This window comes from Peromyscus eremicus, chromosome 1 (genome assembly GCF_949786415.1).
Source record: "Peromyscus eremicus chromosome 1, PerEre_H2_v1, whole genome shotgun sequence".
Taxonomy (NCBI): Eukaryota; Metazoa; Chordata; class Mammalia; order Rodentia; family Cricetidae; genus Peromyscus; species Peromyscus eremicus.
Genome location: NC_081416.1, coordinates 93,163,056 through 93,235,144, shown reverse-complemented (window position 1 = coordinate 93,235,144; position 72,089 = coordinate 93,163,056). Strand labels below are relative to the sequence as shown.

At 39.9% G+C, this 72,089-nt stretch overlaps 2 protein-coding genes, 2 long non-coding RNA genes and 1 pseudogene across 4 annotated transcripts in view; 1 reads left to right on the top strand and 4 right to left on the bottom strand.

Moving 5' to 3' along the window:
- Positions 1-27,565: 27,565 nt before the first annotated feature.
- On the bottom strand, positions 27,566-43,458 carry LOC131900277 (uncharacterized). The gene is made up of 3 exons (XR_009376188.1): positions 43,390-43,458; positions 27,736-27,909; positions 27,566-27,691 (listed from the first exon to the last, which is right to left on the bottom strand). It is a non-coding gene; the product is annotated as an uncharacterized LOC131900277 (long non-coding RNA).
- A 45-nt stretch (positions 43,459-43,503) lies between these two features.
- LOC131900266 (uncharacterized) lies at positions 43,504-49,541 on the top strand. Its single transcript, XR_009376182.1, has 2 exons — positions 43,504-43,551; positions 49,314-49,541. It is a non-coding gene; the product is annotated as an uncharacterized LOC131900266 (long non-coding RNA).
- A 9,104-nt stretch (positions 49,542-58,645) lies between these two features.
- LOC131900253 (olfactory receptor 10A6-like) lies at positions 58,646-59,596 on the bottom strand. The gene has a single exon (XM_059251614.1). The coding sequence runs from the start codon at positions 59,588-59,590 to the stop codon at positions 58,646-58,648; it is 945 nt and encodes a 314-aa protein (XP_059107597.1). The 5' UTR covers positions 59,591-59,596.
- A 9,726-nt stretch (positions 59,597-69,322) lies between these two features.
- Positions 69,323-70,178, bottom strand: LOC131909002 (olfactory receptor 10A3-like; annotated as a pseudogene).
- A 1,082-nt stretch (positions 70,179-71,260) lies between these two features.
- The window catches only part of LOC131900251 (olfactory receptor 10A3-like), a 957-nt gene continuing 128 nt past the window's right edge, over positions 71,261-72,089 (bottom strand). Inside the window, exon 1 of the mRNA XM_059251599.1 lies at positions 71,261-72,089. This exon is cut by the window's right edge and continues 128 nt beyond it. Within this exon, the coding sequence (XP_059107582.1) occupies positions 71,261-72,089 (829 nt within the window).

Here is a 72,089-nt window from a genome sequence, read left to right as displayed (position 1 = left end):
TAAGATAGGTCAAATTGGAGAAAGGATTTGTATAACACGAGTTGTTTTATGCCTTTGAAGCAGCTCGTTTCCCAAAGATTTTCTCCCTGATCTGAAAAAATAAAATTTTGTTCCCACAAGCTTCCATTCCTTGTTTGAGTGTGTTAACCACTGGCCCTGGACACCAATCAGCTTGCAGTTTCCACTCGTCGCTGCAAATGATGCACTGGGTGTTGTGACTCAGGCAGGCTCAAGTGGTTTGCAAACCTCATGCAAACCTAAGCTCAAGATGTTCCATGACCTCAACTGTCTCAGCTCTGCAAAGGGCTGGGAGAACCCGGCCCATCTCCTAATCCCCATAGAAGCCTTTTGTTTTGCTCTGGCTGTCTTTTCTCTTGTTTCTATCATTCTGTTTTATTTGAGAGTTGTTATAATAAACAATGTTTTATTTATCATTTTCCCTGCCAAAGCTAGCAGCTAGCTTTCTGTAGAAACCTTTCAGGTGCAAAGATTAAATGAATGTCAATTACAATAATGCATCAATTAGGAAAATGGTTAATGGTATTTGTTCACAGAAGAGCAGTCATTTGTATGGAAAAAGGTTGAAATTCACTTTTTAAAATGTGAGATTATCTTTCCTTCTTACATTTACTACAAATCACAAACAGGTCCAGAAGTGGCCACAGGCACAAGCTAGCAACTCTATCAACTTTAGTCTAGGGGTACAGTTCTTTGCTCTGTTTGAATTAATTGTCAAAACACTGTCTGGTAGGTTTTTGCTTCCTATGCACATTTCCCTGTACATTCAACCGTTATCTTTATTGAGTGTCTACATGACCTGAACTCTCCCTGGTTCCTGATAGTGCTATAAACCTGCATTTGAGAAGTGTGTGTAACAGTAAATTGACAGACACCTGCAGGCCAAACAAGCAAAATAAACTACTGTGGACCTGCAAATCACGCATGGCTGAGGAGATTAGTGCTTTTCTTGGCAAAAAAATGCCTTTTACAAAGCAGGCCTAGGGAAGCAGTGATGGAGCGATAAGAAGGGGACTGTACAAAAGCCTCCGGGTCAGAGCTGAGTTGAGTTTGCTCTAAACCATATCAGCCAAGCAGCTTGACCCCTCTGAGACTTGCTGTTCTCATCTGAAAAGCAAGGCCAATAATACCTCACAGAGTTATGATAGGAACAGAGCATTAAACTATATTCCAAGCATTGTAATAAAACAAAATTTCATTTTAGATAATCAGACTGCTAGATTCTGGTTCACCCTCAGGTTCTCTAATTTGAGGCTACTGTTCAGAAAAATCCCTGTCTGTAAAAAAAGAGTTTATATCTATCTGTAGGACAAAACATGGAAGGTGTATATGTCTCAACTAATGAACTTTCTTTATCCCTGTGGGTCTAGGGAAAGAAGTGCAGTCCATTACCACCCCCACAGGAGCTCCTGTCCCAAAGTCTGTAAGTCAATGATTTCCAACATGGACCCTGTGCCCTGGAAACACCATTGTTTTCTTGACTCAATGAATCAATAATACGTTTCCACCGACCTTTCTTTGACCCTGAATCACGAAGACTCAACGTGTTCCCAGAGGACAAAGTTCTGAAGTTCCAGAGTGGGTCGCTAGGAGCTCATCTGTACACATGACAGTTACAGTTGTGGAGGGCAGCATTCACCTCCCGACCTATGACTGCTCTGAGCTGCTGGCTTCACCCCAGCCTATGAGAGAACAGTAAGAGGTGAGCCATGCGCTGGATCCAGGTGTTTTGAAGGCCCGCAATAGAAAGAGCATCTCACCTTCTCCTGCTTCCTTCCTTTGCTCTCTGCTGGGACTGGCAATAAGTTTGGAAGCGTTGACAAGAGTCAATGATGCCCCTTCCTCCACCACCTTCTTTCCCGACTTCCAGTGCTTTCCCTTCCACAAGAAGGCTAGAATGGGAGCCCCACCCCTATCTGATGCTAGGAGGAGACTAACAGGAGCCCGGTGTGGGGATCCAAGGCAGGGCAAGAGGATAGGTAAGAGGGCAGGGAGAGGGCCAGGGAGGGTCTGATAGGCCCTGCTGACTCTCCACCAAGGCACTGGCCACTACTTCACTCTGTGAGAAAGAGTAAACCCTTTCACATGTTGATGAGCCATACAGGAAAATGCAGTGTTCCCTTTTAAATATAGAAGATATCTAAGAAAAAAATAACTAAATTGCCAAATAGTATCCCATCTCCACTTTCTCTTTCCTGCCTCATACACATCACTACATCAATGTTCTACTGGAATCAAACACTCAAATCTGTACTTCTTGATTGATTCATTTTGCATGTATTTGTGTGTGTGTGTGTGTGTGTGTGTGTGTGTATGTGAGAGAGAGAGAGAGACAGACAGACAGACAGACAGACAGAGGATTTGGATGACCCACTCTCCACACAGTTCATGTGGAGGTCAGAGAGCAATGTGGGATTCAGTCCTCCCCTTCCGCCATGTAGATTCTGAGGATTGAGCTCAGATCATCAAGCTTGGAGACAGTTGCTTTTACTGGCTGAACCATCTAGCTCCCCCTTTTTAAAAAAATTCAAAATTTTTAAAAGTTAAAGTGTTTGAAATTGATCATCACTTACTTTGTAGTCTGCTTTTCTTTCTCCATCTTCATAGAGGGCACCTTTCCCATTCACCTCTTTTTATATCTCTGACATTTAAAAAAAGAAGACAAGATTTATTCAATTATTCACCTCTGTAATAATGTATTCTTACATTAATCCTTTTCCATTTCCTTACTATGGTGTTATGGTTACTTTGTGCCTGGCCCTCCCTAGCATCTCTGCTTTTAATCTCACATAACAAAGATGCTTGGTACAGTTACATCTGCACTAGTATACTGTATAATAACATCAGCATTTCAGATCATTTAAAGATGGATTTAACAATTAACTAAACAACAAATATTAACATAAATGTATACACATCCTACACTTCACATCTACATGAATCCAAGAGTGATCATATTTTAATGTAACTACTGAAACTTTAAGGAAGCTGGAAAGAATATAGGTGAATATTTGCTGGCCTATTTTGAGAAGCATTAAGGCCACAAACTGCAAAGTAAAAGTGTGACAGATCTGACAAACTCAAAACTTTATGTTTCTATTGTAAACCCAGACAAACATCCACTGGGAAAATACCGTGTACTCAACAGAATTAATATTCACAGAAGACCTATCAATGGAAGTGTAGAAACAAGATATAAGGGTACAAATGTACAAAATAAGAGATATGAGTGGCCTAAAATGTGCAACATGTTCAACACTGTTAGTAATCAAGACAGTACAAATTAATTCAATAATAAGACCACTTTTCATGTTTTAATGGTAAATATATTGAAAGTTATTACTTACCAGGGGGATGATAGGAACAGAACAGAAGGGGCATATGTGGATAAGCTTTGGGAGTATTCATTGGCATAAAATTTCTAAAAAATTAATTTGATGATTATCACTAAAGCCTTATAATTCAGCATCATTTGACTCAGTAATTTCCTTTGTAAGGGTTTATTTCATGAGAATACTCCAAAAGAGTCACAATATCTATGTGTTTAATAATTTATTGCAATAGTTTTTAACAACAGTAAAAAGCAGCAGTAATAAACATGTATCAACAAAGGATTAATTACATAAAATATTTTTATGATATAGCAGAATATAATGTCACAGATAAAATGATGCTGTAGACATCTTATTTTCCTGAAAATTCTCAGAGTATATGTGCAAAGGATTTCTAACTTTGCTCTCATGACACCATGTTACTTTTAATTACATGTGTGAAATATTATAGATTGATGGTAATAGACAATATTATTATTTCTAGATGACTGTATCCCAGATGTTTTTAAAAGTTAAAAACTAAGAAGTCAACCCCAAAATGATGTCAAGATGTTACCATACACTCTCAACTCCAAGTTATCTTCCCAGTATGCAGTGCCATACTTGGGAGAAGGAATCAAGTAAAAAAAAAAAAACAAACAAACAAATGCAATCCTACCTAGATATATAAAGAGTGAATACTGTGGGAAGAGAAGGAAGGAAAAAGGACAGCAGAGGACTTATGGTGGGGTTGGTATTTCCTACCTCTCCCTGGAAACCCAAAAGAGAGAAGGTGTTAACAGAAGGATCCTAGCTAGATCTTTAAACACCCACTTACCAAGTTGAAAACAGGCATCACTTGGTAATTTTTAACAGAAGGTGGAGTTCTACAAGATCTGTAAGGTGAGTTATACCCATGCTTTACCAAAAATGTATTTGACAGATTCCAAGAAGGCACCAATAGAAGCAATCTGAAGCAATAAAGAGAAGTCCAGAATCAAGGTGGGTTCAGACTCGCTGTAGGTTTCTGGACAAGTTCCTTACCTTTCTTCCTCTGTCGAGGAGTCCCCTTATTCTCTGCACAAGGACTTCACTATCACTTTCTCAGAGACGTCTTCACTGACTTCCAGCCTCAAGAAAAGAGGGAAGTAGAAACCTAATGTTTTCACTGTCCTGATTGCCCAGCTAGTACCTAGGAGTCCACAGATCACTGCCCTTGTCTGAGATTGCCACAGAAATATTTTACGTTTTTGTTGTGTTTTAATTTTGCTTGGCATACAGAATATAGAAAGGAATCTGTTCAAAATATCCCCAGATATAAATGCAGTCTGAGCTTCTCTAAACAGTCTTAGGCTCTGCACTTTGCCTGCTCTGGGCTCTCCAGACCTTCTAGTGCTGTGCTCAGCCCTAGAGCCTCACACTTGGGTGTATCTGTCTTCATCATTACAGTAGTAAACACTGTTATTACTAACTCTAAAACATGTGAGCATATTGGAACTTAGACTAAAGTGACATATCCTAAACCACACGCTGCAAAGGTGGAGAGGACGGATTCAAACCTAAGGAGAAGGGGGAATTGCCTCACTGCCTTTCTTTACAGAGGTGAAGACACTACATACAGGTGTGCAGTTTCACTTAAACTGTTCCCTTTCCCTCACTGTATGGTATACACATTCTCACATCAACATGCCACACCTCAGCTACATTAAAATCCTTATGTTTCAACTAAATATTTAAGAAAACCAAAAGAAAGAATAAGAAACACATTGACCTGGACGGCATGTTTGCTAGAGTAGAAGCTTGATATTGTGCAAGTCCTCAGTCTCCAGCTGTACGTCTGTGATGGGGGTGGTTGGAGGTTGCAAACCACTTATCTGTGCAGGGTGGTGGGCTCCTGTGCCCATTGGGTTGGAATGGATTTCCTGTTGTTTTTATCATGAGAAAGCACAGCTGGCCTGGATGTCAGTCTGCTCTGAGTTGTCACAGCACAGCAGCACAGCAGAGTCTCTCACACACAGCCTGCCCATGCACCTGGAAGCCTGGCTTCCTTTTATCCAAGGTGTTCTCAGCCATAAAAATATAAGAAAGAACTAAAGAAAGTTCCTCCATAGATTTATGTGCCTTCCTAGATTTTTCTCCGAAGAACACACACCGAGGCTCTTTATGATAAATGGTAACTTGCTTCCCATGGGCCATTCTGTGGAATAATTCATTTCAGAGTGGACGTCTGAACCTTCCAGTTCTTTTATTTCCATCTCAATATTCTTAAGCCACAGGATCAAGTTACTGTCATGGTTTAAAAGGTACTAGAGTGGACCCGATTTTTTTGACAATTTAAATCCCATCTGAATCTCTCAGTTTTGCAGTGAAAACTAAGTTTTGAGATGTGATATATGAGGGCCTAATAATTGCTTAAATTACAAAATATAAATAAAAAAGAGAGAAGAAAGTCCTCTCAGACTTACAAGCCTTTAAGTGTTTTAGTAAAGGAGATGTAAACAACATAAAAACCCATCATATCATCATGATTCAGAAGGAGCATTTTCATCAGGATCCTTCAAAACATCATTTTAAGTTCTAAGTTATTATACCATTGAAAGTTTGGCACAATTCAGGCACATTATAGGAAAATATTCAATTAAAGAGTCAAGTTGAACTAAACTGCCAGCCATATACATATGCTGATGAATTTGAATCTCATTTTTTTTTAATTTGCTAAAGTTGAATGCAATATCTGTGAGTTACTTTTAACATAACTTTAAAAAAAAAAACAGAGATATTGTGCTGGAAGTCACTTACTTTCATGTCCTTGCTATCTTGAATGTCTATTACCAGGTTTACACCATGCTATAAATGAGGGGAGTTTGTTGAGTCTGGGTTTTAAATAACTTGAGAAAATGGGTTCTTGCGACCTTCCCCCGGGGCTTAATACTAATCCTGCTATTGAGAAAATTAGAAGGATATTATTAGGAAAGTTACAGAATATGCAGCCCCTACAACACAGGAGCACATACAGTTCAGCCTTCCTCTCCTACACAAACTCTGCATGATTTGCACGTTCTTTTTATTCTAACCAATAGTTTCATTTGCACATCTTTCTTAGTTCTAAATACAATCACAGTAAAAAAGGACAAACACGGTAGAAAAAAATCACAAAATCAAGATGTTAAGCCAAGAGAAAAGAAAGTTACAGTGTCCTCCACAGGCCTCCCCCACTGTCCCCACAGCCTGTGTTGATAGCAGTTGTTTATGTGCTAAGTTCCTTGAGAGCAGAGGGGAACCTTCATCCTCTGGATGCTCCACTTTGCCTGTTTTTCTTGGTGTTGAGTTCTTCCTCTGCTCACATGCTATATCCCTGGTACCCAGGAGATACTACCTTCAGAATCTGAGTATTATTCAGACCAGAAACATGTCAGCAGAGAACGTAGGAAGGTCAGCAGAGGTAGCACTCAGTATCACCTGGAATTCTTCATGGGAAAGGGATCCTGAGTCCAACCCAGACATGCAAACCCTCTCCATTGACATGGAGAAGGAATACACCAAGATGCAAGAACCAGATGCCATTCAGCATTACATCACTGCTGAACAGCCTCACTGACTGAGTGGGCAGGAGTTTCAAGGTCATTTGAACCTAAACTTCTAATATTTCATATTGTAATTGTCTAAGAGATGTCAGGCCTTAACTGTTAGTCAGCTATGAGCTTTTTCAGGGCAACTAAGAATGCCTGAATCAACAGCTCTGATGCCAAGACTAAACTGTCTCTGTATGGAAGACTGAAGACTAGATCAGTAGACAACGATGAACTCACAGTGTTCTCTTTTGCCCTTTCCATAGCTCCTGATTAGATAACCAATAAATACAGTTGAATTAGGTTTGTGATTTCAAGAATCTTAAAGGAGAATAAACAAATCCTATTTTCTATGAAAGATAATCAATGTACTCATGTGTAGGTCCAATTTCCTCCTTGTTCTTCATGTTTTCCACCATTTTGCTCTAGCACTTCTTCAGTTTCCTTGAATATAATGAAAGCTCCATGCTCATGAGTTCTTGTACATCTTAAAGTGACATTACTATAATGTTATTCTTTATTGACAGTTTAGGGAAAAAATCAGTTGCAGATAAAAAAAAAATTATCTTCCCTCAGAAATGTGAAAGCATTATACTGCGATGTTCCAGAGACCACTGTTTCGTTGTTTTGGTTTGTTTGTTTCTTTGGTTTTATTATTTTTAACTCTGTGTGTGTGTGTGTGTGTGTGTGTGTGTGCGCGTGTGTGTGTGTGTGTGTGTGTGCATGTAACTCTGTGGCCATGAGTGCAATGCCTGCAAAGGATGAAAGAGGATGTGGGATCACCTGGAGCTGGGATTACAAATGATTGTGAGCCACTCGATTAGATGTAGTGAACCAATCTGAGGTCCTCTGCAAGAGTGGAATGCTACTCTTAGCCACTGATCCATCTCTCCAGCACTGTTTATTTGCTTTTGAGACAGGGGCTCACTTGTGGCCCAGGATGGCTTCAATCTCATGGCTAGTCTGTGTCAGCCTCCAGAGTGTTAGGATCACAGGTGTGAAGTACTACACCAGGCAACGCATGCTCTTTTAAGAGATGATTTTTAATTTTTTCCTGTCTATAAACTCAAGATTTTTTTCTATCTTTTGTGTACTGAAGTTTTATGATCTTATTGTAAAGTGATATATCTAATCTAAAAAAAATTTCTGGTTTTTCTTTTAACTTGTAAAGACATATACCTAGTATGCCCTCGCCATCAGTTCATTTCTAACATTTGTTTGAATTGGGTCCCTTAGTAAACAGCTTACGTTTGCATTTTGCTTTTGGTAAAATTGTTTAGCTTTAATAATGCAAATCATTCACATATGCTTTGATAACTATAGCATTTGGTCAACATTGTATTTTTCTGGTGGTGTGTTCTCATTTCCATAATTTCACATTTTTTTCTTTTTCTTTTCCATTATTTTGCACTAGTGATCAAATTACAAACACACACAATAAGTAAATAATAAATAGGGGTGGCAAGGTGGCTCAGCTACCTGGTGATGCAAGCCAGATGAACTAAGTTTGACCTGCAGAACCCATATAAAAATGGAAGGAGAGAACAAACTCCACAAAGTTGTCCTCTGGCCTTCACATGCTGTAGCATGCATGCCCCACATACATCCTATTATATCTCTCTCTCTCTCTCTCTCTCTCTCTCTCTCTCTCTCTCTCTCTCTCTCTCTCACACACACACACACACACACACACACACACACACACACACATCTCCAAGGCTCAGAACATGTCTTAGTTACTGTTCTATTGCTGTGACAAACACCATAACAAAGCAACATTTAAAAGAAAGCATTTAATTTGGGCCTTGTTTACAGTTTCAGAGTTAGTCCATGACCATCATGGTGGAAAATATGACACCAAGCAAGCAGTACGACACTGGAGCAATTCTGGAAAGCTCACATCTGATCTGTAAATTGTAGGCAGAGAGAGACAGAGACAGAGACAGAGTGAGAGACTGGTCCTGGCATGGACTTTTGAGACCTCAAAGCCCACCCTGAGTGACACACCTCCTCCAACAAGGCCACATCAACTCTAACAAGGTCACACCTCCTAATCCTTTCCAAACAGTTCTACTAACTGGGGGCCAAGCATTCAAACATACAAGCCTATATGATCTGTTTCCATTCAAATCGCCAAAGGACATATTATGGAAGAAGTGGAAAGCAGGTAAGCACTAGAGGAAGGAGATGTGTAGTGTGGACTATGTTCTTCAAGGCATAACAAGGCTACTACTCTCTTGAACTCTCAGTCAGCATCTCTGATTATATGCACAAGACCTCTACAAGATTGAGACCATCAATATCTTGTCATGGAGCAGGGGGAAGGGAAATGGGGCCCCATACTTTCCTAAGGATTTATAAGCAGTCAATAGTTAACAGGGAAGGAAGAGACATTTTCTTCAGTGGTGTAGCTACTAGTAAGATGCCTATACTCCTGTAAACAGACTGTTACCCATGTTCCCCTAAGTAACATTAATGAAATTTATTGATCATCATAAAATAGAAGAAGGAAGAGGAAGGGGATCAACATGAGTGGGAGAGGAACAAGAAAGGGTAATGGGATGAATATGATCAAATGCAGTGTGTGTGTGTGTGTGTGTGTGTGTGTGTGTGTGTGTGTGTGTGTGTGTGTGTTTCTCATCTCAATCTTGTCTTCTCTAAACATAAATCTCTTTAGAAAAGAGAACTGATGAATGTAGATTCTCATCCAGCACTTTGTTAAGTTAGAGGACCTCTTGACCAATCAGAAAGATATTCATGAAGTTTTCCTGCATTACCTGAAGGTGAGCACCAGGCAGTTATTATGCATTGCTAATCTGAGGGCTGTGAATCCAATGAAACTTGTGGTGAGGGACTGAGGTAAAGGATTTGTCTTTGGAGGATGTAGTGATGTGTACCTGTAATGCTGTATTCAGGAGGCTGAGACGGGAGAACCCTGAGTTCCCAGCCACTCTGGCCTACATCAAAGTTTTATTTATTTGTTATTCTTTGTCTAGTTTCTTTGTACTTATGAAAAGTAAGTGTTGTGGGAAAATAGGTATGTATGGTTTTCAAGTCCCAATAATTATAATATATTTGTGCAGATACTTACAGCCTAGGGGATCATAGTATATTTAAATACTAAAGTCCATGGAACATCTGTCTAACTCAATCAGTACAGCATGAGATTCTTAGATACCAGGATTCAAATTCAGTTTTTCCAACTAATTCTTACATTCTCAAGCTGTTAATATCAGATTCTGTTCTTCGTCAAAAGAAATATGCTTTGGATAACTTTTCTATTTGTTTATTTACTGGGAAGCCATGCATCTCATTGAAAGCATATGGGTCAGAGGACAATCCTAGCAGTAGGTTCTCCCCTTCCACCATGTGGGTTACAAGGATTGAACTTGAGTATAAGCCTTGACAGCAAGCATCTTTTCCCACTGAGCCATCTAGCTGGCCCTGCTTTGCATAATTTTTAATGAAAGTGTATATGAGAACATATCTCTCCTCTTATCACATAGATCTTGGCTCATGAACACTTCCTAGAAAGTTTTCTAAACTTCTAGAAACAACTTGACTTTTATCTCTTGTGATATTGTATAAGTTCACAATGTGTTTCCATGTGAGTTTCTTCTCATGAATTTTCTGGAGTGCAGGAAACAGTCTTTTCTATGTAATCATGATTTTTTCAGTTCATAGATTTTCTATCTTGCTTTTTGTTCCTGTCTTTAGCTATTTGTGGGGGATTGTTTTTGTTTGTTTGTTTGTCATGCTAAGGATTGAACCTAGAGCCCCAAGTGCTCCATTGCTCTGTACCAGCCCTCAGGATTTTCCTTAATCTCTAAGACAGGGTTCAGATGTCTCAGAAGATGACCGCTTCCTCGGAGCCGCTCATGAGTGTGCTGGGTCTCAGGACTCTGTGCTCCTCATCTTTCCTCATCTCTGTCTCTCATTACTTTTACTTGCTTGTTACATTCAGCGTTGGGGAAGAGCCTCCCCCATATGCATAGCCAGCACTCCTTATCCTTTACTTTCTTGCATACAAAATAAATGTTTCATTTTTAGATTATTTTAGTTTTTTCTCTGTTTCAATCTTATTATTTCAGCTTTCATGTTCTCATATGACATTTTTCTATTTGTTTTTTGTAGTTGACTTAGCAGATTTTTTTCAGTTTTTTAGACTAAATGTCACATTTTGCTGGTGAAATTTTTATTTTCTTACAAAAAAAATAGCATTCATGTTACTGCATCTTCAATGGTGAACACAGATCCCAACCCAAAAATAGACTGTGTGAATCTGCATCTGTTCTTGCAACTCTACTCCGTGGGTCATGCTAAATATTACTGTCCAATACAGACTTCCTATGAAAATCCCTGGGAACAGATGAGAAAGCTATGAGGTAGGTAAGGCTACAATAATCATAGTTAGTGGCAGCCACCATATATTCAAGGTGTTCCAGGTAGAAGCATATGAGAAGAAGAGAGGAAAGCTCAAAGAATATGTTTGAGAAATATACACAACTCCCATACCTCTTCCTCCATGCCTACTGCTGATTTTCAAAATGGGATGTGAGTGCACATAGAATAATTCCACCATGAATACAGAAGTCAAACAAGTTGCATCTGAACCTTTCTCCCCTTGCTAGTCCCTATTTATAGAGATAGAAAACAAACAAACACTTCTGACCAGAAGTGTCATCAGGAAAACTTCATGATTGTTAATGCTATTATTGTCATACACATTTATTTTAAAACCTATAAAATAAAAAACCTATACATTCCACCAGAAATTTAGAAAACACAATTAAACATGGGATATTATAACCAGGTGTGGTGCATACCTGTAAGCCTAGCACTTGGGAGACTGAGGGAGAACTTTCATGAGTTCAAGGCTTGATTGAGCTACACATGGAGTAACAAATGACAGAGACACCCAGAAAAACTCAGTCTTGAAGGAGAAAAATAGACATACTAAGTTAAAGTACAAGAGAATAACTAGCTGGAAAATAGGAAATGGTGGAACATGTAAATAATCATAAGCCTTTGATGTGTTTAATTCAATAAATAGGAAATTTACCAAAAATATCTAATGGAGGAAAACTTTGCCTCTAAAAGCCCGATGTTAGACACAGGAAAGAGACTCAATAGGCAGTGAACTTGTACTGGAGATATTCAGACCACATCACCTGTGAAGAGCGGCAGTCCCAAGAAGTGAAGTTTTAGTAGTGTATTTTCCAAATGTATCGCTTGATGCTTGCATAGTCTTGATTTCCAACCTCAGTCACGAACACAGAGACAAAGTTCTCAACTTGCTTTGCACCATTTGAATTCAGTAATTGTTAAACAGCCCAATCCATACCAAATAAGACCTTATGCATAAGAGTGTTCATATACCTGATTAATTAAGGAAATAGAAAACACGATAATTTTAGAATTGAAATGCTACAATTATTCTCAAAGTCTAAAAAACAGGAAAGGCTGTCAGTCAGCTCAGCTCAGGTGAGGCCAATTATTGCCTGGCATGAGAAAAGGAACTTTTTCCATGTTTGGGGGAGTTATAACAAGACATACAAAATTATTGCTTTAAATATGAAAAGTAAATAAATACAATACAGAGTCATAAAATGTCACATCCAAGAAATAACAAACACTGGTATTTCAATGCCAATTGATTTTTCAGGTCTTATTTAGGCAGCCACATTGTTGAGTTTCCTGGGTGCAGCTCCCCATCATGTATAGATGACACTGTCTCACAGAAGACAGCCTCTGGCTCTTAGGGTCTTCTTGCCCTATATTCCAAGATGTTCCCTGAGCCTCAGGAACTGGGCTTATGACTACCATTTTCTTTTTCTGCTAGGAGGGCTGGGCAGTGAGCTCTATTGATGTATTCAGTAGAGTAGGGCTCCCTAAGCCCCTCCCCTTCTTCTGAGGGTCTAGGATGGAAACTGTGAGGGGAAATGCTCAGTGTCAGGGGCTGAGTTGGGACAGGGACTTCTCAGCAGCCAAGGGCCTTTCTCTTGCTCTTGCATTCTTGCTGGATCTCAGCCTTCTTCATGGTGGTAAAGACCCCATAGACTTCACAGCATACTCAGCACCAGCATCTCATCTCACTCCTGGAAGATAATGATAGCCTTCCCATTGGTGACAAGCTTCCAGTTCTCAGCCTTGACCATGCTATGGAACTTGCTACAGGTAGAGTCATACTGAAACATATAGATCATGTAGTTGAAGTCAATGAAGGAGTCACCAATGGCAACAATAGCCACTTTGCCAGAGTTGACAGAAGTCCTGGTACCAAATACAGCCAAATTTGTTCACTCCAACCTTCACCACTGTGTCTCAGAGACAAAGCTGGCACAGCATGAGAAAATGTGGCTGTCTCTGGAATGGGGAGGAGCAAAGACATGATTTGCCTTTTTCAAATTAAGTTTGAATCTAAATTGCTGATAAGACTGGGCTAGAGATAATGTTACTGAGCCAGAAGATTCTTGCAAGTCTTCCCATCATTGAAGCTCTTCCCCTAGACAACTGACTGCATAGACCCAGAAGACATCCTTTGATTAAAGACAGGATAAAAGATGAGGTCAGCCTTTTCATCACTCACCAATCAGGTCAGTCATGACTCCTGTCCTGTCATATCCACACATTTCATTGGAAGATAGAGTGAAGTATAGAAACTTTGCCCCATACTTCTTATTTGCTTGTTTCTGTGATACTGAGGATCAAACTAAGAACCTCATGCATTCTATACAAGCAATCTACTACTAAAGCTGCTTTCCTGGCTTTCTTGTGCTTCTGAAAGGGTGAGTATTTCTGTTCCTTGTTCCCAAAAGGAAGAGAGAGAGAGAGAGAGAGAGAGAGAGAGAGAATAATTCCAACCTCAAGAGACATCAGACAGAGCGTGAAAGGCCACACTGTTTAAACATTCCCAGATGGCAACACTTTCGTTGGAAATGCTGCAGCAGCAAACAAAAAGAATACTACTGGAATAAAAGTACAATTACTAGGTCAAAGAGTGTGTATAGTTTTATTTTGCATATTGCTTGCTTGTTTCTTTCTTCTCTTCACCCCCGTGTGTGTGTGTGTGTGTGTGTGTGTGTGTGTGTGTGTGTGTGTGTGTGTGTGCAGTTTTCTGGAAATTGAACCCAGGGCTAGAAGGCACATGCTAAACAAATACGCTACCTTTGAGCTATCTCCAACTCTGCATTACATACTTTAATTCCACACTCAAGCATGCACTTGTTTAAAGAAGTTCCAAAAATACAACAGAGGAAAAAATTGTAAGTGTCCCCTTTAACATTTCTACTGCCCACCACAAGACCTCTAACATTAATTATCTTCCTGATTTATTGATCTAAGGCCCCAGCTATTGTCTCTCAGCTATGAAAGATAGAAAGGCAGTATATATGCTTTATAATCCATTTTCTGCCACACAAAAGCCAAAATCTATTCTCAAAATATCTCTCTGAAATATACCCAAGGTGACAAATCATGCTGAAAAGGCGAGGATGTGCTCAAAATGATAGACAAAAACAGAAGTATATCAAGGTTTATCATGCTGTTCCTTCCAATATAAAGGACAGAATATAGGTCTTGCAAAATTCTAGAGACAAGAGGTAATAAGAACAGGATTCATTAGTAATTATAACTATTTCACACCTCTCAATAAATCCATAGAAAACAAGGAATAATTCAAAACAGTAGCTATATCCAACATTAAAGTTTCATAATTATCCAAAACCCAAGGTAGAATGCAGACAGTTTCAAACAATCAATACTTGGAATCTTCTACTCTTCACTCAGCCTTTTTCGGGAAGCCTAATTAAAATGCCCATTAAAAGGGGCAGTAAAGCACAAAGATAAAAGCAGAAGGAAACATGGACTCTAATGGTGGAGTCCCAAGATGAATACAAAGAAGATTCTAAAATGTTGGGTATAGTAGGCTTTCTTAGACCACCAGCCCCAAAATCATAAAACAGAGACTTAATTATGGCTTGGCCTTCACTTAGGCTTGCTTCTAAATAACTCTTACAACTTAAATCAACCCATTTCTATTGATTTACATGCTGTCACATGGCTTGTGGTTTTTACCTCTCCTCCTTCATGTCCTGCTTCCTCTCGACCTCCTCTGGCTTCTCCCCTGTGCCTAGATTTATTTCCTATTCTTTTCTCTCTGCCTGGAAGTCCCACCTAACCTCTTCCTATGTAGCTAATTGGTTATTCAACTCTTTATTAAACCAATCAGAAGGCACCTTAGCAAAGACACATTTTCATAGTGTACAAAAAGACTATTCCACAATAGTCAGTTCCAAGCCAGACAAATGAAGATGTAAAGAGAAGAAAGGACCCAAAGGAACTTCTCCAAAATAATGAAGCTCATAGAGTAGCTGGTGTGAACAATGTCTTGTGAAAATTTTTAGTCAACTAGAAGAGAATCTGCAAATCAAACTAGTAGTGTCATTTCCTACAATTAACTGTGTGTACATACATGCAGATAGATGTCTATGTATTATGTACATATATGTGTAAGCAAATATAAAGAGTTGCTCTGTTAACTTGACTCAGGTGAAAAAACTATGCATTTCAGTTCTGATTGCATATATTGCCATAAAGGCTAAATATTGATTTTACCTATAATAGAGAGTAGCAACAGTGGGAATATGGAGTAACAGAAAATGAGGGCATGCATATAGTGGAAGGTGAGAAGAGGGTCAAATACTTTCCACAAAAGAGTTCAGTGGAAGCATCGAGAAACACCAATGCAAGTTCAGCTTTTAAAAAATGTAAAAAGCACCAGAATTTCCAACTAAAAAACCTGAATATGATCATCCCTGGGGAAAGAGAAATGTTAGAAAAGTGAGACCAGGCACACTGCTCTTCAACTTCTACAAATAACTTTTTCATCTGACTTGTGGTGACAGTACTCAAGAGGTTGAGACAGGAGGATCATTTTCAGTTCCTGCCTCAAAGTACAATGAAAATATATTAAATGTATTGTTTTAATTTTCTTTAAAATATCATAGTTTTTTGGGCCTGGATGGATGGCTCAGGTGTTAAGCATATTGGCTTCTCTTCCAGAGGACCCCAGTTCAATTTTCAGCACACACATGGCAGCTCACAACTGTCTATAACCATAGTCCCATGGATCCAATGCCCTCTTCTGATGTGAAGATAAAACACCCACACACATCATCATAGTTAGGGTTACTGTTGCTGTAATGAAACACCATGACCAAAGCAACTTGAGGAGGAAAGTGTTTATTTGGCTTACACTTCCATATCACTACCCATCTTCAAAGGAACCTGGAGGCAGGAGCTGATGCATTGGCCATAGAAGAGTGCTGATTACTGGTTTGCTTCCCATGGCTTGCACAAGCTGCTTTCTTATAGACCCAGGACTACCATCCGAGGAATGGCACCACCCACAATGGGTTGGGCCTTGTTCCATCAATCACTAATTGTGGTAGTTTGAATATAACTGGCCCCCATAAGCTCACAAGGAGTGGCACTATTAGGAGGTGAGGCTTTGTTGGAGTAGGTTTGGCCTTGTTGGAGGAAATGTATCACTGTGAGGGTGGGCTTTGAGGTCTCATATATGCCCAAACCACATCCAGTGCTTCAGTCCACTTCCTGCTGCCTTCTAATCAAGATGTAGCCAGTACCATGCCTTCCTGCACATCACCGTGCTCCCTGCCCTTATGATAATGGATACACCTCTGAACTGTAAGTGAGCCACCCTAATTAAATGTTTCCCTTATAAGAGTTGTCATGGTCATGGTGTCTCTTCACTGCAATAGAAACCCTAACTAAAACACGAATTAAGAAAATACCTTACAATCAGATCTTACAGAGGCATGTTCTCCATTGGGATTCCCTCCTTTCAGATAACTCTAGCTTGTGTGAGTTGATATAAAACCATCCAGCACATACATAAAATAAATAAATAAATAAATAAATAAATAAATAAATAAATAAATAAATCTTTAGAAAGAAAGAAAGAAAGAAAAGACAAATGTTGCATGTTCTCTGTGAGGAGCAGAAGGACTCCGAAGGTATGGGAGGGAGAAACAATACATTGTTTGAGGGGAGGCAGGGGACCAGAAGGAAGGGGGCAGTAGGACTGGTGGAGGGAGTGGAGAAGGGACACAAATAAGATTAAAGTACGTTGGGAAACCCCATAATGAAACCTATTACTTCACATGAAAACTTCTAAAAAACTAAAAGAAAAAATGCAGAGGAGGTCATGTTGGTTCCATAGGCAAGTGCCATGTGTATTGTCTGAAGCACAAAGCGAAGAGCCTCTGAAGCATTATTGAACCTAGCCACTGGGCCTAGTGCTTTAGCTGCAAATGAGAGCTGCTGTATTCTGGGTATGAGAGTGAAGGCTGAACCAGGCTTCCTGCTCTGACTGTAAATCATGGAGCTCAATGGTAGAGTTTCATGCCTGTTGGGCAGACAGCTCCAGGATGCATCTTTTGTGAGTCCTCACCCATGCTGGGTTGGGCTTTTCAGTGTTACAGCTGCCTTTGGATCACTTACGCACCTATAAGTAACCTCTTACCCATTGTCCCATAATTAACCCAACAAACTCATTCATTTGCAAGGCTAGCCTCACACCTTTGGTCTACCACAAGTGGCCTGTTTAAGCTGACTACTTGTTCAGTCTCTTCCAGAAAAAGTTAAGTAAGTCTCAAAATCTTGAGATTCATGTGAGGGTTTTATTATAAAGCAGCAGCATCCTTTAAGATGCAGACATCAAATGACTTCAAAACACTTTCCCATCTGCAACTCTCCCATCCATTTCTATCCTTTCTGTGCTAGTGCTCTCTGTCTCTCTCTGTGTGTCTCTCTGTCTCTCTTTCTCTGTCTCTCCCCAACCCTGTGTGTGTGTCTGTGTATGTGTGTGTGTGTGTGTGTGTGTGTGTGTGTGTGTGTGTGTGTGAATTTGCATGTCAGAATGAAGGTGCCTGTGAAGACAAAAAGATCCCTGGAGCTGGAGTTACTGTCCATTGTGATCCACCAGATTTGGTTACTAGGTTACAGGTCCTCTACAAGAACAGCAAGAGTTCTTAAGTGTTGTGCCAACCCTAGACGAATATTTAAGAAGTATTTCACCAGGATGTGGGTAAGTTTTTCTCTTCGAAGTATCATCTAGTCATTTATTTAAGTCTGGTAGTTCAAATATATTACAATGGGTGAAATATAGTATAATGTGTATTTTAAAACCCAAATGTGCATCAGTTGAACAACACATAAGAACAATTCAGTGTGTCCATACGATGAGTTATTCAGATGTAAAACAATGTGAAATACTGCCACAATATGAGTAACCATTGAAAACACCACACTAAATGTAAAAAGAAACAAAAACTAAACCCATATACTGGCCTGATGGTACCTGCCTCTAATCTTACTACTCAAAAAGCTAAGGCAGGGAGATCACAAGTTTGAAGACAGCCTGGACTACACAGCAAGATCTTGTCTCAAAACAAATAAACAAAATTTATTGTATGATTCCATTTATATGAAAATCCGTAGAAGCACAAAGTGGACTTTGTGATTATCAGGGGTTGAGAAGAGGAACAGATGAAGAGTTGGCTTTCTTGCAGAGTAATAAAAATATTCCAGAATTGGTTGGAGTATGGTTGGTACCTTGTGGATATACTAAAAGAAATCACTAAATTGTAGTCCATAAAAGGATACTGTTGTGGTATGTAAATTATATTCCAATTGAAAGGAATCCTAATGATGTAATCTACAATATTTATTGAAAGAACATATATGTAGCAGGCAGTTGGGTATTTACATCTCAACTAATAATACCTTATGTAATTTACAACTAAATATATAATAATGAACAAGCATTATCCAAATGTATGATATTATCCTAGATACAGAAAAAATAGTTAAAAAATAAAATAAAATAGAGCCAATCTACAAACCAATGCATAATTGGGAAATGAATGTGAGTGAAGAACATTCTTGACACTATCACAGAAAATAGATGTTGTTTAAAGTAGCACAAGACAAGTGAATGTTCATTTGGGAAAAATAAATCTCTATCTCGTATTATAGCCAAATATAAATGAGTCTATAGAGAACATTAGAAACTATGTTACAAATATTTCTCTTAAAATGATGCCAAGACTAAGTTCACGTGGGAACACGATGACATATACAGTTCAAATATGTGAGATGTTGAGAAAAACACTAAAAACATGTTTTAAAAAAGTACTTTAAATCTATGTAACTGTATTCATTTTTCATTAAAGTACTCACAAACATACAAAATAGACATCCAACTGTGTGTGTGTGTGTGTATCTTACATAAAATGTAGATATGTGTAAATATACTATATTTATGTACTGTATATATGCATAAAGACAAAAATAGAATACATATGTGATAAGGGACTCATCTTTACTCATAACCAACACAATGCAAACAAAATCATAGTGAGGTGTTATTTTCACCATTCAAGTTAGCCAATATTGAAATTTAAGAATGGAAATCCATGGGAGCTGTAGATGGCAACGGGAAAGATGGTGTCAGACACAGAGGGATACAAATTTTCTGAAGGGTTATCCGACAACCTTTATCAAAGTTAAAATATTATTTCTTTTGACACAAAAATGAACTTCTGTTTCTGAGGAAATGAATTATACAATTGAAAGGATATTCATTTCACTATTCCACTAAACAATGGGGAAAAACTAAAAACCACTAAATGTTCATCAAAAGAAAGGTATATAAATAAATGCAGGGACATCATATACAGGAATGTTCTCTGTGTTTGCATGAAAAGGTGTTCATGGTTTGTTTTTTTATTAAAGTATAAAGAAAGGATTCAGAATAGCATGCATGAGAGAATTTATGCAACCAAAAAAATTGTGCATAAAATTTAATGATATAGACAAAATAGACATAGTCATCACTTGTCTAGGTTGAGGGAAATATGGGTATTACCACTGTGTTTATTACTAGTTTTCACATCATAGCTTTTGGAAATAATTTACACATATATCTCTGTTAACTTTACAAGATACAATTTTAAGCAGAAAGAGGGCCAATGGAATAAGGCATCATAATAGCAATGAGGCAGTTAAAATAACATATTGGAATGATACTAAGTAAGTGAAAAATATAAATCTATGTTTTATATATAAACATATATGGCTGTATTAGTCAGTTCTCTAGAGGAACAGAACTGATAAAATGAATACATATGTATCAATATGCGCACGCGCGCACACACACACACACACACACACACACACACATATGTATTATGTTGTATGTATGTAGAAAGGGGATATATTAGAGTGGCTTACAGGCTGTGGTCCAGCTACTCCAACAATGGCTGTCTACCAATGGAAAGTCCAATAATCCAGAGATGTTCAGTCCATGAGCCTGGATGTCTCAGCTGGTCTTCAGAATATGCCAGAATCCTAAAGTAAACTCTAATACCAGTGAAGGAATAAATTTGTCATTAAGAGTGAGGGCAAGCAGGTAAAAAGCAAAAGCTTCCTTTCTTCATGTCCTTTATGTAGGCTATCACCATAAAGTGTGACCCAGACGAATGGTGGATCTTCCCACCTCTGAAAATCTGGATAAAAAATAGGAGTCCTGACTTCAAATGATTTAATTAAGAAAATTCCCTCACAGGTATAAGTATACACAGCCATTTGGGTTTTAGTAGCCAAGTTGACAACAAAGAATAGCCATCAAAAGTCCACTCCTTGTTCACCCCAAATTCGCACAAGCAAATCTCTTTATGCCATGCTTAATTTCAGAATGAGAACAATAACCAAGTCATAATTACCCTAACATGATAAAAAAAAAAAAAACTATCCCATGTACTACTGCAAACACTATAAATTTTAGGATAGCAATGTCCCTTGAGGGAGATTCTTTTAGTGTCTCAAAACTTAAATGTGGAAATCAGTGATGTTCTTCTCCAAGTTGATGTTAAATTACCTGATAAAGTAATCGAGAAAAGAAAACACAAATATCTGCACAAACACATTCTTAAAATATGACAGAAACATTCATGTCAATTATAATCCAAGTTTCTGCAACTCATCACATGGCTTTAGCTGGTATTTATAACTACCTTTCTCTACTACCCAATCTATATTTCCTCCATGCTCAGCAAGGACCTCAGCAGGTGCTTTTCCTGGAGGAGTTGTTTTCCTGGAGGAGTGGCCCATCTAAATTAGGTTGTTATAGTTTCCCATTAACTTTAATTACAGAAGTGGAAGCACCAAGAGATGCCCTAGAGGTTCTCCTGCCCTCCAGACATAATCTTTCTTACCTCCATTGTGGAGAAGCAATCCAATCTCCTCTTGGTAATCTGGATCAATTACACTTTCTAACACTTATTTTTTCTTAGTTTGCTGCCTTAAGGACATCAGAAGGCCAGGGGGACACCTGGGCTTCTATTTCCTTAGAATGTTTGTTGTGTATATACACAGAGAAATATATTAATATTTCAACAAATAGTGCAATAAATGTTTTCTTAGAAAAGGCATGTAATACTAGATCATTGGTGAAAACTTATTAAGGGCAAGAAAATGTTTTCTGATCATGGCTTCAAGGGCAGAATCAAGAAAGTAAAATATTACAGATTTCATGGAACAATTAAAAAAACATTCTGTATGCTAAGGAATGAAAAGTGTAAATGCCCTCAAAACACGGAGTCCTCACAAAATGTAATACAACTGTGATTATATCTCCATTGGCCAGTATCATTCATACCCACAAACACCATCAGACCAGCTATCCCTGGTTGATCCTACTGCTTTGATTTTAAAACTCACCTTACACCTGGCTTCAGTTGTTTAGAATAGACTTTGAGTATGAGCTCCTTATTCTCCTGAACTCAAATAAAGCTTTCTTCACCCTTCTGCCCTTCTCTAACCAACTCTACTCTGTGTCTCAGTGGTTTATGGGAAACCCAAGCACAGACACTCATACACACATGCCCACACACAGAGTGTCACCTAAGCTCCTAAGCCTCTGCCTGCTGGTTGTATCCATCACACTTATGGTACCTACAGGAGATTAGAGGGAGGCAAAGCCTAGGTCAAGGTAGGTGTTCTCTGGCTTCCTCCTTGCCCTTGCACCATGGTTGTGCCAGAGGCTGGCTCCTCTACCACTGCTGATCCTGTAAGGCAACCCCCCTGCTGTGACCCCATGGCTCTGGTAGCACTTGTTCCTCTCCTCCATGTCAGAGCAATTGGATTAGCATTCGCTTTTGGTTAATGATGTTCCTAGTTTCTGAGTGCCTCAGTCTCCCTTATGGCTCCCCCACAGATGATGGAGATACCTGTACCTGGTATAAAAGACTCTTAAATATTGTCTCCAAAATTCCTGCCAGTGTGCCTTCTGTTTCCTGCAGTTCCTGGCTGAGAAGAGAATGGAGAAACTGGAAGCTAACAAACATTGAGAAGAGACTGTGCCCTCCCAGGAAGCTTAATAAGAAATCCTGCCTATCCAGAGAGATCTTTCTGGGAGGCACCTGTCTGACCCCCATTTTCATCTCCTTTAGAAGTGGCCCCTGTACACTAGCCATATGTGAATTATATGAACTATTGTATTTCTCCATAGTCCCAGTTGACAAGAAACTTGAGGACACAGAAGAGCTATAATGCTCATGAAAATCAACTTTAAGAGGACTTTTAGAAATAATATTTTCATGAACTGTCAGGCTCCATAATGGTCATAAATTATGTATTATCTTTTATTTCTTCTCCCTTTTCTGAAAGTTCCATAGCCTATCAAGTACTAAGTTTTAGCAATTTCAACAGTGTTTGAATATTTTTATGTGATATTTATTTGTTTGTTTTGAATGACCAATCACCCAAAATATCCAGGTCCCAGCAACAAGCAGACCTCTCTGAGGTGGAAGTGGCCAAAGATGGCATCCTGGAATGAGCCAAGAGGAGCAGACAGACTGGAGGTCAACAGCCAGCAGAAGCTGAACTACTGTCCAATCAGATGGTCAAATGCATTGATTGGTGGACACTGTGATAAAGCAGAAAGGAGATGAGTGCATGAATGCCTCTTTATGCACATGTGCTCAGCTTTAGGTACCACACCTGCAGAAATAGATCACACATTGGACTACAGAGGAGATGAGAGTAAATTTCAGATAACAGCAATCAGTGCTTTTTGAGCTGGCAGAGGTTAGTGGAGCCTCTACAGCACAAAGATTGACAGGAACATTTATGAAGTATCCTGTGTTTCTGTGACATGTTACCAGCTTACAGAAGAAACCCCACCCAGTGGTCCTAAGCTGCCCAAAAGGAAGTCGATTAGGGACCAAACCTGAGAAGCATCCCAGGTAGAGAAAGAGCAAAAGAAAAACACCTCACTTTTTTTCGTGGTACCTTCTAGGTGGTCAGCCATGTCAAGATGAAGCTGAGTACCTCCTTCCCAGCCACCAACTGTCAAAAACTCATAAAATTGGACAATTAATGCAAGCTTCCTACTTTCTATGAGCTGCTGATGCTCTGGGTGAGGAATGGAAGGATTATGTGGTCCAAATCAGTGATGGGAATGACAAGCAAGGTTTTCCCACAAAGCCAAGTGTCTTGAGCTATGGCCTACTATGCCTGCTGCTGAGTAAGACACCAAGAAGAACCGCTGAGAGGGGGAAGTGCAAATCTGTGTGAGGATCCACTGTGGCTGCCAATCTGAAAGCTGCCAATCAACTGGTTATTGAAAAAAGAGAGAGACAGAGTATAGTCTTGGACTGACAGATACTACTGTGCCTCAGCAGTTGGAGCCCAGAAGAACTGGCAGAATCTAAAAGTTTTTCAATCTCTAAAGAAGCTGATGTCTGCCAGTATGTTGTCAGAAAGCCCTTAAACAGAAAAGGAAAGAAGCCCAGAAGCAATACACCCGAGTTTCAGCACCATGTTACTCCACGTGTCCTGCAACACAAATGCCAAGGAGTTGCTCTGAAGAAACAATGAACTAAGAAAAACAAGGCGTTGAGGTGGCCAAGTGGAGGGAGGGGCGGAGAGGGAAAGCAATGAAAGAGATATCTTGGTAGAGGGAATCATTAGGAGGTTAGGGGAAAATCTGGTGCCAGGGAAATCCCCAGGAATCCACAAGAATGACACCAGCTGAGACTCCTAGCAATATTGGAGAGGGTGCCTGAACTTATCTTCCTCTATAATCAGATTAGTGACTACCCTAATTGCCATCATAGAACCTACATCCAGTAACTGATGGAAGCAGACTCAGTGATCCACGGCCAAAAACTGGGCTGAGCTCCTAGACTTCAGTTGAAGAGAGAGAGGAGGGATCATAGGAACAAGTAGGGTCAAGATCATAATGGGGAAAACTACGGACACAGCTTACCCAAGCTGGTGGGAGCACATAGACTCTGGCCTGTCAGCTGGGAAACATGCAGGGGACTGAACTAGGCCCTCTGAATGTGGGTGACAGTTATGTGGCTAGATCTGTTTGGGGAGCTCCTGGCAGTGGGACCAGAACTTATCCCAGGTGCATGAAATGGCTTTTTGGAACACATTCCCTAGGATGGGATACATTGCTCAGCCTTGATGGTGGGGCTGGGCTGGGGAGGGGAGGTGGCTTGGTCCTACCTCAATTTAGTATGCCAGACTTTGTTGACTCCCCAAGGGAGGCCTTACCCTCTCTGAGGAGTGGACGGGGGTGGAGTGGGTGCGGTGGAGAAAGAGTGGGAAGGGAAACCGTGATTGGTATGTAAAATGGAAAAAAAATTCTTTTAAAATAAATTTTAAAAAGAGAGAAAAGAAAGGAAAAGGAAAGGAAAGGAAAGGAAAGGAAAGGAAAGGAAAGGAAAGGAAAGGAAAAGAAAAGAAAAGAAAAGGAAAGGAAAGGAAAGGAAAGGAAAGAAAAGAAAAGAAAAGAAAAGAAAAGAAAAGAAAAGAAAAGAAAAGAAAAGCAGAGGCTGCTAAGTATGCTGATCTTTGGTCCAAGAGACTGAAGGAAGCCAAAGAAAAAATGCCAGGAGTGGATTGTCTAAAGATGTTGGCTGTCCTCACTGTGTTCTTCCAATTCTAAGTCTGGGTCCGGTCAAAACTGTTTTAAAGAGTAACAAATAAATAATCAGACCTTGAAAAAGAAAAAAGACAACTAATTTTCAAACTTTCAAATGAAGGGGAGACAGAATATACACACTTGCCCAAAAGGAAATAACCAAACTTAAAAAAACAGAAATCACATAGAGTAGTTTTTCACCTAAGTAAATAAAATTGTAAATTAAAATAACAGAAAGTAGAAAGAAAAGCTTCTTATCAAAAAACTTGAAAATCAGTATTTCTAAAATATCAATAGAAAAGCAAAGTTTCTCATAAATATCTTGACTTTTTAATACAACCTCCTTTCATGATATAATTGGAAATGAGTCAAGTTATCAAAAAAGGCATATCAAGTTGATATTTGTCTGAAGAGGTAAATTAAAAATTTGTACACAATGGAATACTACTCAGCAGAGAAAAACAATGACATCATGAGGTTTGCAGAGAAATGGATGGATCTAGAAAAAATCATCCTGAGTGAGGTATCCCAGACTCAGAAAGACAAACATGGTATGTACTCACTCATAGCAGGATACTAGATATGGAACAAGGATGACTGGACTGCTACTCACATCACCAGGGAGGCTACCTGGAAAACAGGACCCCAAGAAAGACACGGGGATCGCCCAATGACAGAGAAATGGAATGAGATCTACATGAACAGCCTGGACATGAGTGGGGGTAGTGAAGGGCGAGGGTCGAGGGAAAGAGAGCTTGGGTGAGCAGGAGATCCCAGCTGGATCAACAACAGAGAGGGAGAACAAGGAATAGGAGACCATGGTAAATGAAGACCACATGAGAATAGGAAGAAGCAAAGTGCTAGAGAGGCCCACAGAAATCCACAAAGATACCTCCACAACAGACTGCTGGCAATGGTCGAGAGACAGTCCGAACTGACCTACTCTGGTGATGGGATGGCCAAACACCCTAATTGTCGTGCTAGAAACCTCATCCAATTACTGAGGGATCTGGATGCAGAGATCCATGACTAGGCCCCAGGTGGATCTCTGGGAGTCCAATTAGCGAGAATGAGAAGGGTTTAAATGAGCGAGAATTGTTGAGACCAAGGTTGGATAAAGCACAGAGACAAATAGCCAAACGAATGGAAACACATGAAATATGAACCAAAGGCTGAGGGGTCACCAACTGGATCAGGCCCTCTGAGTGGGTGAGACAGTTGATTGGCCTGATCTGTTTGGGAGGCATCCAGGCAGTGGGACCGGGTCCTGTGCTCATTGCATGAGTCGGCTGTTTGAAACCTGGGGCCTATGCAGGGTCCCTTGGCTCGGCCTGGGAGGAGGGGACTGGACCTACCTGGACTGAGTATACCAGGTTGATCTCAGTCTGTGGGGAAGGCTTTGCCCTGGAGGAGATGGGAATGGGGGGCGGGCTGGGGGGAAGGTGAGGGGGGCGGGAGGGGGGAGAACAAGGGAATCTGTGGCTGATATGTAGAACTGAATTAAAATTATTAAAAAAAAATTGTAGCCTTGATATTTATTTTTAAATGAGAATTATTTATGTAATTAAACATTTAATCAAAAAGTACAAAAATACTGCCAATAACAAGGCATTGTATAGGGTAGAAATAGATTAACATGTAGAAATTATGAATTAAATAAATTATAGAAAATACAGCAATTGAGTCTTTTTTAAAAGATTTTAGCAATGTGTGTGTGCGTGCGTGCATGCGTGTGTGTGTGTGTGTGTGTGTGTGTGTGTGTGTGTGTGTGTGTAAAAAGTAGGCATTAGACATTAGAGCCCTGGAGCTGAGTGCTGAGAATTAAACTCCAGTCACCTGCAAGAGCAATATGTGCTCTTAATCACTATCTAGGCTCTCGGTGGATCCTTTTGTGTAGTCCCCTTAGTGACAGACTAGGATCTGATGCATCTGGTTGTAACATTTCTCTGGTGCCCCATACCTATCAAGTTCTTTGCCTGGGATTTCTTTCTTTTCTTCATGAAATCATTTGCTTTTTGCCAGGACTCTGCTACCTACTCTCCATGAACGCTCTATTCATACTTCGGGTATTAATATAAATATCACTTTCTTAGATAAACCTTTCTTAACCTATCAAGCCTAGGTCAAGATAGATTGGATAGATTAGATGGATAGATGATAGATAGATAGATAGATAGATAGATAGATAGATAGACAGGCATATAGACAAATGGTATGTAGATATATAGGTACATAGGCATAGCCATTGATTTGTGATATGCCTTCAAACACTTACGCTGCCTTGAGTTCTTGCTTACATGGTTATTTATGCTTTTGCTCTTTACCATAAAATCCATATAGGTAAGAACAATGTTGATTCTGGGACCCTTCTTTTAGGGTCTAACATGAAGTGACATCTTCGTATATGTTAGTTGACTGAAGAAGAAAATGAGACCTGGTTGGCATTGGCTATGGAGTGTTGGTGGTGGGGACAAAAACCTTGGAGTTAAAAGGAAAATGGCCCTAAATCCATTTGTACCATTTCACCTCATAGGCTTCCTCATGAGTAAAATGAACAGTGCCCAGACTATAACACTTAAACAAGCACCAAGTTGGGGCACAAGGTGCTCAGGCAAGTGCTCCCTCATGCCAGGTGCTCAGATGTCCAGTTATTTTATTCCTGTGCTTTTGCATTTTTTTTTCTTTTTCTTACAGAATTTTCGTACTTAAGCATTTCCTGCACCTGTCTGTGCTCTTCTGATTGTAAACTGTTTGCCCTTTGGATAGAACTGAAGCTGTTTGACATTTGAAGTGCATAGGAGGTGGTGGTGTTGCCAACCTGTTTGACAGACCACATTGCAAGGGCTGGCCTTATCCTTCTGTAGAGCTGGGGTCCACAGACTGTGATCCTGGGCAGAGAGGCCACCTGCGGCCTGTGTGGATGTCAACGATGTGGTGGAGACTTCTGACTTGACCACTCACTCTTACCTTACTCTCTAAGTCCTCGGCATTTCTATTTTCAGAAAAAAAATGATATATGATGTGCTTGATTATAGATTTGTTTTGTTTTGTTTTACTTTGAATTCACATGCTTATATTGGTCAAGGCTTAGAGCAAAATCTACTGTTTTTACTGAATTGAGACTGATCAAGGTGTTAGACATTCCCAACTGACTGAGACTATGGTAAGTCTGGCCCATTTTTTCAGGCTTGGCAAGCCTTTGTAAATATTACTATGGCCAAAGACACTCAGTGAAGGAGAACATCTGGATTTCACATGGACCTTAATTACACCTCTCACTCTTATTCTAGACCAGTGTTAGCCCCAGGGAGAAACTTAAGAGTGTGTCTTTGTTAAAAAGTCAGGCATCATTTTAAGCTAATTGATCCCTCACCATAACTTAAAGATGATGTCTAAACCTTTAAGAATAAACTCCAAGTCCCTAATTCCTGACACTATTTGCTCTTGGTAAGTGCCCCCTGAAGACTTGAACACTATTGCTAATTCCAGTAAGTGTTTTCACGATCTGGACTGTGGAGTTAATGTTTAACAAGTTCCAGAGGAACCAATTTCCTGCTTAAGGAAACTTCCTTACCAACTTCCCTAATTGTTCCCAGATGCTCATTGCCCTGAGGAATCGCTAGAGCACAGGAAGGTTGTTAATAGGCCACAGGTGTCAGCTAAGTTTAGTTACCAAGGAAACAGATGTGCAAGAGCGGTACTCAACACCAGGAGACCAGGGACCTCATACACATGAATTTCTAGTGTACCTGTTTTCTTTTCCCTTTTTCTTTGGACAAATATGACCAGGAACACAGGCAAATCAAGACATGTATCCCTCCCCTTAAATTCATTGAGAACAGGAAATTGTCTAAACCACCATTCTCAAGCATGTTAGCTTCAAGACTCCATTACATTCTAATCATTTCTAAGAAACCCAAAGAAGCTCTTCCATGCAGATTATATTAATTAATAATTGCTATGTTAGGAATTTAAATCAGTACTTTTGTAAGCCATTTATATAATTCATGTGAAAATAAGAGTAACATGATTATTTGTTAATAGAAATAACCATTTTAGTGGAAATTTGATTATTTGTTAATAGAAATAACCATTTTAGTGGAAATTTGTTATATTTTTTAAAAGCTTAGAATAGTGTGTTTGTCATATTTCCGTGAATTTCATTAATATCTGGCTTAGTACATAACTAAATTCTCATCTCCACTTCTGAATTCAATCTCTTATGACATAAGGTATTATGGAGTTTCTGGGAAATTTTACTGTACATTCTTGAAAGAATGCAATACATAAAGCAAATAATATTTTGATATTATAAGAGTAATGTTGATATTATAGAACCTCGAAAGAGACTCAGGGTCTCCAATGGGGTCACCAAACTAATTTTGAGAACAATTACTCAAAACACAACAGTGATAAAAGCTAACCATTAAATAACAAATAACTTAATCTGAATGAAACAAGAAATAGTGCCATAGACTAAGAGAAAGGTTTGCAAATATTAGGAGAGTGTCTGTGCTCTGAACTTCAAATGTCAACTGCATTAAGGCATCCTGACTGACAAAAAGTTCCAGTCTTCTACAAAAACATATTGTAATGACATCAGGAATGGTCTACCCTACTACTGATTAAAAGTTCGAAAAACAAGCTAAACATGGTGGCATACACCTTTAATCCCAGCACTTGGGAGACAGAGGCAGGCAGATCTCTGTAAGTTCAAGGCCAGCCTGGTCTTACATAGTGAGTTCCAGGCCAGCCAGACCTACTTAGTGAGAACATGTCTCAAAAATATCATAATAATAATAGAAAAGCAGAAATAGCATATCTGGGGGGCTTAGAACCAGATCTACTACAGTTTTATTTTGAAACAGTGATTTAGAACTCTGTAAATTGCCAAAAATCAAAGTCCACAGAATTTATTGGCAAAGAGTTTAATATTTAAAAAAAGTAAGTCAAATTTGACAACAGTAACACCAGATACAGAATGAATTTTCACTTGTGGTGTCTGTTTTCCTTTCCCTTTATTAGAGGGATTAGGCTTATTCGTTTTCCAGAAGCAACTCTACTTTAGTTCAAACTGCATACATTGGCAGATGCTCATGATGCCAGGAAAGGTACATAAGGATATGAGGTGCTCACAGGGATAAACTATGCCTCTGTGAGATGGTATGAAGATTAATATTATCTCATCTGTGTAAGGAGCTTTGCAAGGTATATAGGTTCAAAAAATATAAACTGCTGTTAATGTAGATGTTGCAGAATATTTGTTTACACTGTGAAGGCATCTTCTGATTGGTTAAATAAAGAGCTGAATGGACAATTAGGCAAGAAGAGTTTAGGTGGGACTTCTGGAAACAGAGAGGACTCTGGGAAGAAGTTGCCAGTCAGACATAGAGAGGAGACAGAAGATGCAAAGATGGACGAGAGATAATGCCACATGGCAAAACATGGGTTAAAAATATGGGTTGATTTAAGTTATAAGAGCTAGTGGGACAAGCTTAAGCTAAGGCCAAGCTTTCATAATTAATAATAAATCTCCATGACATTATTTGGGAGCTGGCTGGTGGGACAGAGAAAGACTCATTATATATGGCATCCAATGTGAAGCCTTGAATATCCAAACATAGGGTCCGAGAAAGCTAAAAAAAAAAAAAAAAAAAAAAAAAAAAAAAAAAAAAAAAAAAAAAAAAAGTTCTGGGCAAAGAGCCAGATGTGGATTCCTAGCCCTGCAGTCTCTCAGGCAGGCCGATGCTCAGTGCACAGAGATACATGGCTGCTGTCTGTGGGCTCCAGCCAGAGCCATGTGCCAGTGCCCTGCACTAAGCAGAGCTGCCTGGTTGCTGGCATGCCCATTTAAGGTTTGTCTCATCATAACCTCTGAACAGGTAGAGTATGCTTTAAAATATGTTTAGATAATAAAGAAAGAAAAATGGGTATAGACACTCATAGAAAAATGTTTAAAAATAATAAAGTTTTTAAAGAGAGAGTAAAGTAATACAAAAAAGTAAATAAGCCATGTAAAGATGAGAAATACACAAAGCATCTGGGTCTTGAATGGTGCTTTGTTGGCTTTGAATTATTTTTATGCTAATAAACAAAAAGTAATAGCTGCTCAGAGATATTAGATTATAAAAACTTCTAAATTAAACCAACCTATATGTTTTTAAAATGTCTTAACTTCAAAAATGGAAGTCAGAAAATGTTGTGTTGGGGAAGAGATTGTGTTTTTACTTCCAGAGGAAATGAAGAGCTATGGGTTCCCTTAAAATTAATAAATATCAGATTTGGTTGGGGGAGACCTCCTGAAAATCCTGGCTACAGACATAAAAGAGAAAAGCCAAAAAAGACTACAGGACGGGTGATGTATATACTGATCCCTCTACTATGGGAACAGTTTTCAGACTGGATGAGACATGCTAAATCTTGATGGCTACAAAATCTTCATGACTTATTATCCTTTCATATGCCATGGATAGAGACTTATGTTACAGTTTTGTTATACAGTCCAAATGGACTTGTTGATAGATGCCTTTTACCTGCTCAAACAAGAAAAAAAATCATCTTTAGCTGACTTGTGCACACTACACATTCCATACTTGTGTTAGTACAGATATGTATGTTACCTTTAAAGTTTGTGTATTTTCAGAAAAAAAAAGAACTAGACACCAATAAAGACAAGTAGCCCAGGTGATCCAGCCTCTCAGAATGCCTCTATTGCAGTTTCCTCAAAATTTTACAACCAGAACAATTTCAAAGCTGCTAGCTGAGATGATCCAACCTCGAAGACTACTCTAGCCAGAACTTCAGATAAGCTCTACACTTTCCCATCACACAGAGATTAAACAAAAAAATAATACTGCTAGCTCTTCCAGGACTTGACCTTTATCCCAATTTTCTCAGGGTCTCCCAAGATGCTGTCACTCCAAACAACAGGAAGGAGTCTAGAAAACATGATGCCCATGTTCTCAAGAGATGAGGTGGGTGATTTTGGTCATCCAGTGGGTTATAGATATTTGTCACAATTTAGGGGGGTTGGCTAAAAGTTGTTACTGGCCATGGTAAGGGAGGAAACTAAGCAAGGGAGATTGGATTCAAGGCTCTCTTTCTGAAACGAAATGGGAGGATACAGGAATAGTAGGAGAAAAGGGTAGATTATTGAATCTACTTTTAACTAAAAAGCAACTATTAATCTCAAATGTTTACATTGGTATGGATTTTTGTATACTGATACAAATTTAAGGTTATTTTCATTAAAACATACTCTAAATATGTTTCTATTCTTGTTTAATATACGTTTGTATATTGATACAAATTTAAGGTTATTTTTATTATACTGTATATATGTTTCTATTCTTGTTTAAAGTATTGTACTTATGCAGCTCATTTAAAAATGTAATATAAAGCTCTAGTCCTTGAAAGCTATTTCCGATAATTAAGAAATACAGGTTAGGAGTAAACTGGGAATGAGAGAGTCAATGGAGGTTAGGGGATGGGGAATGAGAATATAAGGGAAGGGGATGGTTGAGCTGGAACAGGGATGGAGTGAAAGAACAATGAAAGAGATACCATGATAGAGGGAGACATCATGGGCATAGGGAGAAACCAGGTGCTAGGGAAGTTCCCAGGAATCCCCAAGGATGACCCCAGCTTAGACCACTAGCAATAGTGTAAAGGGTGCCTGAACTGGCTTACCCTAGTAATCAGATCGGTGAATCCCTAACTGTCATCATAGAGCCTTTCTACAGTAACTGATGGAAGCAGATGCAGAGATCCACAGCCAAACACCAGGCCGAGCTCCAGGAGTCCAGTCAAAGAGAGAGGAGAGGGATTCTATGAGCAATGGGCATCAAGATCATGATGGGGAAACCTACAGAGACAACCAAACCAAACTAGTGGGAACTCATGAAATTTAGATCAACACCTGTGGGGCCTCCATGGGCCTGGACTAGGACCTCTGCGTAAGTGAGACAATTGTGTAGTTTGATCTGCTTAAGGGGCCCCCTGGCAGTAGGATCAAGATCCATCTCTGGTGCGTGAACTGGCTTTTTGGAGCCCATTACCTATGGTAGGACACCTAGCACAGCCCTGAGGCAGAGAGAGGGGCTTGGACCTGCCTCTACTGAATGTACCAGGCTCTGCTGACTCCCCATGGGAAGCCTTACCTTCTTGTGGGAGGGAATGGGGCATGGGTTTGGGGGGAAGCCTGGAGGGGTGGGAGGAGGGAAGACAGGGATCTGTGATTGGAATGTAAAATGAATAAAAAAAGTTCCTTAATTAAAAAAAGAATTAAAAAAATATAGAAATATAGGTTAGTAGTTAGTCATCTGTAATAATCAAACTTGTAGTCATGTTAGATATGTTTTCAAGATAAAACAGAGATACATTTTAGATAGATGAGTGGTCCTCAAATACTTCAAAGACTTACAGAATAGGGTATTTAGGATGTTCTAATAACATAAGGCTTTTCATGATAATGAGACATGTCAGCTCCTGGAAGCATCAATTTACTTCAAAAAAGGATGATGGCATAGAAAAACCCCCATATGGAGTTTGCTTTCAATGTGGCAAAGCTAGCCATTTGGACATGAAACTGCCCTTGCCTGGACTGCTGACAGTATGCTGTCCAAACTGGACAAGCAGGGCACAAAAGAAAGCAACTGCCAAACTTTGTCAAGACAAGATAGGACAGTCCTTCAAAATTCCTGCTTCAGATAAAAGTCTGTCAGATATTCTAGTCCTGAAGACTGAAGATGGATGCCCAGTGTTACAGAGGAAACTTGGGTGACTCCGCCAGCTGTCTCTGTCATTTCCATAGTTTTCAAAGCTGTTTGCTCTACACTTCCTGTTTACTCAGGTAATATTATATCTGTTTGGAGTCTTTGATGGGGTTAAAGACTAGATAGTTATAATTTTACAGTTTTCCTTGTTACTAAATTCAAATACAACTTACATAAGAGATGTAAAGTTTATAAGGTTAAGAAACATAAAAACTTAAGTTGTTTATCTAAGAAGATGTTTTAAGGTCTAAAAAGATATTTTTAGGATGGTAATATAGTTATGATAGAAAAATGGCTTAGGTATAAAACTTTGAACTTTTCAAGATAAGATAGATAACAGAGTAATTTCTCCAAATCTGACAAATACAAATGGACTAGACATTGTGAGTGTAATTCATACTTGACAATTGTTCCTTATTGCATATAGTTTTTACTGTGTTAGAGTTAAAACCTTTCCTTTTTATTTAGACAAAAAGGAGGAAATGGCAGGAGATATAGGTGGGACTTCCAGACAAAGAAAGGAAGTAGTAGAAGATAATTGTGGTGCAGAGGAAATGCCAACAAGACATGGAGAAAATCAGACATATAGAATGAAAGAAAAGTTTAAAAGCCACATGGTAAAACATAGATTAATAAAAGCAGGTTAATTTAAGTTATAAGAGCTAGTAGGACAAGCCTAAGCTAAGACTGAGCTTTCACAATTAATAATAAGTCTCTGTGTCATATTTTGGGAGCTGGCTGGAAGAACAGAGAAAGAGTCTTTACACACAGACATTCTGTTTTGTTTCTCCCCCTGTCATACAAGTCAGTGACTCCTTGTGCCTTAAATATGACTGTAAGTTCTTTTGCTTAGGTCATAGTGTATTTCATGATCTAGTCATGTTTCTTGCCATTCAAGTATTAGATGCAGGTATCACTTAGTACTCAAAAAAATTGCTCAAATTTTCAAACACTAACTTTACCTATATGTAAAATTGTTCTTCTTTTTATACAACTAACTCTGGTCTTACAAACTATGATTGCAATGACCTCCACCACTGATGCTCTCTGTGATCTAGTATTAAAGTCTGAAATTGCTGACAACAATTATAAAATTCAATACACTCTCTTATTGTTTATTTTTTCCAATTTTTCAATTTTAAGACCTAGAAACAAATGAGTATGCCAAACCTTCATTTCTGATGTCTACTATGGCAATAAGCACATGGTGGATACCAAATAAATTGCCTTAAATTTACAAATATTTATTCAAGTGGGATAGCACATATAATCTGTTATTTTGAATATGTAACGATGAAATGGTAGTCACCATTGTGAGTGATGATGATAGTGGTGGTGGTGGTGTGTTAAGAGACATAGTAGCAATAGTAAAGGTGTTGGTGATGGTAGTAATGGTTATGGTGATAGTGGTGATAATGATAGTTGTTGCATAGTGAGTGTGGCAATAATAATGATAGTGATGGTGGTAGTGGTGATTAATAATAATTGTGTTGGTTACTTTGTCTTGTCACAGTCACCAAGGGCTGACAGAACAATTTAGGTAATAAGAGGTTTTGCTCACAGTTTCATGGGGTTCATTCCATGGTTGCTTGGACCAATACACATGGATCCAATGCTCTCTTCTGGCCTCCACAAGCAATGAATGTTTGTGGTGCATAGACATACATGCAGGCAAAACACCCATACAAGTAAAACAAAAATAAATAAATCTTTTTAAAATATTAAAAAGAAACAATAGCACGGAATAAGATTTCCTATTCTAAAAGGGAAGGATGGGGGTATAAGAGGGGAGCATGGGGTCAGAATTAAACCAGACCCAAACATGGGAAACACTGTATCCTGTAGCTTTATGTACATCTTTCGGGGTACATAATGGCACAATCTAAGTCCCCAAAGGACTTTGAAAGCCCAACATATATATATATGTGTGTGTGTGTGTGTGTGTGTGTGTGTGTGTGTGTGTGTGTGTGTGTGTGTATGGCCTTGCCATCTGCATCTAACATGGCCTGGCTCTTGGGTTGGCTCCACTAAGCATGCATATAGCTGTTCTTAGCAGACATTTTAAGTGTCTGGCATCTCTAACATGCTGGGGTCTCCATTACAGGTTAGATTTCATCCTCATATGTTGGTTCATTTTCTTTTCAAGGATAACAACCAATGATCCTGACACTTATTACTGGTTCCTCAATTCTTCCTTTTAACCTTAAATGAAGCCTGTATGCACGCCCTGCACAATAGCACTATATGGACAATATCAAGATCTGCCAGTAGCTTGAGAAGTATCCTAGATCCCTTAGCTATAGCAGCCTGAGAGCCCAGATAGCCGAACACAGTAAAACATCTCCCTAAGTGGCCTTGTATAAACAGGGTGCCCCCAAAGCTCTCTTCTCTAAGTAAAATATTTTAAAAGAATTAAAACCTTTACATTCTTGATCCTGGGATGGATTAAGTCTGCCAGTTTCTAAGATTCATTCAAAAAATGTTTCCTTATTGTTGAAAGTTCATAGGTGCATTTTCCATGGTAAACCAACAGACATCCTGAGAGTCTGGCTCTTGTTATCTTTCCACCCATTATTCCATGATTTTTCCTGAACCTTAGATGTAGAAGTCGCATTGCATATGTGTCAGTTGGGGCTGGGAACCCCACAGTCAATTATATTCTGCATTTTAACCAATTGAGTATCTCTGTAACAGTCTCCATCTGTTGGTTGTTTAAACAAGGCCAGCAAATATGACAACACCATTTCATACACCAATGCAGGCAGGGGAAATTCTACATGATTTCACCCCTAGATGAAGAGCTCCAGGTGGCTAATGGCTGTGGAAAGAGAGATAATTAGTTGTCTCCAAGGACAAACACCCACATAGGTTGTCCAATCCCAAGTCACATGCACATATAAGCAAAGCTAAGTGAACTCGGTAGATTATATATTCATATATATGTGTATACATACATACATATATATGTATATGTATATACATGTAGCAACAGTTAAAAAAGAAATCATGAATTTGGGAGGGATGATACAGGAGTTAGAGGAGGAGAGAGGAGGGCAGGAATGATGTAATGATTTAGATGTAGTGCCCATGTACGAAATTATCAAAAATAAAACTAAGAAGTTTATAAACTTTCATATTGTCCCAGTGAAATATACTTGGTTTGATTTTAGTAATCCTAATCACCTTTTTCTACAACCTTTGTTGTATCTTTTCTGGATAAATTGCACTTTTCAACTCTCTTTTCTCTCCTTCTGCTCTTGATTCTCACTGCAAATCTGTCTTAAAGTAAATACCAATAACCATGCCACGTGTTGAAAGGTGGCCTGCATTGGAATTCCTCTGTCAGATTATTTAGTCTCACACCTCTAAAATAGGCCTCCCATGAAATCTCAGGTATAGACAAAATGTAGGCAGGTCCTTGACTGTAATACAGATAGATTGCTTAATCCCATCGGAAACCTTTTCACTGTCCCCATTTCCACAAATATTATGATCTCCTGAGTTCCCACATGAATTTCCCAATATATTAGCTACTTTTATCATCACTTTGCAAAAATAAAGAAACAACGTAAGGGAATAGAGCTGTGTTTAGCTAATAATGTCATAGAAAAAGCATGGTGGTTAAAGCAGCTTGGTCAGTGGCAGTGAGAGCTTTATGCCATGGATTCTAACAGGGTGCCACCAGCAAATGGAGAGCTCAGCCAAGAAGCAGAGCTGGATCATAACTTTGGGGGCTCAACCCTAGTGATCTAAGACAACCAGGAAGTTCATATGTCCTAAAGCTTCCACAGCCTTGAAAGAAGAACCACCAGTTAGAGACCAGGTGTTAAAAACACAAGAGCCCATGTGGTATTTTCCACATTTAAGTCATACACTTCAGTCTGTGGTGCCCATAGGCTCATGGCCATCTTATATATGCTGGATTCAGTCAGTCAGACTTCATCAGACTTCAAAAATCCCATAATCTAAGTAAAAACCCAAAGACTTTTCCAAGATTCAAGGCAAACTCTTAACTGTGAAACCCAGTAAAATAAACATTTTGAAATTGCATAGTCCTAATATAGAGTGATTCAGAGTAAACATGCACTTTCCAAAAGGGAAAGCATGAGAGAATGGCAAGGAAATGCCAGGCCAAAGGAAGAACGCTATCTAAAAGGGTAAAGGTCAAACCCTTCAGGTCTGTGTGCAGAAGTTGGAGCTCATGGTGACATCATCTGTGTTCTTAGGGGTTGAAGAACCCCTACTCCTTGGCCCTGTCACCTGAAGTAGCATTGCTTCTCTATTAAGCAAATTCCATATGCTGCCTACAACTTCCCTATACAGATGTCCCACATCCATGATATCTCCAACATCCTGGAATCTCCATTTCAACTTGGGACTCACCTTTACAGCTCCACACATTAGCCTCTCAAGGGCTTCTCTTTGGGGACTTCAACCTTGCTGCACATTGCCTGGCCTCATCAGTTTGGGGGGGGGGGGTTGTTTTGTTTTTGTTTTGTTTTGTTTTCTGGAATCTTGGTGTAAGTCTCAATAGCTCTTGCATTCTTTGTGCATGCATAACAGCACCATTTAATGACAAAATGGTGGTTTGAAATGTATCTGGGTCTCCTTTTACCACATCTCCAGTAGCCTTATGGTGCCTATGTGTCTAGAGTAGGGCATTCTATAAGCTTTGTCTTCTTAGGCACTCTCTTCTTTTTTTTTTTTTTTTTTTTAAGTTTTTTGAGACAGGGTTTCTCTGTGTAGCTTTGCGCCTTTCCTGGAACTCGCTCTGTAGACCAGGCTGGCCTTGAATTTACAGAGATCCGCTTGCCTCCGCCTCCCAAGTGCTGGGATTAAGGGCGTGCGCCACCACCACCCGGCTAGGCACTCTCTTTTTAAAGGAAACACTTTCAAATGGATTTTCAGTTTCATAGCCCAGATTCTTCTATGGGAGGGGTTCTTGGCCTCAAGACAGAAGATGTTTTCCCTATTATTCCAGTGTAAAGTGAGTGAGGTGAGTGGATTCTCTTTAATGGCGCTGATCTCTTTAACCATAGCGGCCACTTTGTCTGCATCTGTTTTATCTCTAAAGTTAAAGGGATCCAAGCTTCTTCCATCACCAAACTGTACATTTAGCAGAACTTTTTGCCCCATTTTCGCTCATAATTCTCACTATAACTCTGGACAAGGACAGTAAATAATAACCATATCACACCGTAAATGTTATGCTGTTTTTGAAATTTACTCCACCAAATAAATTAGTCCGTTACTCTTGAGGCCAGCCAGTCTCACTCAGATTTTCAGAACACTGGCAAGACACAGCCAGATTCTTTGCCAGAATATCACATGTTATGTCCTCTAGCCATTCCCAAAAGCATTGTTTCTGCCCTCTGAGCCATCACAGGCCTCGTCTTCACTGACTGCACTTCTATTGGCATTCTGGCTTTCTGAACGCCAAGCAGAGTGGCCCATTAGTCTCTGCTTACATCGTCCCAGGGCTTCTCTAGATCACAGCTCCAAATATCCCCCACACTCTTCACGAAAAACATTAAGGGAAACAACTCAAAGGAAAGGGGTTTATTTTACCTCACAGTTTCCGAGATTTCAATCCATGATTAGGAGGGTATGGCAGAGAAGACCACACATTGTAGGTAGAACGCAGATAGATAGATAGATAGATAGATAGATAGATAGATAGATAGATAGATAGATAGATAGATAGATAATAAAAAGGAAAATATGCCCAGATACACCTCCAGTGATCCATTTACTCCTGTTAGACCCCACTTCCCAAGATTTTCATAATCTCCAAAATTAGTGCCATCATTCGGGAATGGAGCTTTCAACACATTATGGTGATATTATGATGATGCTGATGGTGACATCTGTGGTGATAATAGATGTGGTGACTCTGATGATGCTGATCATGGTGTTTACTGGCGGCCTTTGGGAGCACCTGCTCCAAGGCTGCCTCCCAGGTATGCAAAAAATTCATGAATGCAGTGAGGGCCAGACTTTTTCTGTCTGAGGGGTAATAAGGAAGCACACACTTTCTGATGGTAACTTTCTCTTTTACTTCATCTTTTAAAAATCTCTTTCTGAAAAATCTATCTCCACATAGCTACATTCTTTACATACAGCTATATATCTCTCTTTATATACATGCATCTCTATCACGCACAGCCATATATTTCTATATACAGTTACATCTCTTTTTTATATAGCTCCACATCTCTCTTCTATACACATTTTTTCTCTCTACTCTGCTACATTCCTTCATACATTACTACATCATTCACTCACTCTTTACTCACTTGCTGTTCTCTACACACACATTTCTGCCCTTCATACACATCTCTGTCACTTCTTACATGTCTCACACTTCTCTCCCTACACACTCAGCTACATCTCCCCACACTTCTCCCTCTGCACATTCAGCTACATTCCTCTTTCAGCACACACACACTCCAACAGCCAAACTCTAGACAATTATAAGTTACATATACAGGGTCCAATCCATTCTCATAACACATGATAAATCACACAGTTTCTCTCAGGCTAGGTAGGTTGTGCTGACCGGCCAATGAGTAACACTTGGCTGTGCATGTAGCTCTAGGTGGTCAGGATTCCCAGACATAAAGTGACATTGAAATTCAGGACTTAAACAAGAAACAGTTAGTTGCCTGAACCTTGAGGTTAGGAGTACATGCAGAAAGTCAACCACTGAGAAGACCTGTACAGTGAGCCATGTCTCAATGTTATCAGCCTGACTTTGGTTCAACAGACACCTGGGAATTTGTCCTTGAGCAAATCATCTCCAGGGGCAACTTAGTCTATTTTGGATTTGCTCTGAGGTCTTAGCAAAATGTGTAAAAAAGGTTGTCTCTGTAGCTGAAAATTTTCCTATGTCAGTCTGATTTAAGAAAATATCCTAGTATTATTTCTATTCATCAGAATTATACAGCTTAATCAGAAATCATCTTCCTGACCATCCACAGCTAAGTGATAAGTGTACCCAATATATGGAATATATAGATGAGATAAACACACAAGCAGTGGGAAAATACCCATAGCAGTTTTTAGGGAAGAAATGTAGTGGCATATGAGAAAAATTACAGACAGAAACAAACAGATTCAGAGTCAGTGACCCCTACAGTCTTTGCCAAGTGGAGGCTCCCCACCAGAGAATAATTCTCTTAGGGACATAAAATTTGCCTCTGAATTTTTCACCTGCTGTATTAGTCAGGGTTCTCTAGAGTCACAGAACTTACGTAATGATTTCTTCCGCTGTCCTTATATAGGCTTCCAGAAAAATGTGTGGTCCAGATTAAAGGTGTGTGTCATCCCACCTCAAGATCCAGATCAAAGCCATGTTGTCTTCTTGCCTCAAGATCTGGATCACAAGATCCAGATTTAATTTTCTGGACTTTCAACATATATGTAAAATAGTACATCAATTACACACTTGAGCCACTAGATGGCAGTAAGAATTCAATCTGTCTTCGGGATGGTAAAAAGACATACCAGATTTGATTGAAACTTTTTTGGTTTTGGTTTGTTGATGATGATGATGATGATGATGATGATGATGATGATGATGATGATTGCTTTGTAGTCTTGGCTAGTCTGGAATTCCCTATGTACACCACGCTGACCTTGAACACAGAGCCTAGAAGCTTCCTTCTGACAGTTTTCCTAGATTCGCTTCCTTAGTTCTTGCTACTGTGTCCCCTGGTCTCATTCTGAGGAGGCCAATCTCCAGAAACTGCACACCTTACAGGACTCTATTTGTCCCCGTTATTTATGTACAAGTTTATCAATTCATGTCCAGAAAGTCCAGAAAGCAGATCTGCACAAGCCTTGTGTTAAATCAATTCACTATTTCTCCTGTATTAGATTTTCCCAAGGACTTCAAACACACTGCAGTCTCTCCAATTTAAAAAGACCTCCTTCCGTTCAGCAGCCTATACATAAATTTAGTCTAACACAAAGAACTCTATTTTTAACATTTCCATTACTTAAAAGTACACACAAAAAAACTAAGAAACCTATATACTTACAGTGTACCTACAGCTTTTATAATAACCTCTTTCTTATAATAATAGCTTTTATGTGTTTATATATGATACACATATACATATATATCATATATACATATATATCATGTGGTAGGAACTAACAGGAAAACTTTCCTTCTAACTCCTAGTTTATACTTTATGATAAGTAGCATAGAGAACATGCATTTGTGGATCATTTCTAGGCAAATTGTGAAGCTAATGGCCAGTCTCTTTCTACCAGTAGTCAGTTTCTTTATTTTGCTATAAATAGGACGAATGACCTCTTAAAGAAAGAAAAAAAAACAGTCACCATTCTGGTTTTAGGTCTATCCGTGTTGTTTTCATTGTAAAAAAAAAATCACATAATAAACAATATTGTTGTATTTTTCAAAATACCTTCCTAGAGCCAGCATCCCTTCCCAGATTTTGCCCTATAATTCTGACCCCTAGAATTCAGATCACCACTCTGAGCCTGGTTTATAAATCTCAGGTGTCTTGCTTGACTGGTTTCATACAGGCTTCTTAAGTATTACTTGCTCAAAACTGGATCCCAATTCCCTACAGTCTTTCCTGCTAATGTTTCATATCTCAATAAATAGAGCCTCTCTACCTGTGCTCCAACCTAAAATATAGAGTGGTCCCTGACACTGTTTTCTCTTCTATCTGTCCCCACTATACAATTTGTAACCAAGTTCAGTCAATTTGATTTCTTAAATATGCACAGAAACATTCTCATTTCTGTTTCCTCGGCCACTGTCTTAGCCTGAGCCAACATCATTCTTGCCTGGGTGGCAAACATTGCCTCTTCCTTGTATATTCCCACCTCTTTATTCTTCCTATCAGTTACTCAGCAGCCAGAATGATATTCCAAAAGTGCAAATATGGTCATGTCTCTCCTTAGCACGAAGTCTTCCACTATCCAACTACAGCTACTAGGTGAAATGCAGACGTCTCACTGTACCTGAGACTTCATATGTTCTCTTCTGCTCAGCCCTCCATCCCACTCTCTCCTATGCCCTCTACAGATCTTCCTTTTCTGGAATGGTTCACATCAAGACCTTTAAATGCTCTGTCCCTTCCTCTTGGATTGTTCAGCTGTCTATATATGCTAGTCATCTTTCTAGCTTTTCTATCAGCCTTTAAGGCCCTATGCAAAGGTTTAAAATCTCACTTTCTCAATGAATCTTTCCCTTTTCTTGTTAGTCTCTCTTCTGTCCTCCCTATGCCTTCCCAGGAGCAGAGTAGACAAGATCTTCTTGTTATTGCATCATGGTATTCTCTGTTTCCTTTATAACAGTTATCATAGTTGTGAAAATGTTTAAACACCTGTTTAATTTGCCTAAAACAAGTTTCTCTCATTAGACTATCTTTCTTTTCTTGCTGTTCCCATGCCTAGCAAAATGCCTGTCCACAGGCATTATTTTACAAACACTAAAAGCTTCCCTTCACAGGACAGCCCCATTGTGCTTAATTTGTTAAACCCAGTGAGTTAACAGTGACTACAACTCAACAGATATCTAGAGATGTAACATTTAGCAGGATGACTTTGTGGATGTTATTTATGGAACACCACCAAAAAATGCTTCAGGCCTCTACTACTGGGTTAATAACCTGTAATGGCATAAAAGTGAGATAAGATCAGTGGCAAAACCAGCTCACAGTGTATGAGGGATCCTCCCCGAGAATGGCACTGATAAGATGGGAACCTTGTCACCATTCTAGAGCAGGAAGGAAGCCACATTTTTAAGAGGCATTCCATTATGTCAGAATAGTCAGAACAGAAAGAATGATGACAGATACATTCAAAGAAACTTTTTAGAGGTGAGTCTTTGTTCTCTTACCCGATCAACCTAGCCTCTAGGCTTTGGGCCCAGGGGCATAATCCCATACCCCCACACACCACCCATTGCAGTCCCAGTTTCAGGTCAGCAGGCAGGTCTCCTGCAGACAGGCTGGACTACCACCATCCCTCACCCCACCCCCCAAACCCACCCACCCTCCGAGATCGCACTGCTCCCTGACACAGAACCCTCCAGCACCGATTGGACTAAAAGGACCAAGAGTGTCAACTGGACCAAGAAAGGCCCCCTCAGACACAAACACCACTTGCACTGAGTGGAGGAAGAAATGGGTAGATGCCAGTGCAAAAATAAAGTCAGCAGCATAGAGACCAATATGGCACCACCAGAACCTAGTGGTTCTTCATCAGCAAGACCTGAACATACCAATGCAGAAGAAGCAGAAGAAATTGACCTTAAAAATGACTTTAAGAAGATGATAGAGGCCTTCAAAGAGGAAATGAAAATTTCTCTTATACAAATAGAGGAAAAGACAAACAAAAAATTGGAAGGAATCCATAAATCCCTTAAAGAAAACCAAGAAAAAGCAATTAAACAGGTTAAAGAAACAGTTCAAGATTTGAAAACTGAAATAGAGACAATAAAGCAGACACAAACTGAGGGAATGATGGAAATGGAAAATCTGAGTAAAAGAACAGGAACTACAGATACAAGCATAACCAAGAGAATCTCTGGCATTAAAGATATGATAGAGGAAATAGAATTGTCAGTCAAAGAAAACATTAAAGCCAACAAAGTGATAACACAAAACATCCAGGAAACTTGGGACACCATGTAAAGACCAAATCTAAGAATAATGGGGGTAGAAGAAGGAGAAGAATACAAGCTCAAAGGCACAGAAAATATATTCCACAAAATTATAGAAGAAAATTTTCCCAACCTAAAGAATAAATGTCTATGAAGATACAAGAAACTTGCAAACACCAAATAGACTAGATGAAAAAGTATATTCACCATATATTCAAATCACTAAACATATAGAATAAAGAAAAAATATTAAGAGCTGCAAAGGAAAAAGGCCAAGTAACATACAAAGGCAGGCTTGTCAGAATAACATCTGACTTCTCAATGGAGACTCTGAAAGCCAGAAGGTCCTGGACAAACATTATGCAGACAATAAGAAACCATGGATTCCAACCAAGACTATTAAACCCAGCAAAACTCTCAATTACCATAGACAGTAAACAAAATATTCCAAGATAAAACCATACTTAAACAATATGTATCCACAAATCCAGCCCTACAGAAAGTACTAGAAGGAAAAATCCAACCTAAGGAAACTAGATGCACCCACAAAAACACAGGTAATAGATAATTTCACACCAACAAATACCAAAGAAGGGAAACACACAACACTACCACCAAAAATTAACAGAAATTAACAATCACTCGTCATTAATATCCCTTAATATCAATGAACTCAATTTGCCTATAAAAAAGACACAGGCTAACAGAGTGAATACAAAAAACAGAATCTTTCCTTCTGCTGCATACAAGAAACACACTTCAACTTCAAAGATAGACACTACCTCAGAGTAAAAGGCTGGGAAAAGACTTTTCAATCGAATGGACTCAAGAAGCAGGCTGGTATAGCTATCCTAATATCTAACAAAATAGACTTCAAACTAAAATCAATTGAAAGAGATCAGGAAGGACATTAAATATTCATCACAGGAAAAATCCACCAAGATGAAGTCTCAATTCTGAACATTTATGTCCCAAATACAAGGGCACCTACATTTATAAAAGAAACATTACTAAAACTTAAACTGCACATCAAACCCTACATGCTAGTAGTGGGAGACTTCAACACCCCACTCTCACCAATGGACAGGTCTGCCAGACAGAAACTTAACAGAGAAATAAGGGATCTAACAGATGTTATGACTCAAATGCACTTAATAGGTATCTACAGAACATTCCACCCTAACACAAAAGAATATACGTTCTTCTCAGCACCCCATGGAACCGTCTCTGAAATTGATCACATACTCAGTCACCAAACAAATCTCAACAAATACAAAAAAGTTGGAATAACTTCCTGTATTCTATCGGACCACCATGGCTTAAAGCTAGATATCAACAACAACAAAAATTACAGAAAACCTACAATCTCATGGAAACTGAATATGACTAAACTAAATCACCAATGGGTCAAGGAAGAAATAAAGAAAAGAATTAAAGACTTCCTAGAATTCAGTGAGAATGAATGTACAACATACCCAAACTTATGGGACACCATGAAAGCAGTGCTAAAAGGAAAATTCACAGCACTAAATGCCCACATAAAGAAGTTGGAGAAATTTCACACTAGCAAGTTAACAGCATACCTAAAAGCTCTAGAAGAAAAAGAAGCAAACTCACCCAGGAGGAACAGATGCCAGGAAATAATCAAATTGAGGGCTGAAATCAATAAAATAGAAACAAAGAGAACAATACAAAGAATCACAAAAAGTTGGATCTTTGAGAAAATCAACAAAATAAGCCATTAGTCAAACTAACCAAAAGGCAGAGAGAGAGCAAATACATCCATATCTATCTCCATGCACAAAACTCAAGTCCAAGTAGATCAAAGACCTCAACATAAATCCAGTTACACTGAACTTGATAGAAGAGAAAGTAGGAAGTAGTCTTGAACACATTGGCACATGGGACCACTTCCTAAATATAACACCAGTAGCACAGACATTGAGAACAACAATTAATAAATGGGACCTCCTGAAACTGAGAAGCTTCTGTAAGGCAAAGGACATGGTCAATAACACAAAACGGCAGCCTACAGAAAGATCTTCACCAGCCCCACATCTGACAAAGGACTGATCTCCAAAATATATAAAGAACTCGAGAAACTAAACATCAAAATACTGAACATTCCAATTAAAAAATGGGCTACAGAGCTAAACAGAGAATTTTCAACAGAGGAATCTCAAATAGCCGAAAGACATTTAAGAATTGCTCAACATCCTTAATCATCAGGGAAATGTAAATCAAAACAACACTGAGATACCATCTTACACCTGTCAGAATGGCTATGATCAAAAACACTGATAATAGCTTTTGTTGGAGAGGATGTGGAGCAAAGGGAACACTCCTCCACTCTTGGTGGGAGTACAAACTTGTACAGCCATTTTGGAAATCAGTGTGGTGGTTTCTCAAAAGTTTGGGAGTCAATCTACCTCAAAGCCCACCAATACCACTCTTGGGCATATACCCAAGGAACACTCAATTATACCACAAGGACACATGCTCAACTATGTTCATAGCAGCATTGTTCATGATAGCCAGAACCTGGAAACAACCTAGATGCCCTTCAACCAAAAAAATGGATAAAGAAAATGTGGTACATATACACAATGGAATACTCCTCACACATAAAAAACAATGACATCGTGAAATTTGCAGGCAAATAGATGGAACTAGAAAATATCATCCTGAATGAGGTAATCCAGACTCAGAAGGATAAACATGGCATGTACTCACTCATAAGTAGATGAAAGGCAAAAGATAACCAGACTACAACCCACAGCTCCAGAGAGGCTAGCTAACAAGGAAAACCCCAAGAGGGACACATGGATCACCCTGGGAAGGGGAAATGGATGAGATCTCCATGAGTAGACTTGGGTTGAAGGGAGCAATGGAGAGCAGGGGATGGAGGATGAGAACATAAGGGAACAGAATGGTCGAGCTGAAACAGGGACAGAATGGTAAAGCAATGAAAGAGATACCATGATAGAGGGAGACACCATGGGGAGAAACCAGGTGCTAGGCAAGTTCCCAGAAAACCACAGGATGATCCCACCTTAGACTACTAGCTATAGTGGACAGGGTGCCTGAACTAGCCTACCACAGTAATCAGATTAATGAATACCCTGTCAGTCACCATAGAGACTTGACTCAGTAACTGATGGAAGCAGATGCAGAGATCCACAGCCAAGCACCAGGCCAAGCTCCAGAAGTCCAGTCGAAGAGAGAGAAGAGGAATTCTGTCAGCAAGGGGCATCAAGATCATGATGGGGAAACATAAAGAGACAACCAAACCAAACTAGTGGGAACTCATGAATTGTGGACGAATAGCTGTGGAGCCTCCATGGGACTGGACAAGGCCCTCTGCATAGGCGAGGCAGTTATGTAGCTTGATCTGCTTAAGGGTCCCCATAGCAGTGGGATTAGGATCCATCCCTAGGGCATGAGGGGGCTTTTTGGAGCCCACTGCCTATGGTGGGACACCTTACACAGCCTTAGTCCTGGGGGGGCGGGGCGCTTGGACCTGCCTCAACTGAGTGTATCAGGCTCTGCTGACTCCCCATGGGAGGCCTTGCCTTGGAGGAGGTGGGAATGGGGCTTGGGATGGGGGGAAAGGCTGAGAGTGGGAGGAGGGCGAGCAGGGGATCTGTGGTTGGTATGTAAAATGAATAGAAAATATTCTAATAATAAAGAAAAAAAGAAACTTTTCCCCTAACAGGAAAGGTTCAAAATTTCAAATTGTAAGAGCTTGTATTCTCAGGGAACTCTGTAGAAATTAAAACCTAGGCAGATCATACTTTATATATATATATATATATATATATATATATATATATATATATATATATATATATATATATATATATATTTACACGTACAGAATAGCAAGTGTTCAGTTGACTTTAAGTCATAGGTTTTTCAATAAGTCTTCTTTAACAAACATTATATATCATGAGGAATAGAACTAAATACCTCTAAAAATATCTGCACTCTGGTTTCCATGGGCTAGTGTATTAATGCATTGCAGACTGGATGACTTAAACAAAAGAAGTTTTAGTTTTACTTTTATGGAGGCTAGAAATTCAAACGTTGTTCATATCGGGAAAGGTATGCAGCCATGGTTCTAGAATAAAAGAAAACAGAAATAAATAAATAATCATATTTGTGTCCCACAGTGGGGGTTGGGGACCTACACATTCTTTCACCACTATAGGGATATATTTTCTTTATAAGAATAATTTCACCAGGTTCCAAAAACAAATGTCAGAGGGTCAGAGACTTTTGCTGTGAGAGTGTCTCCTCATAACATCAGAAGCCACACTCATAAACCCAATGGCCTGATAATACAGCTATCGGGACATTTAGATGCCTTTATTCAAAATACTAGTTACATTCAAAATGAATAGAGTGGTATGTGACAATTAAAGGGGACAATAATGACTCCAGAATTGGTTTTTTTCTTAAATCCCTATAGTCATAGTCACAAGAAATTAAAAAGCATAAAACCAGGAGAACTTGGCCCACAGGATCAGCTAAGCAGGGCCCACAAGGGCTCACAGAGACTGAAACAGCAACCGTGGAGCCTTTATGGGTCTGCACCAGGCCCTTTGCATGCTTAGCTTAGGAGTTTTGCTGGACTCTATCAATGGGAGTGGGGTTATCTCTGACTCTTTTGCCTGCTCATAGGATCTATTTCCTCCTACTGAGTTGCCTCATCCAGCCTTGATATGGGGGTACATGCCTAGTCTTACTGCATTTGTTATGCCAAGTTCAATTGATACCACTGGGAGACCTGCTCCTTTCTAAAGGGAAACAGAGGAGCAGTGGATCTGGGGGTGAGGGTGGGAGGAGGGGAGGGAGGGGAGGCTGCAGTTGGTATATAATGTATAAAAGAAGAATAAATAAATAAAAATTAAAAAGAGAAAATCATGACACCAAATAGTTTACTGATTTAGATGTTTCTGGTGTTCTCTTGTACAGAATCCTGGTCATCACTAAAGGTTGGAGAAGGAAAATAGATGTGCTCAAGTCAGAAGGTCACTCTTGACATCATGGGACTAGAATGGAGTCTACTAGTCTTTGTGTGATGTTCAGAGAGGCAGAAGAAATTGACCAGAGAAGATGAGGGAGCCAAGTAGACACATAGACATAGCAAACTGAAGATGTGTATTACCTATGGTGCAGATCTGTAAAAATTAACAAACAGCAGATAGAGAGTTTAATTGTTCTTATGGACCATAGTCCATTGGCTTTGTCTATTCCAATGTGTATATATATAAATATATATATATGATGCAAAATTATTCCCAAAATAGGTTAAAAATACACACACACACACACACACACACACACACACACACACACACACACACGCACACACGCACACACACACATTATTGGACCAAATATTCAAATTAGCTTCTAATTAGAAGAAAAAGAAACAATATGTACTCCATTCTAAATGTGTGTCCAGAGTTCCCCGAGGACTACCAAGAGACCAAATCCGATGCAAAAGCAAATAGTCTTTTTATTGTTTCGAGTTAACTCGAGCCTTCCCATCTGTCTGACACAACAGCAGAGCAGAAGAGACCCCAAGTAGCAATGGGGCAGGATTTTTATAGGGGGTAAAGCAAGGGGGGAGGGTGTCATAGGGTCTACAGACTACATAGGAATAGGCTCGGGATTGGTTTATGCAAGTGGCAATCATGTTAGTAACTTTTAATTGGCTAGGGTTAATTGGAGGTTTGTCAGGGCTACCGTTATCCATTTTGGAGCAGGCCTGAAGAAGTCCCAGGCTTTGTCCTTGAGCTGCTGTGGAGGCTGGCTGGCCTAGTGCATACTGACTGTGGAGGCTGGCTCAGTGGCCCAGGTTTGGTGTATTCTATCTCCTGTCCCTGCTGAGAGGGGCATCTGTGATTAATTGTCTTTTGTTCATGGCTCCTCCTCAGAAACTGCCTACCCAGTCTCAGGAAACTGAAATTGAGGCCTGATCTCTTAGAGAAAATTGAGCAGCCTGTTACAGTGTCTGTATGGCTCTTTTACTAAATATATGAACGTGACCAGATTGCATATGTATGAGTGTTTTGCCTGCATGGCTGTCTGTGCACATGTGTGTGGCCACAGAGGCCAAAAGAGGGTGGCAGATCCCCTAGAACTGTATTTACAGATGGTTGTGAGCTGCCATGTGGGTGCTGAGAATTGAAGGCAGGTTCTCTGGAAGAACAACAAGTTTTCTTAACCACTAAGACGTCTCCTTAGCCTCTTTGCACATTTTTGTTGTTACTTTAGCAATATATACATAAATATATTGACATGCATTATTAGCCTATGATTATGTGGTACATGATATTTCTTATTGTGTATATATTGTTAATGACCATAACAAGACAATTAGCATCTCTGCTACCTTAGACATTTGTTATTTCAGGTTCAGGGCATTAAAAATCTTATCTACTTATTTTGCAGGGTACAATAAGTTGTCAGCAATGATATTCTACTGTGCTATTAAAATATACTTTTATGGCATTGACAAGTCAGTGGCAACCAACAGCTGTCTAATTGAACTTAAGGCCCAATCAACAGCACAGAAATCGTGCCTGGTAATGGAAACCTAGCCAACTTCCTGGGACTAGTGAGGTCATGGACCTTAGAAGAGAATCTACTCAGACACTTGTGGGAGCCCATTCTCGGGTTCCTCGTGGCTTTACCCAGCAGGTCCTCATAGAGGATGATTAGACCACGGGCCTGAGTGCAGGTGTCTGAGATGGTCTGCACTTGGCTGTGCTGGGGGAGGAGGTCTTTTGCTCCACCCCTTGGCGTCTCTATAAAAACCCTGAGGCAGAGACAGTCGGGGCCCGTTGGAATAGGTTCCAGGCCCTCTCGAGGCTATCCTTTATTTTCTTTTTTTTTTTTTTTTTAATTTTTATTTTGCAATACAATTCAGTTCTACATATCAGCCACAGATTCCCTTGTTCTCCCCCCTCCCGCCCCCCTCACCTTCCCCCCAGCCCGCCCCCCATTCCAATCTCCTCCAGGGCAAAGCCTTCCCCACAGACTGAGATCAACCTGGTGGACTCAGTCCAGGTAGGTCCAGTCCCCTCCTCCCATGCTGAGCCAAGGGACCCTGCATAGGCCCCAGGTTTCAAACAGCCAACTCATGCAATGAGCACAGGACCCGGTCCCACTGCCTGGATGCCTCCCAAACAGATCAGGCCAATCAACTGTCTCACCCACTCAGAGGGCCTGATCCAGTTGGTGACCCCTCAGCCATTGGTTCATATTTCATGTGTTTCCGTTTGTTTGGCTATTTGTCTCTGTGCTTTATCCGACCTTGGTCTCAACAATTCTCTCTCATATAAACCCTCCTCATTCTCGCTAATTGGACTCCCAGAGATCCACCTGGGGCCTAGTCATGGATCTCTGCATCCAGATCCCTCAGTAGTTGGATGAGGTTTCTAGCACGACAATTAGGGTGTTTGGCCATCCCATCACCAGAGTAGGTCAGTTCGGATTGTCTCTCGACCATTGCCAGCAGTCTGTTGTGGGGGTATCTTTGTGGATTTCTGTGGGCCTCTCTAGCACTTTGTTTCTTCCTATTCTCATGTGGTCTTCATTTACCATGGTCTCCTATTCCTTGTTCTCCCTCTCTGTTTTTGATCCAGCTGGGATCTCCCACTCACCCAAGCTCTCTTTCCCTCGACCCTCGTCCTTCACTACCCCCACTCATGTCCAGGCTGTTCATGTAGATCTCATTCCATTTCTCTGTCGTTGGGCGATCCCTGTGTCTTTCTTGGGGTCCTGTTTTCCAGGTAGCCTGCCTGGTGATGTGAGTAGCAGTCCAGTCATCCTTGTTCCACATCTAGTATCCTGTTATGAGTGAGTACATACCATGTTTGTCTTTCTGAGTCTGGGATACCTCACTCAGGATGATTTTTTCTAGATCCATCCATTTGTCTGCAAACCTCATGATGTCATTGTTTTTCTCTGCTGAGTAGTATTCCATTGTGTATATGTACCACATTTTGTTTATCCATTCTTCAGTTGAAGGGCATCTAGGTTGTTTCCATGTTCTGGCTATTACAAACAACGCTGATATGAACATAGCTGAACAAGTGCTCTTGTGGTGTGGTTGAGCATTCCTTGGGTATATGCCCAAGAGTGGTATAGCTGGATCTTGGGGGAGATGGATTCCCAATTTTCTAAGAAATCGCCATATTGATTTCCAAAGTGGTTGTACAAGCTTGCATTCCCACCAGCAGTGGAGGAGAGTTCCCCTAGCTCCACATCCTCTCCAGCATAAGGTGTCTTCAGTGTTTTTGATCTTAGCCATTCTGACAGGCGTAAGGTGGTATCTCAGAGTTGTTTTGATTTGCATTTCCCTGATGATTAGGGATGTTGAGCAATTCCTTAAATGTCTTTCAGCCATTTGAGTTTCCTCTGTTGAGAATTCTCTGTTTAGTTCTATAGCCCATTTCTTAATTGGACTGTTGGGCATTTTGATGTCTAATTTCTTGAGTTCCTTATATATTCTGGATATCAGTCCTCTGTCAGATGTGGGATTGGTGAAGATCTTTTCCCATTCTGTAGGCTGTCGCTTTGCTTTGTTGACCGTATCCTTTGCCCTACAAAAGCTTCTCAGTTTCAAGAGGTCCCATTGATTGATTGTTTCTCTCAGTGTCTGTGCTACTGGTGTTCTATTTAGAAAGTGGTCTCCTATGCCAATGTGTTCAAGACTACTTCCTACTTTCTCTTCTAGCAGGTTCAGAGTAGCTGGATTTATGTTGAGGTCCTTGATCCACTTGGACTTAAGTTTTGTGCACGGTGATAGATATGGATCTATTTGCAGCCTTCTACATGTTGATATCCAGTTTTGCCAGCACCATTTGTTGAAGATGCTTTCTTTTTTCCATTGTGCACTTTTGGCTTCTTTGTCAAAAATTATTTGTTCATAGGTGTGCGGATTAATATCAGGGTCTTCAATTCGATTCCATTGGTCCACATGTCGGTTTTTATGCCAGTACCAAGCTGTTTTTATTACTGTAGCTCTATAGTACAGCTTGAAGTCAGGGATCGTGATGCCTCCAGAGGTTGTTTTATTGTACAGGATTCTTTTGGCTATCCTGGGTTTTTTGTTTTTCCATATGAAGTTGAGTATTATTCTTTCCAGGTCTGTGAAGAATTGTGTTGGTATTTTGATGGGGATTGCATTGAATCTGTAGATTGCTTTTGGTAAGATTGCCATTTTTACTATGTTAGTTCTGCCTATCCATGAGCATGGGAGATCTTTCCATTTTCTGACATCTTCTTCAATTTCTTTTTTCAGGGACTTAAAGTTCTTGTCATATAGGTCCTTCACTTGCTTTGTTAGTATTACCCCAAGGTATTTTATGTCATTTGTGGCTATAGTAAAGGGTGATGTATCTCTGATTTCCTTCTCCGCTTTTTTGTCCATTGTATATAGGAGGGCTACTGATTTTTTGGAGTTGATCTTGTATCCTGCTATGTTGCTGAAGGTGTTTATAAGCTGTATCAGTTCCTTGGTGGAATCTTTGGGGTTGCTCAAGTATACTATCATGTCATCTGCAAATAGGGAAAGCTTGACTTCTTCCTTTCCAATTTGTATCCCCTTAATCTCCTTATGTTGTCTTATTGCTCTGGCTAGAACTTCAAGTACTATATTGAATAAGTATGGGGAGAGCGGACAGCCTTGCCTCGTTCCTGATTTTAGTGGAATTGCTTTGAGTTTCTCTCCATTTAATTTGATGTTGGCTGTTGGCTTGCTGTAAATTGCCTTTATTATGTTTAGGTATGTTCCCTGTATTCCTGATCGCTCCAAGACCTTTATCATGAAGGGGTGTTGGATTTTGTCAAATGCCTTTTCAGCATCTAGTGAGATGATCATGTGGTTTTTTTCTTTGAGTTTGTTTATATGGTGTATCACATTGACAGACTTTCGTATGTTGAACCATCCTTGCATCCCTGGAATGAATCCTACTTGATCATGGTGGATAATTGTTTTGATGTGGTCTTGGAGTCTGTTTGCCAGTATTTTATTGAGTATTTTTGCATCAATGTTCATGAGGGAGATCGGTCTGTAGTTCTCTTTCTTTGTTGTATCCTTGTTTGGTTTGGGAATCAGGGTAATTGTAGCCTCATAGAAGGAGTTTGGTAATGTTCCTTCTGTTTCTATTGTATGGAACAATTTAGAGAGTATTGGTATTAACTCTTCTTTGAAGATCTGGTAGAATTCTGCACTGAAACCATCTGGTCCTGGGCTTTTTTTGGTTGGGAGACTTTTAATGACTGTTTCTATTTCGTTAGGGGTTATTGGACTATTTAAATAGTTTATCTGGTCTTGATTTAATTTAGGTATGTGGTACCTATCCAGAAAATTATCCATTTCTTTTAGGTTTTCCAGTTTTGTGGAATAGAGGTTTTTGAAGTATGACCTGATGATTCTCTGGATTTCCTCAATGTCTGTTGTTATGTCCCCCTTTTCATTTCTGATTTTGTTGATTTGGATGCTCTCTCTCTGTCTTTTGGTTAGTTTGGATAAGGGCTTGTCTATCTTGTTGATTTTCTCAAAGAACCAACTCTTTGTTTCATTAATTTTTTGTATTGTTCTCTTTGTTTCTATTTTATTGATTTCAGCTCTCACTTTGATAATTTCCTGGCATCTATTTTTCCTGGGAGACTTTGCTTCTTCCTGTTCTAGAACTTTCAGGTGTGCTGTTAAGTCACTAGTGTGAGATTTCTCCAGCTTATTTATGTGGGCGTTTAGTGCTATGAATTTCCCTCTTAGTACTGCTTTCATAGTGTCCCATAGGTTTGGATATGTGGTGTCTTCATTTTCGTTGATCTCTAGGAAGTCTTTAATTTCTTTCTTTATTTCTTCCTTAACCCATTGGTGATTCAGGTGGGTATTGTTCAGTTTCCATGAGATTGTAGGTTTTCTGTAGTTTTTGTTGTTGTTGAAATCCAACTTTAGACCATGGTGGTCTGATAGAACACAGGAGGTTATTCTAATTGTTTTGTATCTGTTTAGATTTGCTTTGTGACCAAGTATGTGGTCGATTTTAGAGAAGGTTCCATGCGGTGCTGAGAAGAAGGTATATTCTTTTTTGTTAGGATGGAATGTTCTGTAGATGTCGATTAAGTCCATTTGAGTCATGACATCAATTAAGTCCTTTATTTCTCTGTTAAGTTTCGATTTGGGGGATCTGTCCAGTGGTGAAAGTGGGGTGTTGAGGTCTCCCACTATTAATGTGTGGGGTTTTATATGTGATTTAAGCTTTAATAATGTTTCTTTTACATATGTGGGTGCCCTTGTGTTTGGGGCATAAATGTTCAGAATTGAGACTTCATCTTGGTGGATCTTTCCTGTGATGAGTATGTAATGCCCTTCTTGATCTCTTTTGATTGATTTTAGTTTGAAGTCTATTTTGCTGGATATCAGGATGGCTACACCCGCTTGTTTCTTAAGACCGTTTGATTGGAAAGTCTTTTCCCAGCCTTTTATTTTTAGGTAGTGTCTATCTTTGAATTTGAGATGTGTTTCTTGTATGCAGCAGAAAGATGGGTCCTGCTTTCGTATCCATTCTGTAAGCCTATGTCTTTTTATAGGTGAATTAAGTCCATTGATATTGAGGGATATTAATGTCCAGTGATTGTTCATTCCTGTTATTTTTTGGTGGTGATGTGTGTGTACTTTTCTTCGTTGGGGTCTACTGCTGTGGCTTTATCTATTGCCTGTGTTTTCGAGGTTGTATCTGACTTCCTTAGGTTGGAATTTTCCTTCTAGTGCTTTCTGTAGGGCTGGGTTTGTGGATAAATATTGTTTAAATCTGGCTTTGTCATGGAATGTCTTGTTCACTCCATCTATGACGATTGAAAGTTTTGCTGGGTATATTAGTCTAGGCTGACATCCATGGTCTCTTAATGTCTGCATTACATCTGTCCAGGACCTTCTGGCTTTCAAAGTCTCCATTGAGAAATCGGGTGTTATTCTGATAGGTTTGCCTTTATATGTCACTTGGCCTTTTTCCTTTGCTGCTCTTAATATTCTTTCTTTATTCTGTACGTTTAATTGTTTAATTATTATGTGGCGAGGGGACTTTTTTGGGGGGTCTAGTCTGTTTGGTGTTCTATAGGCTTCCTGTATCTTCATAGGCATTTCCTTCTTTAAGTTGGGAAAGTTTTCTTCTATGATCTTGTTGAATATATTTTCTGTGCCCTTGAGTTGGTATTCTTCTCCTTCTTCTACCCCTATTATTCGTAGGTTTGGTCTTTTCATGGTGTCCCAAATTTCTTGGACATTTTGGTTCATGACTTTGTTGACTTTAGTGTTTTCTTTGACTGATGAATCCATTTCTTCTATTGTATCTTCAACGCTAGAGATCCTCTCTTCCATCTCTTGCATTCTGTTGATTATACTTGCATCTGAAGTTCCCAATCGTTTTCTCAGATTTTCTATTTCCAGCATTCCCTCTGTTTGTGTCTTCTTCATTTTTTCTATTTCCCTTTTCAGGTCTTGGACTGTTTCCTTCATTTGTTTCATTGATTTTTCTTGATTTTCTTTCAGTATTTTATTGTTCTCTTCCAGGACTTTATTGATTTCTTCTAATTTGTTTGCCCTTTCCTCTAGTTGTTTACAGCGTTCTTCACATTTTTTTGTCTTTTCCTCTACACGAGCCTCTAGCTTCTTCATGATGACATTCATAAGGCTATTTTCTTCTGCTTCTTCCAATTTCTGATGTTCAGGTCTAGGTGTTGGAGGAGGGCTAGGGCCTGGTGATGGTGTATTACGATTCATTTTGTTGTATGTGTTTCTGCCTTGACGTCTGCCCATCTCCTTGTGGTTCGTTCCTGGCCTTATTCGCACACTTGGTTCAGAGCTGACAGATTCAGGAAGTCTCTCTCTCTTGTCCAGATGGGAGCTCTCTTGTCCAAATTGGAAGTCCGGGACAGGATGGAAGCTCTTGTTCAGAAGGGAAGTCCGGGGGAGGATGGGTGCTCTCCTCTCTCTCTCTCTCTCTCTCTCTCTCTCTCTCTCTCTCTCTCTCTCCAGATGGGAAATCCACGGCAAGATGGGAGCTGGGGGCCAGCCTCTAAGTCTCAAGAAGAGGCTTGGGGCTCAGGCGGATGGGCGTGGGGGCAGGGCGTGGAGACTGCAGGGTCTGCCAGGGGTCTTGGAGAAGGAGATCCTTCCCGGTGGGGCTAGAAGGGCACCTGCCCAGGGACCAGAACCTGGGGCCAAGTTGGGCAGGTCTTCCCCGGAGTGGCTGGTGCCCAGGGATGGGGTCGGGGGCAAGCTAGGGCACTCACCTGTGCTTCAGAAGGGAAGTCCTGGGCAAGATATCCTTTATTTTCTATCTGTTTCTCTCCGCGATATTCTCCGCAATAAATCCTTCTATCTAATATTTCCTGCTGCTCGCACTCAAGAAAACTCTGGGGAACTGTGGGGGTGGATGGGTAAACGCCCCACAGACACTTTGCTAGAGCAGCATAATCCCTTTCTACATTCTAAATTGTATCTTATACCCCTTAGCAACTCTCATCAAAGAAGTCTCTCTTTAAGCAAATAGAGACCATCACAGAAATGAGGACTAGTCTGGGCCTCCCAATAAATTTGTGCGTTTTTAACTCATACACTCTCATTCCAGAAACAACAAATGTCATCAACACATCTGTTACTTTCTTGACATTCTGAGTGTTAGTGAGTCTCAATGGACCTTCTGGTCAGTCTAAAGCATTTGTAATCATTTTAAAAGTAAATCTTCAATAGTTATTCAAATTGATGAATACTGGCTGGGGTAGTAGCACAAAGACAGAGAAACTGCATAACCAGAGTATGTCTGTGAGTTGAATTCATAGAAATGGACAGACAAGCAAACACAGAGACACATACCAGATTAAACTACATGAAATGGTAAGTAATAGATGATAGGTAAATAGATTAGATGGATAGATAGATAGATAGATAGATAGATAGATAGATAGATAGATAGACAGATAGATAGTAGAAGTGAGACATAGAAAGACACCATTTATCCCACCAGATGCACAGAAAATAAAGCATCAAACATGAACATGTGAAATTAGATTTTATTGAAGCATCATCTCAATGACAACACTGTAAAAACAACCTGGATACCTAAAATTCACAAATATATGGAGACTGTTAATAAAATGTATATATTTTGTAAAAAACAAATGATTAAAGTATTAAGAGAGGGATTCCTTTTTCCAAGAATTACTAATCTAAGGTAGAGTTTCTTTGGGTGATTTCCAATACCACATGGCTTCTCAGCAACTCAGATGGTATGTAAAACCACTTTTCTTTCCCATAATTTCATCACAGCCTTTTTCATCTCCTTGTTTCTCAGGCTGTAGATAAGTGGATTCAGTAGAGGAGTAAGCAGAGAGTAAGCCAATGACATCAGTTTCTTGGTGTCTGGTGAGTACCCGGATTTGGGCTGTAGATAAGTCATGCAGGCTGTGCCATAAAAGAGGGTAACAGATGTGAGATGAGAGGCACACGTAGAAAAGGCCTTCTGCCTCCCTGTAGAGGCTGGCATCTTCAGGATGGTGAAGAGAATTCGGATGTAAGACAAGAGAATCAACAGGAAGGGGACCATGACAATCAAAATGGTGCCTGTGAAGGCATAGACTTCAAACAGGAACGTGTCTGCACATGCAAGCTCCAGCACTGCTGGGGTTTCACAAGATATATGATTAATTTTACTAGGACCACAAAAGGGGAAGCTAAACACCCATGTAGTCTGCACAGTAGCCACCATGAAGCCCAAGACCCATGAGCACATCACCAGTTTCACGAAGACCCTTTTGTTCATAATCACCGGGTAGGACAGAGGATGGCAGATTGCAGCAAATCGGTCATAAGCCATCGCCCCCAGGAGAAAACACTCAGTCCCACCAAAGAGAAGAATGAAATACATCTGTGCAAAACAGCCCCCAAAGGAAATGGTGGCTTTCTCAGTGATCAGGACCACCAGCATTTCAGGCATGATGGCTGTGCTGAAGCTCGCTTCCACCACAGACAAGTTCTGCAGGAACAGGTACATGGGGATGTGCAGGCTCTGGTCCAGGAAGACAACAGTGACAATGGTAGCATTTCCTGTCAGAGTCATCAGATAAATGACCAAGAAAGCTCCAAAGATGTGTGCTTGGAGTTCAGGAAGGTGAGAAAAGCCCAAGAGGATGAACTCAACCACAGAGCTGTCATTCTGCCTCCTCATTGCAGGAGTGGAGTCCTATATTTTCTCAGGAACATAGTGTACAACAAATTAAGACCCAGTCAGATAACTCCAGCCTGCCTTGTCCCCAGTGCAGAGCTGAAAAGAGGAGACCAACATCACAGTTAGCAACTTGAAGGATGGCTAACCACTTGAATGAATGAGTCCTTGAAATATAAATGGAGAATTCTTGCTAAGAAATCTGAAACATAAAATACTGTCCATTTTCTATTGCAGGTTGTATGCTGTGTAGTTTGAAAATTAAAGAGCTTTAAAGTTAATAAAAATGTTTTCTAAAGCCTATTCTAACTTCATACCATCATTATAGGCATCACTTTCTGTATGCAGTATTAGGTAAATATAAAACTTAAGAACATAAAAATAAAGTACATAAATAAATATTTATGAACCTAACAAAAAATTTCATAGTAACCTAATAATTCAGTTATGGATATTTTATATACCTTTTAATTACTTCATGACCTCTTTTTTCATTGACATACATTACATACATGTGTACATGCATATACATATTATTCCTAAATACAACCTGCTCAGTCTGTATAATGTTGCTTGTATCAATGTTAGATATATTTTTAAAATCCATTGCATTCAAGATTGACAGAATTGGATGTAGCTGTTAAAAGTAACAACACTGTATGTGAACACATATAGGAGGTTTATTTTAAATGTGCTTATAATGGGTGATACTTGTTTGTGTGAATTGGCTTCAAGCTTACTAAATTCTTTGTAGACTGGAACCAGCTGTGGGAGGCCAGCTGGGAGACTGGCTCCCACATTTTACTCCAGGGTACTCTTGAGGAGTGAGGGATAAGAGATTTAGATAGAAGGATAGAGGGGAGAGAAACAGATAGAAACACAGGATAGCCTTGGGAAGGCCTGGATCCTTATCCACCAGCCCGTCCTGTCTCTTCTAAAGGGCTATTTACAGAAATGCCAAAGGGTAGAGCAAAAGACCTCCCCCTAGCTCAGCTAAGTGTAGACCCTTCCAATCACCTAGAAACCATGCATATGGTCAAACAATCCTCTAACGCAGCTCTGCTGGGTAAAGCAGCTCAGATCTCACTAGGAAACTTTTGTGGGCCTCCACAACTAGCCACTTCTATTAGAATTTATCCAGATGTGACATTTTTGAGGAGTAAATAGCAATGTCCATCCTTGTAACCATGATGGCTTAAGAAAGAGCCCACTGAGGGTCATCACAGAGCTGTGATTTGAGAATTTCCACTCTTCCCTCTTTGTCTCTCTCCGCTTTCTCCAGTCCCCTCCTATTCCAAAAGTTCATGAAACCATTAATTACACAACAAGTTCTGATAGCAACCAACAATTTTCTAGGCTCTGTATGGTCCCAAACACATTGGAGTCCTGAAACCAATAAAAACTTAGCATGCTACAAGAGGCAACTGTGGCTTTTTAACAGGATGCTACTCCAACATACTTCAAAACTCTGGCTTTCACACCTTCTTTTCTTGTTACAAAATGTATTTCCATAAACAAAAATGTAACCCATCATAAGAACATAACTATGAAAAAAAAGTTTTTGTTTGCTTCTTGGAAATATACACAGTGCCTACAACAGTCCTTGGCCTGTAAGACATATTAAGACAATATTCCTAGCACAATAGGAGAGCCATTACTCACAACAACCTGCTGTTCATTCCAAAACAGGGTAGCAAAAGTTTAGAATACTCCCAACACAAAGAAATGGACACCTCAAGTAATAGAAATGCTAGTTGTTTTTATCTGACCATTGTACACATTATAAATAAATTGAAGTGTAGCACTATAGCTCATAACTACATGTAATTATTATGTGTGAATATACATAGAGAAAGAATGTATACAGATATGTGTGTATGTATGTATGTATGTATGTATGTATGTATGTATGTATTTAAAACCTAAAGAAAAATTAGAAGAATACTACCATGAGTGATAAAGAGCAATGGAGCAACTGTTCTCTCAATAACTTAAAGATGCTAATACCTTAGATAGTTCAGACAAATATAGTGGGCACTTCATCCCTTAGATTTCAGAAAATGATAAGTGCTGAACTCAGTGACCAAGTGTTCTAGTCAGAAATACTAAGCTATGATTAGTGCACCAAAGTGTTAAGCCTTGAAATTATGTCTGTTCTTCTCTCTGAAAAAAAAAAAATGAAATTTTCAGACACAAACCTAAAGAGTCAAATGATTCAGCTGTGCCTAATGATCCCTGAGCACTGAGGTGTCTCTTGCAGATAGTCTCCAGCAGTCAGTGAGGAGAACATGAAAGGGAAAATCTAGTGATAAGCACAGAACACAGAGGCTGCACATCCTCACCTCGTGGCTCTGTCTTGGTAATTCCCATGCCCCGAAGCCACCTGTTCACAAATATGACTTAGGGCACTGATTTTGTAAAGCTACATGACCATTGTGTGCCTTAGTTATTCTCTCTGCAAAGAACTTGAAATTGCTGCATGTGGATATTCATCTACTCTGTGAAAACTAAACAACCTTGCACTTGGTCCCTCAGGTGAGAGAGCTTGGGGGAAGAAGCTCAGAGCATCACTCCTCGCTGTGCCCACTGGGGCTAAACCTCTTTTACACAAGAGACCTCACCATAACATCTCCCTATAGAATTAAAACAGAAGCAGAATGAACATTGTAAGGGGGGATGTATGGGATGAGAATGTGATGTAGAGGATTTCATTAGACAGTATACAGTCTGTGCAATGATGAGAAACAATGTTAATGCAAATAGGTCCAAGCCTGTGCAGTAGAAAGCCTTGGCACCCCTGACCCAAGAAATTCTACATTTTCCAAAATAAAAATGGAGATGCAAAAAGTTTTGAGGGAAAAAATACCCTTATGGTTGATCTCGTGTATAGAGGCTGGAGTCAGAAGTCTAAACCACCTGGCTTGACTTTGAGATGCTCACTGAGCAATGCTTCCTTTACTTTCTCTATAAAATAGAAATAATCACCATATTCTATTTAATCTGCATCCAACAGGAATTATACCCCATAACTTCAAGGAAGAGATTTTCATTCTCAGAGCTCAATCGAAAAACCCCTTCTAAATCACTCATTTTAATGGGATGGCATACCCAGGCATGCGTATAGCATGCTTCAGAGATGGGATGTGCGGCCACACATGAATTTTCATTTCCTACAACAAACATATGTCCCAAGGGCTTGTCTTCATACCATTATAATCTGTGTCACCATGTCGCTGATGACGTTTGCTAAGTATAAACTTATTTGTGAGAAGTCATCAAAATGTAAAGTGATTTATGCCCTTTCTATGTGTATATATTAGATTTCAGGAAAGGGTGCATATGTTGAACACATGCAATAGCAGATAAAAGGAAACAACAACAATATCGAGACCAAAAAATCATTTATTTAGCAGTAGTTTTGAAATGTGCTATGTAATATTCTAAGTTACATTGTTACTGTTAGAACATGGGCCTGTACCTTTAGACCATATCAGGACTAGTCCCCCTGCAGCTCTCTCTGGGACAGAGTTAAGGAGCAGTCGGTAATGTGACTTGACAGCTCTTGGTGTATGGTCCCTGGCTCCTCAATGCTCTTTGTCATATAAGCTATGTTGAACTAAATCACATGATATGAAACTTCCCACCACCCCTAAAGCATTACATAAGGCAGATTTTTCCTTTGTTCTGAAGATTGGTCTAGAGCAATGGCTCTCAATCTTCCCAGCTGTGACCCTTTAATACAATTCCTCATATTGTGGGGACTCACAATCATAGTTTTGTTGCTACTTCATAACTGTAATTTGCTACTGTTATGAATCATAATATAAATGTCCGATATGCAGGATATCTAATATGTAACCCCTGTGAAAGGATCATTTGACCCCAAAGGGTCATGACCCACAGATTGAGAAACACTGGCCTAGAGACTCCTTGGGGTAGGGTGGGGGATTATTTGGGGAAGTGCTCTGAACACTTATTTCTATAGAGACCAGACCAGATGAGCCTATCTACCTATCATCTATCTATCTATCTCTATATCTTATTTTCACTCTTAATGAATTTCCTTTCAAGGTTTTCAAAGTTAAGCCTCTCTTTCCATTTAAGACCCCATCATGTTTATGTCTCCATACAGTGTACCACTTCTATCTAATGCACTTCTCCCCCCCCCCAAGCCCCCAACCCCCATTTGTGGTCTTGAGGCCTGTTGATTCCAATAACCCTCGTTCCTGCAGGGAATTGTGTTAGCTTCCTTTCCAGAGGAACAGCTCACTGCTTCTTTATATGTAACAGTTACCAGAGTTGTTAGAATCAGGATCTTGACAAACCTAACAAACTGGGCTCATCTATTCACCCTCAACAGGCCAATTAAATGATGAAAAGTGGAGAAAGGAAATGTATTCAACATAGCAGCACGGGGAAGAAGAAAAAGAAGTCAAATGAACCTCAAGTCCACCATTGGGGTCTTTTCCTGAAGTTTAGAGTTAAATAGAGAGCAAGAGGTATGCATAACTAATCTGTCCTGGCCAGGACATGACCATAATCATCATTATTGTCCGGGCTGCAGAAAGCAGAAAGGTATTTAAGGCGTGAGGACGAGGAACTAGAGCTGGTTAAGCTTTTAGGCTTTTGAGCAACAGTCAGCTGAGATTCATTCTGGATGAGGACTCAGAAGCTTCCAGTCTGAGGAAACAGGATCAGCTGATGAGTTGGCGAGGTGCGGTGGCTGTGACTTGTTCTGCTTCTCTGACCTTCCAGCATTCACCCCAATAACTGGCCTCAGGTTTGATTTTATTAATAAGTACCTTTAAGATTCATGCTACAGAAAACTGCAATCCTAGAGATTCCTGGAACAGTGGCGTACAGGCAACTAACCAGTCAGAGAGTCTCCCTCAGCAAGTGTTCCTGCTTATATAACCTTAGGGAGGGGTCTTGTGAATCTTGTAACTTCCGGAGATCAATGAGTTGTTGACTTTCCAAAGAATTTTTTGTTAGTGTGCGACAGGGCCCTAGTTAATGCTTAAGGTGTATAGCCTTGATTACAAGTATTTCATAGGGTGGGCAGCGTTGTCAAAATCTTATCAGTGTGACCATCCTAGAATGATCATTGTGTCCCTGCCCAGGATTTTTCTCTGGAGACAAGCAGATCTCACAGAAGCAGCGACGGTAGCTTCCAGTTACGACAGTTTTACCTTTAGCCCGAAGAATGCTCTGACTAAGCGGTTATCAGTGGCAGTCATTGCTCAAGCGAGAAGGAAGAGCAGACATTTGCTTCTTCAGGAAACAGGAAGGGGCTCAAGCAAGCAGACTTACAAAATCAGGGCTCAACAGTTAAAGTGTTTAAAGAACTTTATTTAAATATTTAAACCAATTACTTAACTATCTTAGAAGCAAAGCTTTGACTTATATTACTTCTATATAATTCTATATTCTCTAAGTGTAACTTACTAGTACCTTACCTTGTTTGTGTCTTATAGTAGAAGCAGAGTTACTTAATTTCTTATTCCTGTGTAACTTAATGTTTCCTAAGTAAGCTTGTTAATAAAAATCGTTCTCCTTTTATTCTGACAATTGTTAAAAACTTAATTTCATAGTTAAAAAATTAATATTTCTTCTCCACATCAGTACCTGACAAGGGGATTGAGAAAACACTAAAAGTCTGTGCCAATAAATATAAAGAGTTAAGGAGTTTACACACGGTAGACACCCTGCCTGAGTGACAAAAGGTACTCCCAGAAGCCATAGGTTGATAAATGAGAAGTCTAGTACCAGGAGTAGGTTACTCCTCTATGGAAATTGTGGCCAGGGAGGCCCTTAAATCCTTCTCATACAATATATATCTAAGCCAGGCCTACACGGTCCTCACAGGGCTCCTCCTGTCTAGGGCCCCAAGGGTGACACTTTTTCCCCCTAGGTGTTTGATGCCTCATTGTCCCTCTGTGTCTGCTTCCTGGAGACTCTGACTAGCACAGGCGGTGCTCAGAAGAGCTGATGGAAGTGAGCCTGAAATGGGGTTTGGAGCCGGGGTATTTACAATCCTGCTGGTTACAAGGATTTCATCCCAGTGAGGTGTAAATTCAGCACCTGGAAGGACAGAATAGTTAGTGATTAAAAAAAAAAAAAAAAAAGCCTTCAAGAATAGTAGTTGTAGTGGATATCTGTGCTGTGACCCAGAAGTGCAGCCCTAGAGACACAGCAGGTAACTGCGCTACCTGCTTGTGAGCTGAAGTTCGTGCCCCTGGGGCGTGACCCCTCAGCTACCCTTAGGACCTGAGATGCACGTAAGCTGTTCTTCTAAGCTGTTCTTCTAAGCTGTTCTTCTTCCTTCTTTGCTCTCTCGTGGGACTTGGATGCTGGGACAGTCTCAAACGCAGAAGAACAGCGTGGGACCATGCCTCACCTTTTCCAGGACCCTGCGACAATTCCTCTGTTCTGTCTTGTGAGTTTTCTTTTCTTAATAAATCCCTTTGCCCTTTTAGCAGACTCCATGGATTTCTCACATTAGGTAATTTTGAATTGTGTTCCACTGAGGAAAATTATTTGTGTCTGTCTATGAGGAAACACTACTTTGCTCCAGAAAAAAAAAAAATTGCTTTTTTTTTTAAAAAAATCTTTCAACTAAACAAATCATGTCTCTAGAAATAAAAATCACTCTGTTGTGAAAGGACCAAGAAGATGCCATAACAGGCTGCTCAGTCTTCTCTCAGAGATCAGGCCTCAATTTCAGTTTCTGCATGTACTCTGACCACTCAAGATTCAGCCAATTGTTTACTCTCTGGGACCCCTCATCAACTTAGAGCTATGTGCATGAGTCAGGGACAGAGCCTGGGCCAATGAGTCAGCCCTCACAGTCAGTACGTGCTAGGCCATGCAGCCTCCATGGCGGCTCAAGGACAGAGCTTGGGACTTGTCCAGGCCTGCCCAAAAATTCCTCTGGACTCCATCCAACCAGTGAAATCAAAGGTTACACACCCTCACCCAATCATACGACGCAAAGGTTTTACCACCCTGCTTGTGGTTTTTCCCTTTAAAAACCCCTCATTCTGACAGCTCAGGGCTGTCCTCCTCCAGCTGCTGTGTCAAAGTGTTGGACACAGACCAAGCCGGGGCTTGTTTGTAATTAATAAACCCCTGTGTGTTTTACATCAGATATCAGCTCTGTGGTGGTCTTGCTGGGGAGTCTTGAGACTCGGGCACAACATTTGGTGTCCTGAAACTCTACCCAGGCATACGGCTTATCAAGGTTCTAGGACACTATAGTAACCTGTAAAGAGCAACCGCTATTCTGAAATAGTTTTATTTGTTGTTTGATCGCTTTGTGATGCTGGATACTAAGCCCAGTGAGCATGCCAAGGAGTTCTCCATATTTAAGCACCATGCTCTGCCTTGTGTTTTTGTTTTGTTTTGTTTTGGAGAAAGCTTGTTTGAGCTAACAGTTGCAGAGGGATGAGTCTATCATGGTGGGGAAGCACGGCAGCAAGCGGCTGGCATACTGGCAGGAACAGGAAGCTGAGCACTCACATCCTCAACCACAAGCATAAAGCAAAGGTGGTGAACTGAATGTGATGGACAGGGGCTTCTTACTCTCAAAGCCTGTTCCCAGCGACACACCTCCTCAGCAATTCTGCATCTCCTGAACTTCCCCCAAACAGTGTCACCAACTTGTGGTGGTATTGTGTTCCCCAAAATATTGTGCATGCTAATAAACTTATCTGGGGTCAGAGAAGAGAAAAGCCACAATATTAGGCTTTGAGCAGCACAGTTCAGCTGAGATTCATTCTGGATGAGGACTGAGAAGCTTCCAGTCTGAGGAAACAGGATCAGCTGAGGAACTGGCTAGGTGAGGTAGCTGTGGCTTGTTCTGCTTCTCTGATCTTCCAGAATTCACCCTAATAACTGGCTTCAGGTTTGATTTTATTAATAAGAACTTTGAAGATTCATGCTACACCAACTAGGGAAAGTATTCAAATAGCAGAAACTATGGGGAGTAATTCTCATTTAAACCACCACACTCTGCTCCCTGGGACCCATAGGCCTTATGTCTATATCATAATGCAAAATGAATTTAGTCCAAATTCATAAGTCCCTGTAGTCTTTCACAGCCTCAGCACTGTTTAAAAGTCCAAAGTCTCTTCTAATGTAACCCCTTCAAAATCAAACAGCATGTCACATACTTCCAACATACAATGACACAGAATATACATTTCCATTCCAAAAAGGAAGAACAAGTCAAAGTAAGAAATACAGAACTAAAGCAAGAACTGAACCCAGCAGGGAAAACAGCAACTCCTGTAGCTCCATGTCCAATGTCAAGGGGCTTAGACGGCTCGGCCACTCCAGCTTTGCTGCCTGAGGCATACATCTCTCTCTTGAGCTGGTACCGTTCTCTTTTTTCTGGCTATGGCATCTCTGACATCTTGGAGTCCCCACTGCAGCTCAGGTTTCACTTTCAGAGCTTCACACAATGGCTTCTCAGGGCTTTCATGTAGGGACTCCCCTGACACATGCTGCCTGGCCTCAGGAGCTCTTGGAAAGTATGGAAGGATAATTCACAACTGCTTCACCCCTAAATCCTTCATGCCTATAAAGCCACCATCACGTGGATAACACTATCAAGTTCCTCTATGAGGTTAGATGGACTCTAGTCCTTCATACCTCTAAAGGCAGCACCACGTGGATAATACTATCAAGTTCCTCTATGAGCTCAGCTGGACCCCAGTCCTTGAACCACATTAGCAGCAACTTTTGTTTTTGCTTCCTTGGAGCAGAAAACCCTTGGACTTTCTCTCACAAGTTAGAAGCTTAGTTGGATGGGGCCTTGCCCAGAGGGCATCCTCCTGTAGCCAGAGCCTTTTCTCTGTCCCATCTGGTCCCGCAGCAACTTATAAAATAATCACTCAGAGGCTTAATATTAATTACAAACTATTTGGCCTATGGCTCAGGCTTATTATTAGCTAGTTTTTACATCTTAAATTAACCCATTTCTATTAATTTATGTATCACCACATGTCTCATGGCTTTACCTGTGTGCTATTACATCTTGCTCCTCCAGCAGCTCCCAGTGGCTCCCCTAACTCCACCTTCTTCTCCCTGTATCTTTACTTGGATTTCCTACCTGGCTATAACCTGTCTTGCCATAGGCCAGAGCAGCTTCGTTATTAACCAATGGTAGCAACACATATTCACAGCATGCAGAAAGACCATCCCACAGCACCCTCCCTTTTATTTCAGTTCACAGAGGTCTCATTTTAATGGAACTAATCTTAACCATTACAACCTCTCCTCCAACACGTGCCTTGGCTGTAACATTAAGCTTCCTAGTGTTTTTTTTTTCTTTCCAAGCTGTACATTTTGTATTTCCTTCTGCCCCACTTGTCCTTTTATCATCATGGACCTAAATTAGCATTGTCAATAACAATCATACTAGAGACTCAGTGTTATATTGTCTTGATAGTTCTTCTGCCAAAGTAATTAATCTATTACTTTTTAATTTACCCTTTGGCAAGTTCTTAAGAAGGTGGCCAGATTCTTTGCCAAAATATCACAAGAATGGCTTCCCATAACAGTTGCTATTACATTATTTGCTTCCCTTTGAAATCTACTGAGCCAAAAAAAATGTAGATATTTCTTGAAAACAAATGACTAAAGTATTAAGAGAGGCATCTCTTTCCCATGATTTACTAATCTAAGGTAGAGTTTCTTTGGGTGATTTCCAATACCACATGGCTTCTCAGCAACTCAGATGGTATGTAAAACTACTTTTCTTTCCCACAATTTCACTGCAGCCCTTTTCATCTCCTTGTTTCTCAGGCTGTAGATAAGTGGATTCAGCAGAGGGGTAAGCAGTGTGTTTGCCAATGATATCAGTTTCTTGGTGTCTGGTGAGTACCTGGATTGGGGCTGTAGGTAAGTCATGCCAGCTGTGCTGTAGAAGAGGGTGACAGATGTGAGATGAGAGGCACACATAGAAAAGGCCTTCTGCCTCCCTGTAGAGGCTGGCATCTTCAGGATGGTGAAGAGAATTCGGATGTAAGACAAGAGAATCAATAAGAAGGTGTTGCATTTATCTAATTAGTAAAAACTCAGGAGTCAGATATTGGGGTAAGAACTTGAATGAACAGAGAAGTGGCAGAGAAGTAACCAGTGAACTCCTATCTCTGTTGTTCCTCCATCCAAAAGGGCTGAGGCCCTGAGCCCCACTCTACTACTTCCTGTCTCTCTATCTGTCCTCAGTCCTCCAAAACCTCTATAATTAATTTTGGTCTCAAAGCAAACTTTATTGTCAGAATGTGATCAAAATATTACACAACAAGAAGGGGACCATGACAATCAAAATGGTGCCTGTGAAGGCATAGACTTCAAACAGGAATGTGTATGCACATGCAAGCTCCAGCACTGGAGGGGTCTCACCGAAGAGGTGGTTAATTTCCCTGTGGCCACAGTAGAAGAAAATAAACACCCACATGGTGTGCACAATAGCCACCATGATCCCCGATATCCATGAGAACGTCACTAGTTTCACGAAGACCCTTTTGTTTCTGATCACCAGGTAGGACAGAGAATGGCAAATTACAGCATATCAGTCATAAACCATTGTCTCCAGAAGATGGCCCCTTAAGCTCTGCTGACAGCAGAATTCAACCACTTTTCTAGCCTGAAGATCCAAAGTCTTCTACATTCCTTCAAAAAGCAATATGGTCAAGTTCTTCATAGCAACACCCCACTCTCTAGTACCAACTTCTATATTAGTTACTTTTCTGTGGCTATGACAAAACACAATGCCAAGGCAACTTACAGAAGAGTTTATTTGTGCTTACAGATCCAGGGGGATAACAGTCCATCATGGCAAGTAAGCATGGTGGTAAGCCACAGTCAGGACAGCAGGAAGCTGAGAGCTCACATCCTCAACCACAAGCATAAAGCAGAGAATGCTCTTGTTTTACTGAGGCAGAGTTTCACTATGAAATTCAAGCTGTCCTTGAACTTATGAGCATAAGCTGGCCCTGAACTCCATAGCTTCCTGCCATGAATTTCCATGTGCTGGGATTACAAGTGTATACCACCTCACAATGATGGTTAAAATATATAACCACAAAATATATATATATATATATATATATATATATATATATAACCACAGCAGGCCTCATTCCATCAGTTGTCATTTCAGGAATCTGCCATAGAATAAATAGTAAGATCACCAAGCATATGAACATTTGGAACTGCATGTTTATTGAAGTATTGTCTTAATGGCAACACTCTACAATGACCTGTCTATATCAACAGTACAGAAATAAATCAATAAACTGTTCCTGTATCATGTGTTATGAAAACATGTATATCTTAAAAGCAATAGACTACAGAGTTAAAAGAGAGGGATAACTAGATATATATTAAAATATGTTATAAAGAATTTTAAAATATATTTAAAGGATTTTAAATTTTTAAAAATAATTATCTTATAAGAATTAAAATTTTTATATTAAATTTTCAGACTAGATTATAAAAATACTATATTAAAAAACAAAATAGACTTTTAAAAATTTAAAAGTAAAGAGTTGTTTTAGAAAGAAAGAATTAAACATATTCTCATCAAAGAATTTAGTGTTTTCATCCTCTTAATTCATACACAGTTCAATTATGATCTATCTGAATATCACATGACTTCCCAACAAATCAGGTTGTGTTGAAAACCACTTTTCTTTCCCATAATTTCATCACAGCCCTTTTCATCTCCTTGTTTCTCAGGCTGTAGATAAGTGGATTCAGTAGAGGAGTAAGCAGAGAGTAAGCCAATGACATCAGTTTCTTGGTATCTGGTGAGTACCCGGATTTGGGCTGTAAATAGGTCATACTAGCCGTGCCGTAGAAGAGGGTGACAGATGTGAGATGAGAGGCACACGTAGAAAAGGCCTTCTGCCTCCCTGTAGAGGCTGGCATCTTCAGGATGGTGAAGAAAATTCGGATGTAAGACAAGAGAATCAACAAGAAGGGAGTCAAAATGATCAGAATAGTACCTGTGAAGGCATAGATTTCAAAGAAAAAAATGTCAGCACATGCAAGCTCCAGCACTGCTGGGGTTTCACAGGAGATGTGATTGATTTCATTAGGGCCACAGTAGGGGAAACTAAACACCCATGTGGTCTTCAGAGTAGTCATCATGGTACCCAAGACCCAGGAGCACATCACCAGTTTCACAAAGACCCTCTTGTTCATAATCACTGGGTAGGACAGAGGATGGCAGATTGCAGCAAATCGGTCATAAGCCATCGCCCCCAGGAGAAAACACTCAGTCCCACCAAAGAGAAGAATGAAATACATCTGTGCAAAACAGCCCCCAAAGGAAATGGTGGCTTTCTGGGTGGTCAGGACCACCAACATTTCAGGCATGATGGTTGTGCTGAATCCAGTTTCCACTACTGACAAGTTCTGCAGGAACAGGTACATGGGGATGTGCAGGCTCTGGTCCAGGAAGATGACAGACATAATGAGAGCATTTCCCATC

Bases quoted from the DNA above. Each gene is read 5' to 3' on its own strand.
- LOC131900253 (XM_059251614.1), bottom strand. From the start codon at position 59,590: ATGAGGAGGCAGAATGACAGCTCTGTGGTTGAGTTCATCCTCTTGGGC.